Source organism: Phodopus roborovskii, unplaced genomic scaffold, assembly GCF_943737965.1.
Source record: "Phodopus roborovskii unplaced genomic scaffold, PHOROB, whole genome shotgun sequence".
Taxonomy (NCBI): Eukaryota; Metazoa; Chordata; class Mammalia; order Rodentia; family Cricetidae; genus Phodopus; species Phodopus roborovskii.
Genome location: NW_026126645.1, coordinates 362660 through 430857, shown reverse-complemented (window position 1 = coordinate 430857; position 68198 = coordinate 362660). Strand labels below are relative to the sequence as shown.

Sequence of the window (68198 nt, the reverse complement as noted above, 5' to 3'; positions counted from 1 at the left end):
GTGACCCCTACTTTCTGTTTAAGAGACCCTTGCCTTAGCAGACTTTAATCCCAGCACTCAGAAGCAGAGACTGGTGGATCTCTGTGAGTTCAAGGCCAGCCTGGTCTATAAGTGAGTTCCAGGACATCCAAGGATACACAGTAAAATCCTGTCATGAAAAACCAAAAAGAAAAGAATAAAGAAACCCTTGTCTGGAATGCACAAGACCCTGGGTTTAATTCCCAGCATTGCAGAAACAATAAAACTGCAGATTTACCTAACTTTCTTTTATTTTCAAGACAGAGTTTCTTTCTGTAGTCCTGGAACTCACTCTGTAGACCAGGCTGGCCCTAACTCATAGAGATCCACCTGATTCTGCCTCCCAAGTATTGGCACCACTACCACTCAGCTTGGGTTGGTAAATTTTTTTTCTTTTAATTTTTTTATCTGCGTTGGTGTTTTGCCCACATGTATATCTGTATGAGGAAGTTGGATTCCCGGAACTGGAGTTACAGATGGTTGTGAGCTGCCATGTGGGTGCTGGAAATTGAACCTAGGTCCTCTGGAAGAATAGCCAGTGCTCTTAACCCCTGAGCCATCTCTCCTGTGCTGCCTCTTTTTATAATAGTAATTTTTGGTTTTGCAAGACAGGGTTTCCCTGTATAACACCTGTGGTTGTCCAGGAACTCTCCTGGACCAGGGTGGCCTTGAACCCATGGAGATCCACCTGCCTTTGTCTCCCAAGTGCTGGGATTAAAGGTGTGCACCACTACCACTCAGCTAAAATATATACTTTTTAAGATATACAACTAGGTGTGGTAGCACACATCTTTAGTTCCAACAGTGGGGAGGCAGAGGCAGGCAGATCTCAGAAGTGGAGGTCAGCCTGGTCTACAAAGCAAGTTTCAGGGCAACCAGGGCTACACAGAAAATCCCTCTCTGAAAAAACAACAAAAAAAGACTTACTAATTTTTAAGTATGTTTGTGTGGGGGGGGGGGGATATATGTGTCAGTGTAGGTGCCCTTAGAGTCCAGAAAAATTACTGGATCCCCCTGCCCCCCCCCCCCAGCTATCATTGCAGGCAGTTGTGAACCAATTGGTGCTAATGACCTGAACTCCAGTTCTCTGAGGACAATAAGCTCTTAACTGCTGACCGGTATTTCCAGCCTACTTTAACCTTTCTTTTGTTTGTTTGTTTTTTATTTTTCGAGACAGGGTTTCTCAGTATTGCCTTGGAGCCTGTCCTGGAACTCTCTCTGTAGACCAGGCTGGCCTCGAACTCACAGAGATCTACCTGCCTCTGCCTCCCGAGTGCTAAGATTAAAGGCATGCTATAGTCAAATTTTGTAACAACTTTTCTTCTCCTCTCTCTTCACAGCTTGTAGAGACTTCATTAAAAGGAGAAATTGCCTTTGACCCCAGAAGCGCCTATTATTTGTGGTTTGTGATGGATTTTTGTGACGGAGGAGACATGAACGAGTATCTGTTGTCTAGGAAGCCCAATCGAAAGACTAACACCAGCTTTATGCTACAACTCAGCAGTGCTCTGGCTTTCTTGCACAAAAACCAGATCATCCACCGAGACCTGAAGCCTGATAACATCCTCATTTCTCAAAGCAGGCTGGACACCAGTGACTTGGAACCCACGCTGAAAGTGGCTGATTTTGGTCTAAGTAAAGTTTGTTCAGCCTCTGGGCAGAACCCAGAAGAACCTGTCAGCGTAAACAAGTGTTTCCTTTCTACGGCATGTGGAACGGATTTCTATATGGCTCCTGAAGTATGGGAAGGACACTACACAGCAAAAGCTGACATCTTTGCTCTGGGAATTATCATCTGGGCAATGCTGGAGAGGATCACCTTCATAGACACAGAGACAAAGAAGGAGCTCCTGGGGAGTTATGTAAAGCAGGGGACCGAAATCGTGCCTGTTGGGGAGGCACTTCTGGAAAACCCCAAAATGGAACTTCTCATCCCTGTGAAGAAAAAGTCTATGAATGGACGAATGAAGCAACTGATTAAGGAAATGCTGGCCGCAAACCCTCAGGATCGTCCGGATGCATTTGAACTAGAACTCAGATTAGTCCAAATTGCATTTAAAGACAGCAGCTGGGAAACGTGACCTACTGCTCAAAAACATCTTAGATGATGTGCAGCTTCTGAGTCAACAGTGATTCGACATTATGTGGCCGAAAGGAAGACGCAAGTTAGGCTCCACTTTCTAAGGGTTTAGGTTTTATTGTGGGGTAATTTCTTTTCTCTCATTTCTCTTACTCCATGCAGACCATATTATTGTATGTTTTGAATGTGTATTACCAATGTGGGTGTAAAATTTTTTTTAATGATCATTGGTAAACGTTTGGCAGAAAAAATTCCCTTAAGGGCCAAGCAGAGAATAGAGTCCAATTTTCTGGAAATATGTCTTTAAGTATTTTAGACATTCCTTGTCAGTATTAGACATTTCCATGGAAGAAGAGGTTTGCATGCTGGTAATGCAACCTTTGAGGCTTTGTAAAGGAAACATATATGTATATATTTATGTATATGTAAGTATGTGAATGTGTGCATTTTGTATTCCACATGAAGAAAATGCCACTTCTGCTTAAATTATTTGATAGAAGTTGTGAGATTTGCTGGTGAAATTGGTGATGAAAACTACATAAAACCACCCCTCAGCTTCTACCCTGCTCCTCCCAGTACTGGAAACATGCTAAGGGTATTTGTTTGTTTTTTTGTTTTGGTTTTTGTTTTCCTTAGTATACATCTCTCTTTAAAGGCATCATTTTGGAGGGTCTAAAATGGCTGGTTAAACATAATTGAAGCTAAGCACTTCCAAACTGGTGGAGTACGTCTGAGCTCTCCAGGGCCCTGTAGCGCTTTGAGTTGAATTAGTCATGCAGTCACATGGTAAAAGGTTGGTTGGCAGGGATGCCAATGGCTCAGTCATTACCTTTAGGTAACTGAGCATTTGTTTAATGAAACCACTGCACTGGAATGTGTGTGCACTTGAGCATCTGCCATGTCTCAGCATAAAGTTGAAGGAACCACATGAGCTCACCCTCCAGTTGCTGGCCCTGCTGTGGCTTCCTGTTGAATCACTGGAGTCCCTGTAACTTTGGCATTGATACTGTTTTCTCTTGTCTTCTGTGAGACAGCAATGGGACTGGTAATCACTGTCATAAATATTGGTTGCTTTTTTACAAAGTGAGAGATGATGACAAGTCTGGCAGGTGGATAAAATTCTATGCCATCAACTGCTTTTCGAGTAGAAAAGTTGTTTTCATTTGGTCACTGGCATTGTCTGTCAGAAAGCAAGAGACTCCTAATTCCTCCTGAGTGAAATTCTGACAGTGTGCTGGTCTCCAGATTGTTCATACTAATGCAGGAAACAGAGGAAAGGAGTCTTTCCTAACCAGAAAACCAGTCTCTAGGATGAATTAGATTCTAAAGCTTTATAAAACTCTAAGATTCCACCTCCAGTGCGGGGGTAGAACCCTGGGCCTTGGGCATGCTAGGGAAGCAGTCTGACCCTGCTGGGATCTTTGTCGAGCGAGCACTCAGATGCAAAAATCAAACGCTTACTGCTCTCATTGGCTCCTCAACACTTGAACCTCCACACCTCCACGGGGCTATGTAGCTCAGGGGAAAGCACTTGCCTGGCCTGTGGAAAGCCTGGATTCAGTCCCTAGCCCCTAAATCAGTAAGTCAATAAATAAAATGTGTTCAGAGGGTAATAAGAGATAACATACCAAAAAATGGAACGTGTAAAACTTCCAGATTGATTAACTCTGGAAGCTTAAAATCATGAACTGAAAGACTTTGTTAAAATCTCATGAAACGAAAAAATCACATACACCTCATATCATTTGCAGACTATTTGTTTCTAAAATAGAAGTGTGCTGGACATTCATGGTAATTGACCCTCTGGGTCACCAAGTTGACACAGATCTGAGCAGAGGACTGAGTTCCAGGAAATTAGAAGTCCCATTATAATGTAGGATCAGTGACTTGGTACTCCATTAGATTGATATGTGATTTTTATGCCAACAGTTCATTTGCTCTACAAATACCTGTGCACTTGAGTCCCCGGTGTCCTGAGCACATAGCTTTTGCTCCCGTTTCCTTGAAAATAATGGGTAATTTGGTTTGTCTTTTGGTTGGTCTTGGGATCATACCCAGAGCCTTACATGTGCTACACAAAGGCTTTACCACTGAGCTACATGTCTAGCCCCAGTTATTTCTTTTGAGAGATTTTTACCTGTGAAATACAATTCTTTCCTTCATTAGAGGTAAGGGTGTGGTGTGATCAGGAAATTTCCAGAATGTTCTCAAGTCCTTGTATTCTAAAATAGCTTATGATATCAACAAAAGGATAGTAATTTCTTTGTCTTTCTTTGTTCTTTTTCAGTCAGAGATATTTATTAAGTACCTACTGTGTGCTCAGCACTAAAGTTTAGTTGATAGGACAACAGTTTAAGATTACAGTTGGGCTGGACTGATGACTCAGCAGTTTAGAAGACTTGCTCCTCTTGCACCCATGTTGGGTGGCTCACAGCCACCCAACTCCAGCTCCAGGGGACCCAGTATCCTCTTGCTTCCATGGGCACACACCGTTTGTTAAAAAGTGCATTTAGACATGCGCTTTCTCCGATCACCTGTAAGAAATAAAAGATTAAAAAAATTTTTTTGGATATTTGCTAAAAGAAAAATGCAATCAAGAAATTGTGCACAGTGCCTTGCCCATAATAGGTACTCAATAAACAGTTATTCCTCATAGTCTGTTGCCATGGTTTCTAGTGTTTTATGAAATTTGTCTTAATTGAAAAAGACCAAATATTTCAAATAAGGCTGATAGGCAGCTGTGTCCAGTCACTGTAGGGTTGTACAGTTAGTTCCTAGGATGTTATTTTGCACTAGTCGTCACTTAGAAACATGGGATTCTGTAGATTCTTGGTGCTAAGGGATACTTTGTCATTTTGATGAAGTAAGTGTTAAGTGTCAGATAAATAGCACAGAATAGTTCTTTCTGCAGGTCTGGGTTTTTGTTTTGTTTTTCTTTGTTGTTTTTAATTGTAAAATGTTACCAATCAAACTATTGTAGCAGCTACAAAATAATTCACCAGCATGACAAAATAGTCAAAAAAAAAAAAAGATGTCATAGGCACATCAGAAATGAAAGCAACTTTAAAATTTTTTCTTTTAAAATTGTCAAATATATTTTATGAAGAATTTATAAAGGGGGAAAGTATTGTAATTTATTGTTCATGAGGTTTTTGTTTTTTTGTTTTTTTTAATAAAGTGAATTTCAACAAGATACCTTGGAAGTTCTCCTTGCTACTTTGGTGACTCGCGTGTGGTGTGATAATTCACGAGTGTGAAGTGATGTACACCGTGGGAAAGTGTTCAAAACTGTGTATGGAGTAAATGGTTCTCTCATGGAAGCTGTTGCTGGGGAAGGTGAAACCATGGCTATTTTTGCTTTCTATAAGAGAGAAATATATATTGTTTAAGATTCTTTTTTGAGATTGGTATTATCTAGGTATGAATGTTTTACCAGTTCATGCAGTGCCAAAGGAGGCCAGCTAGGGTGTTGGATCCCTGGAACTGGAGTTACAAGCCATTGTGAACCTCCACATAGGTGCTAGAAATTGAACCCAAGAGCCTCTGTGAGAGCATCAGGGGATTTTAACCACTGAACATCTCTTTAGCCCCAGGATTTTTTTTTTTTTTTCCATTTATCTTAATAGGTTGAGTATTCAATCAGATGTGATGGTTTCTCTTAAATGTACTAAGTGGATGTGATTTCAATTGTTAGCATGAGCTGGTGGCACCTTTAATCCCAGCACTTGGGAGGCAGAGCAGACAGTTGTCTGAGAGTTTGAAGCAAAGCCAAATACTGAATTCTAGGCCAGGACTACATAGTAAAACCTACTCAGGGGAAAAAAAAAAAAAAAAAGTCATTTTCAGCCTATTTATTTTATTTCTGAGACAGGATTTCTGTGTGTAACAGCCGGAGCTGTCCTGGAACTTGCTCTGTAGACCTGGCTCGCCTAGAATTCACAGAGATGCCTCTGCCTCCAAATGCTGGAATTAAAGGTGTGTGCCAACCACCGCCCAGCCTCAGCCTTTATTTTTTCTTTGCCTTTGTAAAATGTACTGTTGCCTGAGCATAAGGTCTTCCTGCTGGCAAGTGGGATTGCTTTGGGACTACTGCAGCTGGAGCCTCCACAAATGGACTTTGCTTCTGCTTGGAGATCGCCTTTTTAAAATTCAAACTATAAATTGTAGCTATCAGCACTTCCGTAACCCTGTGCAGGTTACAGAGCACCGTCACATGACCTTCAGACGGGGAGTAGGAAGGAGCCGACTTCCCAGTGAAGAACTGCAGGGAGAAACAGCAGCAGATGATGGTGTCACCAGAACAGTCTGCCACCTAATCTCTGCCTCCAGAAAAGCTTTATCTCTCTGACGGAAGGAACCCAACATTACTCTGGCCTTCCTTCAAATTCAAATGTTGCTGCCTCGATCAGCCAATCATAGACGCCCTCTAAAGTGCCCTGCAGTGTCGGTTTGTGGGTAGATAGTAACTCCAAAAAACCCTCAGAGGCCACACCTCTAGGAAGCAAAGCGCGTCTTTTAAAAGGTGGTACTTTCACCCAGGCAAAAAGTTTCCATTGGTTAGAAGTGAATTGTTTGGGGGGGGGGGGGAACCCAGAGCTTCGGACTTCACTCTTTTCCAGTTCAGCCTGGTATTTCAAGCTTAACCTGTTTTGATCTGAAGTTAAGCAATTGGTATTACAGAAGCTGAAAGATCCGGTATGGAAGACTAGCTTTTGCAAATGGCCACATAAGTAATGCGTGCCATTGGGTAAGTAGCTTCATTTTGAGCCTCAGTTCCCATAGCTGCAGAGTGAAATGATATTTACATTTCATTGTTTTTGAGTAAATATAGTGCCTGGCACAGCACCTGCATGCTGAGTTCTTCAATGGTCGTGTATTCTAAATTTAAATGAGAACAGAGTTCCAGTCAGTCAGGGTTGTATAGTGTGACCCTTGTCTCAAACAACAACCAAAAAACCCACCACAATAAAGTTTGGAGAGGACGAAGGAATCATGACAGACTTCAGATGGAGCTTTGATTGCCCCCATTTTGTGAAAACCTAGTGAAGGCACTGCCCCCTTTCCTCGGGAAATGTTTACTTTAATTCCAAGGGGATACAGATGTCAGGAGTCCACCTGGACCCTGGGCTTTGGGTGCTGGTTCTCCTAACTAGAATCCATGCACCTACAGGTTCTAGTAAACCCTGCATGACTTTGTTTCTTTTTTTAAAGTTGATTTAAATGTCTTTTATGTGCATTGGTGTGAAGGTGTCAGGTCTGTTACAGACAGTTGTGAGCTGCCAACAGTTTCTGTTCCTATCATAAAACAGCATGACCAAAAGCAACTTAAGGAGGAAAGTGTTTGTTCCAGCTTGCACTTACAGGTTCATAGTAAGGGAGTCAAGGCAGGAAGTGAAGTATATAACCCATGGAAGAAAGTGGCTTGCTCAACCTTTCTTATCTATTTATTTTTTATTTACCTTTAATTTTATTTTTTTGAGACAGTATCTTTCAATATAGTGTTAGCTGGCTGCCTGGCTACCTAAAATTCCCTGTGTAGAGCAGGCTGGCCTCAAACTCACAAAGACCCACTTGCCTCTCTGCTTCTGCATCTTGAATGCTAGGATTAAAGGTGTGTGCCACCTTTTGTGACTCAGCCTATTTTCTTATTCAATCCAGGAACCCTAGATGAGAGGTGACATCACATACAGTGAGACCTCCTCCCCATTCAATCGTTAATCAAGAAAAGAGTCCACAAATTTGCCTACAGGCCAATATTATGGAAGCATTAAGATCCCCTCTTCCCAAGCCAGGTGCTGGTGGTGCACACCTTTAATCCCAGCACTTGAGAGGCAGAGGCAGGCAGATCTCTGAGTTGGAGGCTTGTAGATGGAAGTTTCTGTCCCGCCCAGTCCCTCAGACATTTAGTACCAAATAAATACACAGAGGCTTATGTTAATTATAAACTGCTTGGCTGATGGCTCAGGCTTCTTATTGGCTAGCTCTCTCTTAATTACTAACACATTTCTATTACTTGTGTATCTCTACATGGTCTTGGTTTACCGATGATGCCCAGGTCTCTTGTTTCCTCCACAGCTACATGGTGTCTCCCTGACTGCCTACTACTTTTTTCTGTCCCTATTTGGATTTCCCACCTGGCTAAATCCTGCCTGTCTATTGGCCAAAACAGCTTTATTCATGAACCAATAAGAGAAACATATATATATATATTTACAGCATATCGAAGGACATTCCCCCATCAGAGGCCAGTCTGGTCTACAAGAGTGAGTTCCAGGACAGCCAGGTGTTACGAACAGTTTTCTTGCCAGCCTGGTCCCAGAACCGAGTCAGCCCCAAATAACACACTGTTATATAAAGAGGCGCTGTATTAGATACAAAGCTCCCATCAGCCAGGGCTACAAAAAAGCAAAAAGGAAAGAAGAAAGGTTCCCTCTTCCCAGATATGTCAGGGTTTATGTCAAGTTGACAAAAAACAACCAGTACAATATTATAAAATAAACTATGATCTTCTGATGGGAGATGTCATTCCGTAAATATGTTTCTCATACTGGCTAATGAATAAAGCACTGTTGGCCATTAGGAAAGGAAGATAGGAGGGACTAGGAGACAAGGAGGAAAGAGGAAGTAGTAAGGAGGAGTCAGCATGGAGAGACCGGGGAGACCAGATGCCTGCCCCACTCCCCGGTAAGGTGAAACCACGTGGAAATACATAGATTAACATAAGTGGGTTAATACTTAAGACAGAGCTAGCCGATAAGAAACTAGTACCTGGCCAACAGCATTATATCAAATACAGAGTCTCGGTGTGTTAATTGGGGCTGGCACGGCAGTGGGACAAGACCAGCAGCAGGAGGAAAACCCTACTCCTTACAATTTTCAGCCCCAAAAGTATACATTATATGCTTAGATTCATAGAACATTCCAAAACTAATGTGACAGAAAATGTGTCAGTGGCTGCTAGGGCATGCAGTGGCAATGCATGGATTCCAACCTACATAAAGAACCTTTTGGGGGGCTATAGGTGTATGAAGTGGTTTTTACCTTTTTTGTGTTCATTATAGTCCAATAAAGTTATTTGAAATAAAATCAAAATAAAAGAACCCTGATGGCCAAGGTCCAGCCATCAGAATTTCATTATGTGGAGCCCTTACGCTAATATTCCATTCTAAAGTATTCTAATGTGAAAAGTGGGTAAATGTTGCTCCTGACACCACATTCGGCAGCACATGCTCCTACACATCTGCATTCTTTCCACTCCACGCAGGAAAGACATGATGAGTTCAAGGACCAACTTGAGCTCCACAGCCCCAGAAACAAACAAGACAGCAACTGGGAGACATGGCTCCAGATGAGCTGGAGAGACAGCTCAGAAATTGTTCCCAGCACCCACATGGCAGCTTGAAATTGTAACTCCAGTTCCGGGGACCCAATGCTCTGCAGGCACCAGGACTCAATGCACAGAGGTACAAACAGGCAAAACACCCATATACATAAATGAATCTGTTTATAAGATGCAGAAGAGGCTGAGTTAATTAGACAGAGGGACAGGTAGAAAAGGTCAACGACAGTGTCTTGGGCTGGGCAATGAAAAAATCCCAGCAATCAGGAGGCAGAGAGGCAGGTGGATCTCTGTGTGTTCGAGACCAGCCTAGTCTATAGAGCAAGTTTCAGGACAGCCAGGGCTACACAGACAAACCTTGTTGGGGAAAAAAAAAAAAAAAAAGATAGCATCTTGGGAATTCACTTACCTCCATCAAGCAGCTGAAAAGACCCCACTGCAGTGCCCCACCTGGGAACCCATCTCCACTTTGGACTCTTTTTATGGCATGGTACATGTGGGGCAATAAGAGATGTTGGCACTTACCCCACTGGGGCATTTGACTCTAGGGCAGGACTTTCAAGCATTAAGAAAAGATTTTTTAAAAATGTATTTTGTGCAAATATGTGTGGATGTGGGCGTGACAGGACAGACATGTGGAAGTCCGAAGCCAGCTTGCAGGAGTGGGCTCTTTTCTTCCAGGGGCTGAAACACAGGTTCTCAGGCTTGGTGAGCTATCTAGTCTGCTCAGCAATTTTTGTTCTTCATCATAACATATTCTTTTTATACGTGTACATAATGTACATCAACTATATTTGCCTCCCGTTTTACCCACCACCCCCTCACTGCTCTCTACTTTAGGACGTCTCAAGCTGGCTTCCAAGGAGAGGCTCTAGCTCCATCAGCAGATCCCTACAATTACAAACAAAACCTTAGGAGGAGTGTATATGTAGATCAGGCTGGCCTGGAACTCATGATCCTCTTGAATGCTGGGAATATAGGTGTGTACCATCACACTCAGCCAATAGTTCCAAAGACTCACAACCTATCCTTGAAAGAGAGCTCCAATCTGTCACAGGTGCTCTGGGGGCCTGACACAGGAGGCTTGAGAGGAAGAGCTTCTGGAGGAATCATAAGGCTCAGATGGGTTAGTTCCCCTCATCAAGGTCTCCTGGAAGGTGGTCCTTCCCCTCAGGGTCCACCTATCAAAATACAATTACTAAAGTTTGCCAAGGTGCTAGGCCTTCTTCTGCTGGCTCAGAGGAATTAACGGTTCTTTTCCCAGTGCAGAGGATGAGTTTCCTGAAGCTGAGACTTGTGGGGTCTCTGCTCTGAGGCTCTAATCTCATCAACCATGTTGATGGGGTCCACACTTGAGTAGTCACAAGTACAGTGATGGTGTGAGCTGGGGAAGAATGCAGTCTGTGGTGCTAAATCAGATGTTTATCTCGGCCTACATCTCAGCCTGGCCCAGGCCTTAGAGGAGAAACTTCCTGGCCTCAGGATTTCCTTTTACGCTCTGGGATCCAAAGAGTTCAAAGGGTCTTTATAACAATTAATCATTGTCAGTGAACTGGGTGTAACTCAGAGGTTCTGCCCATTTGTGGAAAATTACTACTGATAGTTACAAAGGATGGCCAAGGCTGAGGAAGACACAGAAGTCATAGCTGGGCAGTGTAGCACAAGTCCCAGCATTTGAGAGGCAGAACAAGGTGGATCTCTGTGAGTTCAAGATCAGCCTGGTCTACAAGAGCTAGTTCCAGGCAGGCTCCAAAGCTACATAGAGAAACCCTGTCTTGAACCCCTCCCGCACACACACACACAAAAGAAACATAATTGGAAAAGAAAAAAACTGTCTGGGGCTGTGGCTCAGTTAGTAGAATGCTTGCTAGCATGCGTCAAACCTTGAGTTTGATCCCCAGCACTGAACAAAACCAGGTGCAATGGCAAATGCCCATGGGGATCTCTCTCTCTTTTTTTTTTTTTTTTTTTTTTTTTTTGACAGCATTTCTTTGTGTAGCCCAAGCTATCTGATGGGGGTTGTCCTTCTGTGTACATGTTTCTCTTATTGGTTGATGACTAAAACACTGTGACCAATAGAGGCAGGGAGATAGGTGGGACTAGGAGAAGAGGAGAATTCTGGGAAAGGTAGTCCAGAAACAGTTGCCATGTAACCACCAGGATAGGATGCACCAGGCATTCTCCAGTAAGATAAGACCACGTGGAAATACTTAGATGAATAGAAATGGGTTAATAATCAAGACAGAGCTAGCCAGAGCTAGCTAGCCAATAAGAAGCCCTAGCCACCGGCCAACAGTTTCATACTTAATATATGTCTCTGTATATTTATTTGGGGCAAGGCAGCAGTGGAACTAGGTGGGAAATCCCTCAACAGCTGTCCTGGAAATCGCTCTGTAGACCATGCTGGCCTCAAACTCAGAGATCTGCCTGCCTCTGCCTCAGGAGTACTGGCATTAAAGCAAGAGCCACCATTCCCCAACTCATTGCAACTCTTATAAATGTAAACATTTAATTGGGGCTGGCTTACAGTTCAGAGATTTAGTCCATTATTGTCATGGCAGGAAGCATGGTGGCGTGCAGGCAGATACAGTACAGGAGAAGTAGCTGAGACTTTTCCATCCAGATCGGAAGGCAAGAGGAAAAGAGTGGCCTGGTTTGAGATTCTGAAAACCCAAAGCCCGCCCCTAGAGACACACTCCCTCCAAGGCCACACCTCCTAACAGTGCCACTCCCTATGGCCCTATTGAGGCCAATTAGTGGGAAACTGACAATCAGCTGTAGCAAGACATTTTAACATCCCTGTGGACAGACTTTTCTTTGGGCCTACAGTTCACAAATAATGACACGGAGACTTATTAATTATAAAAGCTCAGCCTCAGGTTAGGCTTGCTCCTAACTAGTTTTTATGCATTAAACCAACCCATTTCTATTAATCCATGTTTTGTCACCCACCCTGAAGTTTCTCTCTTGAGTGCCTAGATTCCTCCTCCTACTTCCTCTCTGTGCATGGAAGCTGCCTATACCTCCTGCCTAGCTATTGGCCGTTTAGTTTTTTATTATGCCACTCACAGCAATACACCTTCACATAATGTACAAATATCCCACAACACATCCTTCTTATTGATAAAATAAATAAAATTAAAAATATTAGAATATAGAAGCTTTAGCTGGGCAATTTTGGCATATGCCTTTAATCCCAGTACTCAGGAGGCAGAAGTAAGTGGGTATCTATGAGTTCCAGGCCAGCCTGGTCTACAGATCTAGTTCCAGGACTGCCAAGACTACACAGAGAAACCCTGTCTAAAACAAACAAACAAACAGAAAAGAATATAGAAGACTTGAACTGAGTGATTAATAACTCCTATCATATTTCAGCATTCTGTTTATCCCAAGTCAATCCAGTAATTCACTGTCCCAATTACTGTAGAATGAAAGAAGTCTCCTCACCACTCCAGTGTCTTGCTATAGAATCCAGGCTGACCTCAAACTCATGATCCTTCTGCCTCAGAGTCTCAAGTGCTGGAATTAATTATATGTGTGTGCCACCGTGCCTGATGATGGCCCCTTCAGTATTAACCTTGGCACATGCTCTGTAGTAGTTTTCTCAGAGACTGAAACATTCCATCTTATCTGGAAGATCCTTAAACAACTCAAAAGAGCTTCAGGAAGTCCCTGAAACTGACCAGATTCACTAGGCCTGTTACTCCCAGACCAATTAACCTGCAAAGAAGATTCTGAGACTCGACCAGCTACCTAGAAGAAGCAGAAACCAGTGTAGAAAAGTGTTAGACCAACTGAGACCCCTGGAGAGTACACACTCCAGCCTGTTGAGCTGCTTGAAGGCCTTGCAGTGTGTTCCAGATCCCTAGCTTTTATGAGCTGCCACCCATGCTGGGGTCAGCTTTGGTGACAGCTCTCTTTGTGCTGGACTCCAGCTCTCTTGCTGGCGTGACTCGGACAGGAGAGGATCGGGTTGAATTTCCTGGTGTTCATCTGTCTAGGTTGTAAGTTATTTCTCCCTGAATAAACATCTATTCGGCCTATTTGTTTATCCTGACCCTTATTTACCGCAATACACGGGGGTTCTTGTGCCACAGGAAGGATGTGTGACGTCGTCGTCGTAAATGAGGAGTCTAACCACTGTAGTTTGTCTTTCAAACTGATGGCCCCGACTAGCTCAGGCCGTCTTTATTTATACAAATTCTAATGGATTCAAGCATGAGCAGTTCCAAGTCATTTCTCTTTAATCATTTTCCAAGAATCACTAACATTTTAGTTTCTCTTCTTCTGTCCTACTCCCTTGATGTCATTGACCTTTACCCCATATCATATAGCAAGCCACCTGTTTATACCTAGCTAGGTTTATCTTATTCATAGAGTCCCAGTAGCAAATATGTGGTTACAAAGTAAGAGACTTGAGCCCTGTGATTAATTCTTGACAATATGAGATCAGCTGAATATATTGTGATGCCTAGAGTATCTGTTTCTGAGTCATCTGTATGTCACTTTTATCATCACCTTTATTATATGGATTACAGTTATAATCTTATTCTTTATAAGTTCCCCAAATAATGATTAACACCTAACTCTTTAACTATTAGGATTAAGTTTTTTTTTATTCTTCCTGACAATTTCTGCATGTGCTTTTCTTTTAAGGGAACTGGGAGTTTTAGATTACTTTATTGATACTTTGATTTTGGAAAAGCATCTGAGTGTTCATATCCTGGTGCCTGGGAAATGCCTGACTTTTCATGTCCTGTATCTTTTTCCTTCTCTGTTTCTACAGGTTGTTAATGTCATCTTTTAAGAAGCCATTTTCTTGATTCTTAAGTTCTTTGAAGTATATCTCTTTTTGGTATTGAGTAAGCAATAATCATTAACCTTAGTGAGTTCCTCCTGCTTATTCAGGATGACTGCAAAGGCAGCCAGGGACAACTGGAGAAACTGGGTTTTGTAAAAGATCAGAGAAATTTAACTTTTCTGTAGAGGCTTTTGTTCCCAGTAAACTTAGGCATTAACTAACAAGGCAAAACTAAGAGTTACCATGGCAAAAGTGAGAGAAGCCTGAAGCCCATGAGCCACCTACGATCAGTGCAGGAGTTTGCAGTATTGTTTCCGTAGGTCCTTGCCAAATGGATGGGATTCTCCAAAAGGTCTTGCCGTCTAAGTTCCATTTGCAACATGCCTATGCACTGTTCCCAAGGGTGACTGCGTGGCTTCTTCCATCTTTGAGTCATCTCTGCTCCTGTAAGTAACCCCTCACCCATATTCATGTAAGTGACCCCAATAAAGCTCACTGGTTTACCAAGTTGGACTTTGGTGGTATCTGTACTTTGCTCTGTCCTGGGCTCCCTGCCTGGTGTGTTGTGGCTCCCTGGGAAAAGTCTTTTCACACAATAGCACGGGAGCTTAATAAATTAACTAACCAATGACAGCAGCAACAGTGGCTTTACCTTGTGACTTTGATCCAGCCACTTAATCCTCTGAGAAGTGACTGTAAAGGTAATTTATTTTTCCAAATTGTTTTGCTACCCAAATGAAGAAAGACATTTCCTGAACGCAGCGCCTTAGACTGCTCGGCCATCCTGACAATTGCAAGGAGGAAAGACATTTCCTAATCTCCTGAAAGGGACGGTAATGCAGGGTGGCTGCTGTTGCTGGTTAGCTACCATTACAGAGCACCCAGTGTCATCGTAATGAGTCATCTAAGCCTTTCCAGGTGGCATAGAAGGCCAGGCAGCCATGTGGACAGGCCCTGTAAGTACAGGAAAGCAACAGGGACAGGGACATCGAAGAGGGGTCAGGAAAGCTTCCTGCTAGGTGCAGCCTGCTCCCTGGTGGACAACTCTATGCTTTGGAGATTATCGAGGCATAAACCACTCTCCAAAGAGTTTCTGTACTGCTCCAGATCCAAAAGCTTGCTTGTGGATTGTGTAAGATATGGTGGGATGACTTTGGAAGCAATATTATTATTGTGGCAATTTATCCTGTGTGGTTAATTAGAGTTTGGGGTGTTGCTATCTCCTCATGGTCAATAGTGATGGCAGGGTCCACCTCTCTGGCTCTTTTAAACCTCCTGGTGGTGGTGGCACACATCTTTAATCCCAGCAAAAGCAGGTGGATCTCAGGGAGTTCGAGGCCAGCCTGGTCTACAGAGTGAGTTCCAGGACAGTCTCCAAAGCCACACAGAGAAACCCTGTCTCAAAAGACAAAAACAAAGACACAAAATGAAACAAAACCAAAGAGGGAAAACAAAACAAACAAACAAACAACTAAAAAAGCCTCCAAAGGGAGCAGCAAACATGATTTGCACCTGGCTTGTTAATGAGTCATCTCCAGCTCTTTTCTGTTTGTCTTTGGGGCAAGTCCTTTACCAATGAGCCATAAGCCAGTCTGTTTGTGGGCAAGACAGGGTATGGAGTGGCTTGACCTTTGTAATTCCCTTTCTTCAGTCATCAAACTCGGGCTGTTCTGGGAAGTGAGTGACCAGACTTAAAGAAGGTGACACCGCTAAGAACACTGACCATGTGTGGACAGCAAGTCCTACCCTCCACACTGGTGCTGACCACACACCACCATCTGCAAAGGAGAGAGAAGCTCCCTTAGGTCCCGATGGCTCCTCCTGGGGGACAAAAGGAGGACTGGACAACCCACTACAGCCCAAATTCCCCTGCTCCCTCTTCTGCTTAGTGTGTCAATCCCTCTCCTCTCTCCTCTCACAACTTCTTCACCAAAGCTCTCAGGGTAGCACAGGCAGAGCTTCATGCTCTCAGAGAGCCTGAGCCCCTGGTTCCCATTCCCCTTGGGTGCTGGAGTTGCATGACCTGTCTGTTTACAATCCCCAATTTTCAACAGACAGGCTCCAAGAACACCCAGGACCCACACACATTTCCCCCCACCCCCACTGTGAACCATAGGCCTTATCCTTACTTACCACCAGAGTCAAAGAATCCTCTGTCTAGTTGGACAGTGGTGGCCCACACCTTTAATCCCTGCACTCTCAAAACAGAGGCAGAGGATCTCTGAGTTTAAGGCCAGTCTGGTCTACAAAGGGAGTTCCAGGACAGCCAGAGCTGTTACACAGAGAAACTCTGTCTTGGACACATGGGGGTCGGGGTGCCGAGCCTCTCCTCTACATCAGCCATAGCTTGTAGTTCAGTGCAACTTATCTGGGCAAGTGTGAGGTGCTGGGCTGAAGACAGCTGTTAAGAGCTCATACTGTTCTTGCAGAGGACTAAAGTTCAGTTCCCAGCACTCTCATCAGGGGGCTAACAACTGTCTGTAATTCCAGCTCCTGGGAACCCAATGCCAGCTTCTGACCTCTGAGGTTACCTGTACTGGAGTGCACATGGCACACACTGACAGGAATGTATACAAGTAATTAAAAAAGTGTGAAGACTCTTAGAGGACCAGGAGTTTCAATGCTACAAAACCCAAAGATGATTGATTCCCCAGGTCCTTGGAGTCCTGGCGAGTGAACTGGTCTTTCCCTTCACCCTTGCTTCCCGAGTCCCTATAGTCTTTAAAAAAATAGAGCTGGTCGTGGCAGCTTTGATGGATCTCTGAATTGAGGCCAGCCTGGTCTATAAAGAGAGTTTCAGGACAGCTGGCACGACAAAGACCCTGTCTCAAAAAACCAATATGCATCTCAGAGAAAGTATATATGTGTATGTTATATATATAGTTTTATCTTAGTGTAAGTACTCACACTTGCATGTATGCATGTACTCCCCTTGTATGTCTAGTGCCCTTGGAGGTCTGAAGAGGGCTTTAGATCCCCTAGAACAAGAGTTACATGAAGTTGGGAGCTACAACGTGGTGCTGGGATCCAAATAGTCAGTTGGCTAACCACCCTACAGTGCTGGGGATGGAACCCAGCCTCTCATGCATGCCAAGTGAACTGTTCTACTACTGAGCTAGATGATCTGCCCTTAAGGAGAGACCTGAACAGCATGAAGGAAGCTGGAGGAGGAAAATCATTCCAGTGCAATGGGGGATGTTTGGGATGTTCAAAGAGCAGGTCCAAACCAGGTGCGGTGGTACATACCTATAATCACAACACTTGCAAAGTGAAGGCAGAGGATCAGAGAGAAAGTTCTCATCTACACAGCAACTCAGACGCCATTCCACACTATGTGAGACCCTATTGCAAAGCAGAAAATCCCAAAGCAAAGGGCAGGTCAAGAGACCAAACATATCTGAAACATGCAAGAGGAAGGAGGCAGGTGATAAAAATCACAGAGCTAACAGGTCACAGAAAAGCTACATGCCACTAAGGATGTTTGCTTTTTTTGTGCTGTAGAATGAACCTCCTAGGACCCTACACCTGTCAGCCAATGTCCTACCACTAAACAGCAGCAGAGACCCTACGACATTGGCTGTTATTGGAGTAACATATAAGGCCTTTCTTGGGGGTTTTGAACAGAAAAGTCATAGGGTTTATGTATACTTTTTAACTTATATATATATACATATATGTTGTGTGTATGTATGTAGGCACATGTGTGTGTATGTATGCTTGTGCACATGCCACTGGTGTGTATTTTTGAAGGATAGATGTATTGTTATATTGAGAACAGACTCCAAGGAATAAGGTTAGCAGAAGGGAAACTCAGCAGAGACTGTCTCAGCAACTTAGGCCAGAGATGTTGATGACTTGACCTGAGGCAGTAGGAATGGAGCAGGATAAGAAGTCATAGAGATCCAGATGTTTTCTGAAGATAAACAGCGGGCCTTGGTGCTGAATTGCATGGCAATGTGAAAGAAGGATTTTCTCAAAGGGTCTGGAGTTGTTACTTAGTAGAGTGCTTGCCTAGTGTGCAGGAAACCCTTGTTTTGATCTCCAGCATTCCATAAAACTGGGGTTGGAAGCTCTCTTTCTGCCATTCATCTGAGGAGGCATCCTTCTCTGTCTCTCCCTCTTTCCTTCCCTTCCCTCCAATAAAGCTTTCCAAGTAATAATAATAATAATAACAACAACAACAACAACTGGGAATGGTAGCACACATCTGTAATCCCAACCCTCAGGAGGTAGAAACAGGAGAATCAGAAGTTCAAAGTCATCCTTTGCTATGTTGAGAGTGCTACTTCAGATCCTATCTCCAAATAAGTCAGATGCCTCCTTGGATGGCAGAAGCAGGAAGATCTTTGTGAGTTTGAGGTCAGCCTAGTCTACATAGCAAGTTCCAGGCCAGCCAGATTACATAGTGAGATCCTGTCTCAAAACTACCATCAAGGTTAGGACCTGAACACCTGAACAGCTCCAGAAAAAGAACAAAAAACCAAAAAAAAAAAAAAAAAACCCCAAAAAACAAAAAACCACAGCTGCATATTCTCTTGTCACTCAGGGTCCTTTAAAAACATGGCTGCATCTAAATACCACTCAGGAGAGAGGAGGCATCTGGCTGACAAAGTGGTAAAGGCACTGGAGTAAGAGAAAAGGCTGGTTCTGAACTCCTTCCCCTCCCCGTGAGTCCTAGGCAGTACCACACATACTGTGTGCATATATAAACAACAAGCTCTTGTTAGTACTGTCAACTTGACAGGATCCAGAGTCACCTGGGAGAGCAGCCTCTGGGCACCTCAGTGAGGGATTATCTCTAGTAAGTTAAGGGAGGCAGGAAGACTCACCTTAACTATGGGCAGCATCATTCATAGGTGGGGGTCCTGGACTGAATAAACAGGAGATAGCGGCCCTGAGCAGCAGCAGCCATCTCTCTGCTTCCTGCTACAGCTGCAACGTGATCAGCTGCTTCCTGCTCCTGGTACCATGCCTTTCCTGCCTTGATGGCAAAACAAACCCTTACCCCCCCCCCCTTAAGTTGATTTTGTAAGACATTTTGTTGCAGCGATAAGTATTGCAGCAGGGTGATGGTGGCACATGCCTTTAATCCCAGTACTTGGGACCAGCCTGGTCTACAAGAGCTAGTTCCAGGACAGGCTCCAAAGCCACAGAGAAACCCTGTCTCGGAAAACCAAAATAAATAAATAAATAAATAAATAAAGATAAGTATTGCAACTAATATACTGTGGGGCGGGAACAAAACAGAAGAAGGAGAAGAAGTTAGAGTGATAATAATAGTTCCTACTTTACATGGGAGTTTGTAAGTAAGGGAGGTACTGAGTATGAAGCACTTTGCTTGGTACCAGGCACCGGAAGCACTCATGGGTTGTAACTGGTTTTGCTATTCTAATTAGGTGACCGGCGCTAAGGCAGCAAATGTCTTCTTATCTGTCTTACACACATTGCTCACTAGCTGTGTAGGTTCTCACAAATGTTCAGTGGCGTCTCCCTCAATACTACCCCTGCTGTGGGTCATGTCCCGAGGTGCTGGGGACCAGGCTCTGCTTGGAGCCACACCCCTCTGAGGAGCAGGCGCCAGGGTCAGGCTATTGTTGTGGCTGAGATCTTTCCCCAAATGGAAAGCCACAATTAGAGAGATGCTTTGGCTCTGCTCTCAGGAACTGAGGAAGGCTACCAGCCCTTGGAGGGGCCTCCTTCCAGGTCAGAGTCCCTGCCTCGGTGCAAACCTGGTTCTCAACAGTGCATTCTCTGTACCCCGCATTCTCCCTAAGCCTCTTGCCCTCCCCGAGACCCCAGCTCCTGCTGTCCTCTGACCCAAGGCTCTTAGGGCTCTTTTACCCCCTGGCCAAACAACAATCCCTTCCAGGCCCTGCTCAAATCTCCTCTTTGAAGCTCCCCACCCCATCCAGGCAGAACAAATCGCCCCCGCCCCACCCCCTGTCATCTGCTTTATTCATTTCTCTTGCGACAGAGCTGGTCAGTCTTTCTCTGTGGTCCCCTGCTCCCCCTCTGCTGCCACCCTCCTGATGAGTCCCTTAAGAGTGTGTGACCTCCCCTCTGCTGACCCCACAGCACAGGGAAAGTGTCCCCAAAGATCAGTTGCCAGCAGCTGAGAGCGAGGCTGGGGTTGGGAAGGGGGTTTGGGGAGGGGGGAGCCGTGCAGGAAGACCTCAGGTCCAGGTCTGAGGGCGACTGGTGGAGAGTCCACATTTGACACGAAGGGCGGCCCATGCAGGTTATGTTTCTGTTGGAAGCCAAGTAGAGAAAGCGGAGAGCCAGAACTCACACCAAGGCAGGGCTAAAGTGTGGTGGAGTGGCCTGGGGGCTGTGGCTGGCTGGGGAGAAGAGTCTCCAGTGTCCCTGCAGGGAGGAGGTCTGAAGCCAGACTCAAAGGCTTCTCAGGCCCTATTCCCGGCACGGATCAGAACTATTCCCACTCCACACTCTGTCAACCCTCTCCAGAGAGGAGCCACTCTGACTCAGGCCCATTCCCAGCACAGGTGTTGCGGGAATGAGGCCTGAGGTCGGATATCGGAAGGAAACAGCCCTTAGCCTTGGCCTCCCCCTCCTCCGGGTCCTGGCTAGTGGGCCGGAAGGAGCCATTTTAAAGATCTCCCTGGGGACCCATGACCAGAAAGAGAGGCTCTGGTCCTTGCTGAGAATTGAAGGCAGCTGGACAGAGGGATGTGGGCCCCATCCTCTTAGGACAGACAGATATATGACCTCTCATCCTTCCGCTCTTTGTCCCCTTTGCCCTCCCCCTCTAGCTCTTTCAGGGTCTCTCACCTAGTGTCCGCCCTGTATGTCCGCTCCTCTGTGCTCCTGCTCAGGCTGTGGGCTCCCGCGACTGTGTCTGTCGCTGGACACTTGGTCCACTGGCACCCTGGGCATGGGGCACTGACACTTCAGGCTAGGAACCCACGAGAGCAAAGCTCTCAGACCCTCACCTCCCCCAAGAGCACAGCGGAGCACCACCCCCTGACTAGGCTCCCTAAGTCTCTGCTCTCTGCCTGGGTACTGAGGGGGTGTCCAGGCTCACTTCAGAAGTATGGAAAACAAGACATCCAATCAGGGTGACTTCCGTGTCACCCCCTGGGTTCCTCTTCCAGTAGTCTAGCGTCTATCCTTGATCCCCCAGAACACAGCTGTGAAGGGGCCCCCTGCCAGGCCCTCCACCCAACCCGGATGCTCCTTTAAGAGCAAAGGGATAGGGGTGGCCTCAGTGAGACACTAGGCCCCATCCTCCCCCAGGCAGGCCAGGTTTCCTGCCATTGACTGCAGCCCAGCTGCCCCCCCTCACCGTCTCCCCTCCCCGCTTAACCCCTTCATGCCTATGCCGCTGGGCTATTGGCCTATATTCCACCTGCATCTATAATACTAGAAGGGACCATTGATTTCACTGAATTAAAGATATAATCATTGTTTGAGTTAACAAGGATGGCCCTTAGCATGTACATCTTTCTCAATGAAAGTCAGCTGTTGGGGTAAAAATGCAGTTCAGTTGGTGAAGAGCTTGCTTAGCATACCCAAGGGCCTTAGCATATCCACACCCAGCATCGAACTGCACAAAATAGGGGTGGGGGCTCATGCCTGTGATCCCGGCATTCTAGAGGTGGGGGTAGGAGGATCAGAAGTTAGCCCATCTCAAAACAAAACAAAAAGTTACCGAGTATTGCTCATCGTGTGCACTTGGATGAGTCAATCCACTACTGTGAGTCTCGGGCTTTTCAGCGCTAAGTGGGAAAAATGATAAAACCTAACCCCAAAGATGGTCCTTAGATGAACTGTGACAATGCACTTGAAAGCATCTTGTCAAATGCTGTAAGAACACAATTTTGTTGTTACGGATACAAATAAATACCTCTTCTCCTTTATAACAAAGGAACAGGGACCCAGGGGCTCAGGAGGTCAGGGGGACCAGGGGTAGGGGGACTAGGTCCAAGCACTGACCTTTGAACTCTGGGTGATGGAAGGTAACACTCCAGTGATAAGGGCTTCTCCTTTATATAAACCAAGTCAGAAAAATCTGGCAGCTCCCCAGGTAGGAAGCCAGAGGAACCTCTTCTAGCCCTCTCTTCCTAGCTAGCTCCATTTACCACTAAGGCATGTCGTGTGTCCCAGAGTCTTCCCATCCCATCTGGGCCTAGGTATGGTAACAGAATTTTCTTGACAGACAGTGGGGGCAGAGGAGGGAAGATTTGGGGGGTCTGCCCATGCCTCCTACTTTACTCATTTCCTTCCCCATGAAGTGGGAGTACTATTCCTGCTGAGCCCCATCTAGGTTCCATAGGAGGGGTCTCAAGGGAGATCAAGAGTGTAGATGGAATGTCTGCCTTGCAGACATTAAAAGTGCTAGAAGGGAAGGAGGAATTTTATGCTAAGTGGCTGGGCTGGCAGGGGGTGGGCACCACTGGGAGATTAGCAAAGACAGAGGTAAGCCCTGGCCTTTGAGCTCTAGTGCTAAGGACTTTGCCTACTGAGGGTGTGGGGCTCCTTTACGGCTAGGGTTTCCCCTTGAGATAAATGGTGTCAGAGAAAAGTCTGCTACACCACTAGGGATCCCCAAGTAGGGGGCCAAAGGATGGAGACTTCGCCTTGGAAGACCTCTTCCATCGCACCCTTCCCAGTTAGTTCCCTTTGCCATCATCCTTAGGGCTGGACCACTGAGTTCTTGCTCAGTCCTCATGCTAAGTCTTGCTGGGACAGGCTCCCCACACACTTGCAACACTACTGCACTCACCCTGAGGAGACAGGGCTCACCTCTAGGAAGAGCAGGCTTGCCACACTCCGATACCAGGATTAAAACAGGCCTATACCTGCCAGAGGGGGAAAAGCAAATGGCATAGCACCCTATTCTGCCCTCCGTTTTCCATCAAAGCATCAAGACTTCAGAGGGAGGCTGGGGAGTAAAAGGTCTTGTTTGGGGTCATGGTACTTCTGCCCAAGTTTAGGGTGTCTCTGCGACAACCATTGAACCTGAGGAGTTTATCTAACCATCTATCTATAAAGTTGCTGGACACGCAGGGCTCACAGGTCCTGTCAGCACCAAGACTTGTCAGGAAGGAGTTAATTGAGTCTGAGCTCTGGGTCAGGAAGGGTTAATCTAGGGGGTGGAGGCTCTTCGCTTTTCCTGTGGAGAGCCAGGCTTGGCTGCTGCCAAAGGTACACCCCAGTCTCCGGCTGCTGTCCCTCAGCCTTTGATCTGGCCCCCCCCCACCGAGGGACCCAGGACCTCCACACAGGGGTGAGTGCATCTGAAGCCCAACGGGGGTGGAGGGGCATGAGGACAGGAGGGTACTTTTGGGCAAGGAGGCTAGTGCCAAGCTACTGAATCTAGAGTCACCAATGTTGAGAGCAGAAGCCTCTGCGTGGACAGAGTTGGAATTTCTAACTCAGGGGCTGGGAGAGGGCAGGCAAAGAGACAGAGGGGACCAGACTGGCTAGCGTGGGCTGTCTGTGGTCAAACATCAAAGCCAGCCTAGAAAACAGGGATGAGGCAGGGGACAGGAGGCTATTTTGGTTCTGTGTTTAGGGACTTTTTATAGCCTCCTTGCTCAAGGCTAAAGAGAGAAGGAGGGGACAGAGGCCATCTGTGAGGTCAGACAAGCTCAGTGCCCTCCTGGGACCTTGGCATCTGAACCAGTTATAGTCCTTGAGTGACTAGAGCTGGGTGGGCACTGGCAGGCTGTCATTGCTGCCTAGGCTTCAGTCACTCACACTGGGCAGATTTACCACATACCAGGTGGCAGTGTGGAGTAATGGTGTGGAAAGTGGAACAGGTTGGGCTGGGGCTGGAGTGACCAGGGCCTCAGCTGTTAAGGTTAAGGTCTCTGTGAAGGGTGGAGGACACAGCCTTCTTCACACATCCTTGCCTAGCTGTTCCTTCTTGCCCCCTTCAGTCCCCAGAACTAATAAGTCTCTTTCAGCTAGCTGTATGGGATCGGGAAATCGGGTAACCACTGAGGAATGGCCTATTGCTCTTCCTTCTTTTCTGGTGACATAGATAATCACTTTCCTCCTGATCCTCTGATTCACTTTGCTACTCTTCACCTCTTTGTTTTTTCAATGGTCACTTCCCCCTTGCCCCTTAGGAAGCACTTCTTATATCCACTAATGGCTCTGCCAATGGTAATGCTGCCTATGTGGTCAATGATGTTGCCCCGTCCTTTTATATGCTCTATACCTCCGCTCAGTTGGTTGAATTACATGCCATTATCAAGGTTTTTGTGGATTTTCCCCTCAAGACCATTCAATTTATTTACAGATAGTGCTTATGTTGCTCGCTCTCTTCCTGTTAGGTCCCTTTTATTAAACCCTCCTCCAAGGCTTCCATTTGGTTTTGTAAATTATGCTTGCTCGCTTGTAGCCACCCCTTCTACATAGGGCATTTACGCACCCACATTGCCCTTCCAGGGCCCCTCTCTAAAGGTAATGAATTAGCTGATACTGCCACTCGTTGTGAGGTTTATTCTTTGTTGCTTGATCCACTTTCCCGGGCACAGCAGACCCATTCCTTCCATCATCTTAATGCACAAACCTTACCCCTAGCCTATAAGATTACTCAGACCAAGTTAGAGAAATAGTCAAATCCTGCCCCTCCTGTGTGACTGCTCTTCCTGCACCACACTTGGGTGTTAATCCTCATGGCCTTGTCCCTAATGAGATCTGGCAGATGGATGGCACTCATTTCAGTGAATTTGGAAAGCTTAAATTCATTCATGTTTCCGTTGATACCTATAGCGGGCTTATATCTTTGCATCCTTCCACACTGGAGAGGCTTCCAAAAATGTTATTGCCCATGTGCTTCAATGCCTATCCAATATAGGTCAACCTAAAGTAATAAACACAGACAATGGCCGGGGTTACACTGGAAAAAAAAACTTCAGTCCTTCTGCCAGGCCCTGGGTATCAAACACATCACAAACATTCCTTACCCTCAGGGCCAAGGGATTGTTGAACGCACCCATCAAACCTTAAAGTCCCTGCTTCAAAAACTTAAGAAGGGATCCTTCTATGATTCCCGGGGCACCCCTCGAAATGTTTTACATCATGCCCTTTTTGTGCTTAATTTTCTTTCCCTTGATGCTAATGGCAAATCAGCCTCAGATGGCCTCTGGCATCCTGAGACCCAGAATCAACATGCCCTCGCCATTGGCGGGATCCACTCACAGGACACTGGAAAGGACCTGACCCAGTCTTAATCTGGGGGAAGAGGTTCTGCCTGTGTTTATGACCAAGGAAAGGGAGCTCCTCATTGGCTCCCAGAAAGGTGGCTTGGACAGGTTAATGTAACAAATTCGTCCAGCGAAGGCCTTACGTCCCCTGAGACTGTTCCTCCTTCCTCATCCACAGATGTCCATCTGGAACCTCCTACTCATCACCCTTTGGATGTCTCTTCCCTCCAAGAGCAACTCCCATCAGCTATTTAATTATACCTGGAAGGTTGAAAATGCGAATGGCCACTTTGTTTATAGCACCTCCTCCACCCTGCATGGCAACTCTCACCCTGGTGGCCCTCCCTATACCCTGACCTTTGTAAACCAGCTGGGATATCCCAACCTGGACAAACTTCCATTCTGCCCCTGAATTCTCTTCCTCTCATACTTCCCCTGGAGTCACTGACCCCTGGACACGGGGAGGATGCCATCACCCTGGCTTCCGTCAGTGGTTTAAAAGGCTCATCTTTTTATGTTTGCCCTGGGTCTCATAATACTAACAAAGGAGGATGCAGAGACCTGGAGCTGTGAAACCACTGGTAATGGGTATTGGAAACCCTTCTCCTCCTGGGATTTTATTATTGTCACAGTCAATTATACTATTCCCAGTGACTCAGAGCGTAATGATGCTTCTTGATGCATGGAATTGTGCTTGCCCTTAAAAATTTCTTTTACTGAACCTGGAAAACAGACCCTTAATTGGGACACGGGGTTCACCTGGGGACTCCGTCTCTATAAGGATAAATAGGGCCAAGGGGTCCTTCTTAAGATCCGGCGGATCAAACCCCCCCCATCACCCCTAGTCTGTTGGACCCAACTCCCTATTGGTCTCTGATTCCGCCTCCTTCCATTTAGATTCTAGTTCTTTCATTGCTAGGATTGTTAATCAAACATTTTTAGCCTTAAATGCCTCCACTCCCGAAAAAACACAAGCCTGCTGGCTCTGCTCTCATAATTCCCTTCCTTTTATGAAGGAGTGGCCACTAATGATTCCGTTTTTATGCTCCAATACCTCTTCTCAGTGCCGGCAACAATCTTCTGCCGCTAAGTTAACGCTTTCACAGGTGGTGGGACAGGGCTTGTGTGTTGGCATAAATGCCAGTAGACTCCTATGTGTGGAGATAGTCTGTCCCTCTCCCCAGTTTCTTTACCTAATTCCAAGCAATAATACATGGTGGGCATGCAATGATGGGCTTACCCCCTGCACACACACCCCTCATCCACAAAACAATCATTCCCTGTTTTGTGTTCTTGTGCAGCTTATTCCGTGCTTAACCTACTATGCTGCTGATGATTTTGCTCTTCAATGGGAAAATTTTCTTTACCCTTATCCACCCTTCCCCTCCCGAGTTAAAAGAGAGGCCCTAACTACCATAACGGCTGATTTCCTGCTTGGTTAGGTGCAGCGGGCACAGGGACAGGAATCTCTTCATTGGTAACTGGAAACCAACTGTATCGAGAGTTGCGGGCTACAATAAGGATATTTAAGAACCAGAAAAAGGCATAACTAGCTTAGAAAAATCCATTGTTTCCCTTTCTGAAGCAGTGCTTCAAAATACGTGAGGGTTAGAACTTCTCTTTCTCCAGCAGGGAGGACTCTGTGCTGCCTTAAAAGAACAGTGCTGTTTTTACACTGATCATACTGGCATTGCCAGAGATAGCATGGCCAAGGTCAGAGAAAGACAGAGAGAACAAGAGGATGGATAGTTTAAAAACTGGTTCTCCACCTCACCTTGGATAACCACGTTACTTCCCTCTCTAGCTGGCCCCCTGCTTGGCCTCCTCATATTGTAGGGCTTGGACCATGGGCTTTTAATTGACTCATTGACTTTGTCCGTCAGCAGATCGACTCCCTGACCTCCAAACTCATACAGGTCCACTATCATTGAATGGACCTAGCTGATAGAGGGCTAGAAGAGCCCCATGATGACAAGCCCAAATGGGAACAGCGACCATCCCAGAAGTCGCATGCCCACCACAGGGGCATAGGTATCAATGAGGGTGCTCGGCAAAGACACTGCAGAGAGAATTCACAAGTCTGGGTCTCTTGTGGGGCATACTCAATTGCCTAGAGGTTAATGTCAAAAAAATGCCTCTCCTCGACAAAAGACATCAGGCGGTCAGAGGCCCCACCTCCGAGCCTAGCCTGAGCAGAAGAGGGGCCCCTGAAAAATGCCTAACTGCCAGGTCCTACAAGGCATTACAGGGATTGAGCCTCTACCCTCCCCCTTGATTAATGCCTACACTTATTAAAGCATCTCCAGGTGACCTAAGACAGGACACACATGATGGAATGTGTACTTCCCATGATGGGTAAATCTGAAAAGGTGACCATATAAGACAAAAAGGGAGGAGATGCTGGGAGCCAAGTCCTGTATTGACAATCGTTCAGCCATCACCACGGCCCAAAAGGTCCCAGAGAGTCAGAAAGCCAGTACGTTTCCATTAAGAGTCAGTATGATGGAAGATGTCATTCTGTAAATATGTTTCTCTTATTGGTTAATGAATAAAGCCCTTTTGGCCAATAGGAAAGCAAGATAGGCAGGACTAGGAGACAAGGAAGATTCTGGGAGAGGTAGAAGAAAAGAGGAGAGTCAAGATGTAGGGACTTGAGGAGAAGGTCTGGACCCCTTCTCCTTACCATGTGGAAACACTCAGATTCATAGAAATGGGTTAATATTTAAGACAGAGCTAGCCAATAAGAAATGCTAGTAACAGGCCAACAGCTTTATATCTAATACAGCATCTCTGTGTGTTATTTGGGGCTGACATTGCAGTGGGACCAGGTTGGTGGGAAAACTGATCGTAACATCAGTAAGTTTCCATTCCCCCCCACCCAAAGACCAGTTACCAGAAATCAGGATACACAGGCTTCCAAAGATAGCTATCGAAACTGCTGGCTGCTGAGCACAGGCCATCTAGTGGTTAGATTACTTAGCAACCGTTATCCTGACCCCCTCCCTTCCTAACAGATTTCCCTTGTGTAAAAATAAAAATTTGTAGCTTGATCAGAAAGCCTGTCTTGCTGTCAGTGTCTTGTGTCTCTTGTCTCCTCATTCTGGGACTCTGGAATTTCAGCCCCCATTACTGCCCTGCTGGCTGGGGCACACACTAGGCAGATTTATCACATACCAGGTGGCAGTGTGGAGTAATGGTGTGGAAAGTGGAACAGGTTGGGCTGGGGCTGGAGTGACCAGGGCCTCAGCTGTTAAGGTTAAGGTCTCTGTGAAGGGTGGAGGACACAGCCTTCTTCACACATCCTTGCCTAGCTGTTCCTTCTTGCCCCTTCAGTCCCCAGAACTAATAAGTCTCTTTCAGCTGTATGGGAACTGGGAAATCGGAGGACAGGGGTGGGTGTGTTGAGCCATGTGGGTGGCCCATTCTGTTAGCTGACAAGGAAACTGTCAGCTCTTGATTTACTGTCCTCTTGCCCTTTTCCTCCAGCACAAGGGAGATGAGGAAGGGTCAGCGGTGTCTGGATGGGATGGGGGCAGGGACCCGGAGGGCAGGTTTCTGGGTATGCAAGTTATTAGGCAGAATCAGTGGAGGGGACCGCTTAGTGAGACTAGTGGGTTCCTGTTGGGATTTACAGCAGCGGAAGCCGAGACCAAACAACCAAAGGGAAGTTCTGACAGGCAAGCAGGGCGTCCAAGACTATCTAGATCTGCACAATAAGGCATGAAATCTGGGTCCCAGGTGACACCCTACTCTCAAAAGGACCCATACCTGCCCCTTCCTCTCCTGACATTGTCCTTGCTTCTGAAATGGAAGTGCAGGGTTGGACGAGGTGCCGTTAACCATTTGGTTTTCCTGGACTCCTTTTAGTATGGGGCACACAGTGGCTGGCAGTAGCGGACTGATTTAGCCTGAGGACCACCTCCCTCTCCTTCCTGAATAGCCCTGCTGGGCCTGGGCGAGGAAGCTGGCAGCAATTCCTAGAAGCTCCTACCCTATGGTTATGTCCCTGACCTCGGTGCTTGAGGGCGGGAAGGGTGGGTCGGCTGTAGCCAGCCTGTGGCTGTGGAACCTCCTAGTCTTGGGCTTGAAGTTGCTCTGTTGGGAAGAGGTATTTTTTCCGGTTAAAGCCGATTTCGGGAATTGAGCTAGGACCCGCCTGATTTTCCTTTCCAAGTGTCCTGCTTGCTTGTTCGTGTACATGGCTCAGTGGCCAGATCGGAGCACTCTCAAAGGGGCATCTCCCCCTGCATCCCCCCCCCCCCCGCCCAAAGAATCATCCAATGCCTCTTAAGGATTGGAGAGGGGTGGGTCTAGCTTCTGCTCCCTGGGAATGGTGGGGGAGGGGAGTTGGTGGGGGAGGGGTGTTTGGCTGATCCTCTACCCAGGAGAGGGGCAGGGACAGCCTACCCTCTTTCAGACAGTTACTCTCTCCCTGCAGGCCCCTGGAACTCCGGAGAATTGTTCGCTGTCCATCCTTAACTGTATGGAGCACTGACCTGCCCAGCTCCGCTAAGATGCTCCTGTCCTCTCCCTCCACGCCATCGAGGGGACGAACCCCCAGCGCCGTAGAGAGGCTGGAGGCCGACAAAGCCAAGTACGTCAAGACGCAGCAGGTGATAGTACGTCGTCAGGAGCCAGCCCTGAGAGGGGGACCAGGACCGCTGACGCCACACCCTTGCAATGAGCTGGGGACCTCTGCATCACCTAGGACGCCTGGACCTGCCCGCCGGGGTAGTGGCAGGCGACAACCAAGGCCTGACTCTCTCATCTTCTACCGCCAGAAGCGGGACTGCAAGGCTTCAGTGAATAAAGAGAACGCCAAGGGCCAGGGGCTAGTACGACGCCTTTTCCTGGGCGCCCCCCGGGATGCTGCCCCGAGCAGCCCGGGACCGACAGAGAGACCTGCGGCTCCCGCAGGCTGGGCTGGGTCCCCGGATGCTCCGGAGGCGTCAGGGAAGAGAGCGCTGTGTCCCACGTGCTCGCTGCCACTGTCGGAGAAGGAGCGCTTCTTCAACTACTGTGGCCTGGAGCGCGCGCTGGTGGAGGTGCTGGGCGCCGAGCGCTTCTCCCCACAGAGCTGGGGCGCCGAGCATAGCCCGCAGGTCGCAACGTCGCTGCTGCCCGGCTCCGGAGACACTAGCGACTGGACATCCAGCGACGGGGATGCTGGCAACCCGGACTGTGCGGGAGGCTGCGGCGGCGGCTCGGAGGCGGCGGGGTCCACGCGGGACGGACGCCCCCCGGTGTCAGTGGTGGAACGCAACGCGCGCGTCATCCAGTGGTTATATGGCTGCCAGCGCGCGCGCGCTCCGCCACGCGAGTCCGAGGTGTGAGCATCACAGCACCGGAGACGGCTCCCGGAGAGCTCGCCTCATCCGTGAATAAACCCTTTCCCCCTAGATCTCAGTTTCCCGGTCTGCACCCTGAGCAGGCAGGACCACAAGGGCCAGACGCAGACAGCGGAAAGGGGTTGGGGGGCCACATAACATCTCTGGAGACTGAATGTGAAAAGTGATGGACTGGGGTAAGAGATGAGCGAACTACTGAATAAAGCTAAAATATTATTTAACAATAGGATCATGAGTTTGACTTAGCGGTCGAGGTTGGGGAAAGGGAGAACTGGTTTGTGTGGCTGAGTTTGTGGGTTTTGAGTGTGGGTTCCAGGTTGAGTGTAACATTGGACAAACACTCCGCCTTTCTCCGTTATTGAAGGAAGTAGATGGTAGCATTCTGGAGTAGTTGTAATGCTCCTGGCAAATGTACCTGGAATATAGAAAGTGCTCAATAAACTGTAGCTTGCTTAAGAAATCCAAGATTCCTGGAGCTTTTCGCTCCCTCCCGCTTCCCCATGGTCCCGAGGTAAGGAAGGCTGAGATTTGGAGGGTCTGAAATGGAAATCATTAAAACTGGGTCACCTTTCGGTAAAGATTTTGCCATCTGTAACTTCCTGGTGTGTGTGTGTGTTTCTGTCTGTCTGTGTGTCTGTCTGTTTGACTGACTGTCTCAGGTCAGCTTCACCCTGTTAGCAACCAGTGTGGTTTATGTAACAACTGGGTATCGATCCCAGGGGCTTCACGCAGTTAGGCAAGCCCTCCACTGAACTATATCCCCAGCAGAGTCCCCTTTTTCCCCTCCAGGACACACAAAGTCGCAGGTTTTCTTCCCAGGCTCCGGTCGAAGCCTTTGTCCCTCCTCTACCTTAGGTTTCCTTCCCTTACGCTCAGTCTCCTCCAGGAAACTTTCCCAAAATTCCTGGTCTGCCTCGTCTCCCACGGGCAGCCAATTTTGTTCCTCAACAAACCTGTCTGGGACCGGGCAGTGCTGCCTCGTTACCCCGATATTTTCAAGCATTTTTAGTCAGCGTATGCCACTGGACCACCAGCAGGGTTTGCTGAATTTTTAAAAAAGAAGCTGGGCAGGGCAGTGGCGCATGCTCTCTGGGGCATTCTGGAGAGTTGTACCTTAAATCTAAGGCCATTCATACTGACTCCTGGCGTGTCTTGGCACTTCTTTCGGGAAAGAAGGCGAGGAACCCTTTAGCTAGAGATCGCCTACCTAAGAGTAGCTTTTCCTGTTGTTGGGAGAAAAAAAATTACACAGCCACACTGGGTGTTGATCCAGGAGATTTTATGGGAGGTTAGGAAGGGCAGGCGCCGGCTAGTCTCCCTTGGGCGCGGCCTTCACCCTCATCTCTGCCAGTTTGTGGGTGAGGAAACCCCACTTGAAGCCTGCCGCGGGGTCCACCTCCGGTGTCTCGGGGCACTCCGTGTCCTCCTCGGCAGGCTTGTCCCGGCGATCTGGGTCCGGTTCAGCCGTGCTGTCCACGCCGCGCAGCATGGACGCCGCCGCCTGCTGCTGCTGCTGCCATCTGCTGGCGAACACGTCCCAGAATCCTGGTCCGCGCGGCTCTGTCTCGGCTGCGGCCGCCTGCGATGAGGGGGGCGCCGCCAGCGGGCTACAGGAGAGGCGGGGGTCAGCGGGCTGGCCCGAGGTTCCAGAAGGGGACAGTGTGCAGAAGAGACAAGAAGTGTAGTCAAGGGAGTTGGGGCAAGGTCAGGGTTCAGAGGCTCCGGGGCTCAGTGGAACAGGGTCAGAAGAGGAGCTGAGAGGGCTGGGCAGAGGGGAACAGGATTCCCCTTCCTCCGTTGGAGACAACGGAGACAAGCAGGGTCCGGAAAGCCAGGGAAGATCTCTTAAGAGGGGAAGAGCACGACAGAGAGTTGGGGTGGGCTTGTTTAGGCCCATAAGAACACCCCCCCAAGGGGGGCGGGAGGAGCGGACAGGAGACTGCTGGGCGAGCCAAGTGGTTAGGGAAAGAGGAATTAGGCACGCGGGAGAAAGTGGAGGGAATCCTAGCACAGATGCCTCAGGAAGAAGAGGCAGAAGCTGAAGGGCTATCAAGGACGGATGGCAATGCCCAAAGGAGTCTCGTCTCTGGAAAAGTCCTGGGATAGGAAGGCAATGGAGGTTAGGGGGTGGGGAGCAAAGGAGCCCCTGGGGCCAGAGTAAAGGGTGGGGGAGGGGTAGAGCAGAAGGCAATATGATGGGCAGGTGTTCAGTTCTGAAGGAAAAGGCAGAGGGAGATGAGGCCCTAGGTCTGTTCTCAATATCCAAGACCGTATAAATCAGTGCTTTCCAAACTGGTGTGCCTTGGGGTCCTCTGGGGTCCTCAGGCCTCCAGGTACACCACGAGAATCAGTGGAAGGGAACCTATGTTGGTGACAGTTGCTGTGGAGGGTGAGGCTTTACCACTCTGTTGCAAGTGCCTAAAAAGGCCTTCTCTGTTCTCCTGGGTTCTAGGGAGTTGGCAGTCCTGAGGAAGAGGGAGGAGCCACCCATAAGGACTTCCCTCAGTTCCAGGAGATCTAACCCTGCTATATCCTGCCTGATAAGAAGACAGAGCCTGCGGGTGTGTGTGTGTGTGTGTGTGTGTGTGTGTGTGTGTGTGTGTGTGTGTGTGTGAAGAACAGAGCAGAGGGAGCCAGAAAAAGAGATCTTAGGACCCTTCCAGCCCCACCTACTAAGGCCACACACATACTGGTCAGCATAGGGCTCTGGTGACAGCAGTTTGTCCTCGTCTTCTTTGTTAAACAGAGATGACATTGTCAGCCAGCCTTTCACCCCAACCCCCTGAACCTGGGAGGAAGGAAAGAGCTGAATGTCAGGAATGAAGGCCACCAAACCTCCTGGGGCTTTAACACAGCCTCTGCCAGGCTTCCCAGGGTTGGGTGAAAGCCCGGGAACTCACCCTTCGAGCCAGCTGTGACATGGGGTTGAAGGCCTCCTCCGAGGGTTCTGCCATCTCAGACTCCACTAATGCTGGGTTCTCCCTCTAGGACACAAGACCCCCCAGCATGAGAGAAGGCCCGTTACTAGCCAGCCGGTGCACACACGTTAAAGGGTCTACATACCACAGAAGCACAACCCTCCTATACACCCACTTTGCATCTCCACTAGGGCACAGGGAAATGCTCACAGGTATACTACATAATGCCCCTGGTCACATACACAGGGCTGCACAGTAAATTTCTGCAGACACCCTTGAGCATATACACATGCCCACTCCCACACATACCCAAACACACTCAAAAACTCGGACAAGGGCACACGATGCATAGGACTTCAGACGCACACCTGTACGTGAGCATGCCTCTTTGTGGCTACACCTTTCCTTCTGTGTACAGATGTATGTGCTGTCTGGCACTCACACAAGGACACTCGTGGGGTTAAACAATCCACTCCTGTAGCTTATCCTCCTGCAGGCAGATAGCTAAACAGAGGCCTTGGCAGAGCATTCAAATTTTCCCTACCAACTAGATGCATCACCTGCAAATGCCTAGATGAAAGCATACAGGTACAGAATCCTGCTCAAAATGCATGTCCATGACAAATCACAAAAGCCAGTTCACTGCACTGGTGTTTCCACAGAGACAACAGTTGTAGCATTTTCCCTATGGAGGCACCCATAGAAATCCAGCCCTGGATGCCAACCTGTCTAGGCATATGCTCATCCACCCTCTCACTAGTTCCCGCCCCTGCCACATGTTTGTGTGACTGCCATTTATCACAACTTCTAGACACAGACTCCCAGTTTCCAAGTCCTCTTTGCCCTCTCTGCCAGAACTAAGTACAATCTAAGTACGGCTTTGATGGAATGTTGCTTCTGTGGACCACAGAGTATAAAAACTACTTTCTTCCTGCCTCTGCAAGCAAGAGCTCATTACCTCTCTAGACAAACCATCTCTGCTTAGTCTGCTTAGCTTTGTCCACTAGAAAGCTGTGGCAAGCTTCATGTACTTTTGTGGCTACTGCCAAGTGGCATTAGAACAATCTTTATCTTACAGCGGTTCATGAGCTCCTTGGAAGTCCATGACTGCTTCTCTGGCCACCCTAGCTCTTCCTTTCCTTGTGTTTTTGAACTTCTCCATCATTGCACCATGCTGTTTGTAATCCCTGATTGTGCCTACAATCTTTGCATAAATGAATTTGTCTCCCTCCCAAGCTTATTTAATGATCTTTATACCCCCCCACACACACACACACTGTCTCTCTGTTCTAGAAAACATGGCCAGTACCCACCTCCTCTGCCAGGTCCTCTTCAGATTCTCCACCTAGAGTCTGCAGCACTTTGGACTTGTAAGCTTTCCAGAAAGCTTGGTTCATGGCTGCAGGGGAAAGGAGCCTGGCACCAGGCACAGAAGGTGGTAGCTCAATGGGCACCAGTGGGTCTGGTTCCAGAAACTTGGAGGAACCAAGAGCCTGTCCCAGGGATCCGGTGACTTCATGAAAGATGTACCATTCTCCCTGGCTGGCACGGTGCCGAGCAGGTAAACCCGATCCCAATGGGTCCCAATGATTCTGGGGTTGGGGCAGGCTTATTCCACCTCCGCCCCTTGTCTTGACCCATATTGGCTAAGGTTAATGAAGAGAGCACTTTGGAGAGTCCGTTTTCCTGCATTTAGGAATGTAAATGGCTGTTCATCTCTTAGAATAGCTGCACGAAAGTTTTCCACTCAATTTTTTTAGTTCAGGACCCACACCTGTAAATCCTATGATTGTAATCATATTAGCGGTCTTCCTCGGGGTCCCACCCTGTGTCTCTCCTCAGCCTTTGTGAGCTGGAGTGGGGAGTATGGAGGTCCCCAGGCCTCCAGTCAGCACTCTGGGCTCCCATTTCACTGCTTTGTCTGGCCTAGAAACCTGTTCTCCCCAGGGATGCACATGCCATCTCCCTGTTTCCTGGCAACTGCAGGAACCCTGAATTATTGCTGAGATCCTCTGCCCCCATACCATGGAGTTGGCTCTGGCCAGCCTGAGTGGCACCAGGCCAAAATGAGAGAGGAGAGGCTCTCTGGCCCTCTCCCTACTCTGAGAACACATTTCTTGGTTATTACCCCTTTTCCTGACAGCCCTCTCTTGGGAGCCTGGGCCCCAAGAAAGAAAGCAGAGATGTGGGTTCTTCTAGGGATTTTCCTCTTGGGCTGGGGAGGTGGCCTGCCTGTTAGACTGTCTGCCTGGCATCTATGAGGCTCTGGATTCCATAACCAGTACTGAAAAACCAAACAATCAATCACCCAACCAAACCAGAAGAGCTGACCACTCTTCAAGTTTGGAATCCCTAGGTACTAGGTTCTTTGGGAAACAGTACTCCATTCTTTGCCCCATGGATTTGCCTGGGAGTAGAGGGAAGACAGAAGAGACATAGGCCCAAGAAAATAACGGTGGAAAGACAAGGAGAGGCCCTTTGTTAGAGCCTAGGGGTACCTCTGAGTACCTCCAACCATGATTCCAAACTTATTCTCATTTATGAAATTATTTATTCATGGCACGGTGCTTTCCAGAGACGTTGGAAGTATCCTCTACAACTGAAATCCGAGGTGTGGAAAACGGGAAGTGATGATGTGGCTGACAGAGTTGCAGGATCTGCCTCCCCTCCCCTCTGGCCCGCCCCTACCCCTCAACGGACAAGTCACTATCATCCACGACCACCTGGGGGCGCTCAAGCCACTAGCCCGTCCGTGACGTCATCAGAGGCTGTCCGGGCTATCCTGCTCCGCCTCCGGGCGGACCTCTCGTGACGTCATTGAGCGGCCCGGAAGCGCCAACACGTGTGGGTCCTTCTCTACTCCTTTGATCTTGTCACTGATCATGGGTCGCTCCCGCAGGACCGGCGCGCACCGAGCACATTCCTTAGCCCGCCAGATGAAGGCCAAGAAGCGGCGGCCAGACCTGGATGAGATTCACCGCGAGCTGCGGCCACAGGGGTTCCCGCGGCCCAAGCCGGAGCTGGACGCCGAGCCCGACCCGGACCTGCCAGGGGGCGGCCAGCATCGCTGTTTAGCCTGCGCGTGAGTCCAGCCTGGGGTGGAGCAGGGTCTGAGATACTAGCCCATAGTGGTGAGATCCTGGCGGCGAGCTGCGCGGGGTCACCTGCCTTGGGACCTGTGGGTCAGCTCGCCTCCCATCTCTTCGCGCTCGGAATCTGATGTTCGGGAACGAGTTAGGGCCAGGGAGGTAGGCATACCTGCAAGGCCTCGCCTCTTTACTCTTCCCCTCACCCTACATCCCTGCAGGAGGTACTTCATTGATTCCGCCAACCTGAAGACCCACTTCCGATCCAAAGACCATAAAAAGAGGTATGAAGGGGTCAGGAGAGGGTTGGTGGATGGGTGCCATGCAGGTAGGTGTTGCACCTGATCAGCTCCAAACTCCTATTCTTCCTCCCAGGCTGAAGCAGCTGAGCATCGAACCCTACAGTCAGGAAGAAGCTGAAAGGGCAGCGGGCATGGGCTCGTATGTACCCCCCCAGCGCCTGGGTGTACCGACAGAAGTGTCCACTGAGATCCCTGAGATGGACACATCCACCTGAGCTACCTGAGGATGCAGGGCAGAGAAACTGCCCATGGACAGTGGTTCAGTGGCTAGGCTGAATGTGTACTTTGGGTTTTGGGGAGATGATCTCCCTGGGTGTTCTGCCCAAAATAAAGGACCTGTACAAGAGGGCATACCTCGTATTCTAACTTCCCTTCCAGTCCTGTAAGGATCTCTGAGCCAAGATGTTTATTCCCTACTAGGTCCAGCTTTGGAACCCGTCCCCCCCCCCCCCCCCACACACACACCTTCTTCTGGGACGGAGTCTAGGTACAGTGTAAAATTGGGGAGTAGAATCAGGTTTAGTCTGTTTCTGGCGATAGTAGAGACTGATCTCCATAGGGGAAAAATGTGCATTTCTGAAATTGCAGCCCCCTGCCTTGAGTCACCTACCTCCAAGCCTGGGTGAGAGGCTACCTGCCTCATCACGGGGCCTGTGATGGTTGCCGCTGCTTCACCATCTTCCAAACGGCATAACAGGAACCACCTAAGCCAAGGACAGCCAGCAGTGTAGCCACAATGCCCACCAGCGGACTCCGGGGCTCTGCCTTTAGCTCCCCAGCTACCTGCATCTGGAAGAATACACATGAAGGGTCAACTGGAAATTCTAGGTAGGAAGAGGAAAAGATGGTGCTGCTGGGTGGAGACAATATGGATGCCATTTCTGCCCCAGGGAGATTCCACCACAGTCCCTCTCGCCTCAGTGCCCATCTGGGTCCTGGCTAGTCAGGCGGCAGGAAACGTGACAGTCTGGCCATTGGGGGTATCAGCCCCACCATGAGAGGGGGAGGAAGAAGATGATGGTGTAGAAAGCCAGTATTTAGATGATGTACTTACCTGTAGCACCCGGAAGTAGCCAGGGGTCAAGCGTCGAAATCTCATAATGGGGGTGGCTGGTCTCCTGTCAGCCTGTGGAGTCGAGCAGAAATGAAGACTAGATGTTGCCTGGGGTACCAAGAGATGGAGGCCAGGGCATAGGAGTCCCTGACCTGTTTAGCCTGGGCACTATGTGCACAGAGGATGCTCACAGCTGCTGGCTCGCCCAAGTCTGCCAGGGGGCAGGGCAGCTGGATCTTTAAATCTGGTCCCTTCCCCCCTGCCTTGCCAGCCTTAGGAGCAGCTGTCAGGAGAGATCAGCATCAGGCCTGAGAAGCAGCTCCTCCCCCACTCACCAGAGAGACCAGGCCAGGCATGTAGGCAAAGCCTCGGCTGGCAGTGCCCACGAGTTCAGGCATCAAACAGGTACTGGGCAAGCTTCCTCAGCCCTGGTCTGGACTGCACTGCTACGGTGGATAAGTTGATGTTACCAGTCAGCATTCAGCAAAAGAGACTATGTGACTTGTCAGCCACTTTTCCATTTGGGTTCCCTCCAAGTAGTTTCCACAAGAACTTCTCTTGTGTGGCTTTAAAAAAGAATTGCTTAAAAGAGAGAGAATTGCTTATGCAGGTATAATTGTTCATAATGTATTGTTACTTTTTTTTTTTTTTTTTTTTTCCTGAGACAGGGTTTCTCTGTGGCTTTGGAGGCTCTCCTGGAACTGTTCTTGTAGGTCACAGTGGCCTTGAACTCACAGAGATCCTCCTGCCTCTGTCTCCCAAATGCTGGGATTAAAGATGTGTGACACCACCGCCAGGCTTGTTATTTATTTATTTATTTTTTTATTACATCTGTTTTCGTGTTTGTAAACACCAGTGTGACAGTGTGACAGGTCAGAGGACAGCAAGTGAGTCCAGGGTGTCCAGTTCAGCTCAAAAGGCTTGGTAGCAAGAGCCTTTTTGACAACCTTTATATTAAAAGATTAATTAAAAAGTTAGTCTCTGTGTCATTGTTCCAAGCAATTTCTGGGTATTTTGTAATTTCAGTCTTTTTATTTTCTTGAGACAGGATCTCTACATAACCCTGGCCATCCTGAAATTAGGTAGACCAGGTGAGCCTTGAACTCACAGAGATCCACATGGCTCTGCCTCACAAGTGCTGGGATTAAAGGCATAAGCCATCACACCTGGCTTTTTGTTCTCTATGAAAATGACAAAAAGAAAGATTTTCAGAATATTGTGCAGAATCTCTGTATAGAGGATGAGAGGACCGGAGGGTGTGTACCACAGTGACTAAGCGTCTTTAATCCCAGCGTTTGGAAGGCAGAGGCAGGCAGTCTGGTCTACAGAGCTAATTGCAGGACAGCCAGGGCTGTTACACTGTAAAAACTGTCTGGAAAAACCAAAAAATAAAGAAGTTTTATTGGAAGTGCCTAAATGGGTCTCTCTACATAGTTCCTGGCTGTCCTGAAACTCAAAATGTAGAACAGGCTGGCCTGGAACTCATTGAGTCTGCCTACCTTTGCCTTACCAAGTGCTGGGATTAAAACTATAATCCTAAAAATTGTTCTGTGCTTTTTAAAAAAAGGTTTTTGGGTGCTGGGGTGTTTGCCTGTATATATGTGTATGTATCGTGTGCATGCAACTCCTGAGGAGGCCAGAAGAGGGCACCATATCCCCTGGAACTGGAATTAACATGGTTTTTGAGTCAAATGTAGGTTCTAGGAATTGAACTGGGGTTCACTGCAAGAGCAGCCAGCTCTTAACTGCCCAGTCATCTCTCCAGTCTCAGTTGTGCTATTCTTTAAGAGCATTGTTCTAGCTGGCTCTGTGATGCAAATCGTGGTTCCTTTTGGGGGGGGGGGGGAGCGATGGCAGGAGAATCACCTGAATCCATGATTTGGAGAGCAGGCTGAGCAACACAGGAAGAATAAAAAGCACCTCAAAAATTTTAGCATGAAGCTGAGCAGTGGTGGCACACACCTTTAACCCCAGCACTTGGGAGGCAGAGGCAGGTGGATCTCTAACTTTGAGGCCAGCTTGGTCTACAGAGTGAGTTCCAGGACAGGCTCCAAAGCTACACAGAGAAACCCTGTCTTGGGAGGAGGGGGGATTGTAGAAAGAATAATAAGTGCATTCAGAAGGCAGCTAATGTGCCTGCCAATGTCTCTCCAGGGGAATGGTTGGTATGTTTCCTCTTCATTTGTAAGCAATAAAGGCTGTTTGTGCCCTAAAATAATAACTGAATTAATGAAAAGTTTTACTTTGGGATAGGGCCTCTAATTCTCAATAGACTGTCAGAGTGCAAAAGGAGGCAGAGTCCCATGCTGAAGATTATTTGCTTAGTTTTAGTTTCTGCTGTTTTCATTTTTGTGTTTTTGAAAGGGGCTCACGCTGTAGCCCAGGTCCTCCTTGAACTTTGAGCCATTCACACTGCCTCAGCTTCCAGAGTCCCAAGATTACAAGCAAGAATTACCACAACCCTGTTGTAAACATTTAAAGCCATTTGCTCGGATACTCACAGATGTCCCATGAATCAAGGACAGTTATGCTCTAGAAATGAGCACCAGGTCAGTTGTCTGTGCAACAACTCCGGATGGCAATAACAAGAGATACCACGGGGACCCTGGGGTGGAAGGGCTAGTCATTAGTCATGCACTGTTCTGCGCCAATTACAGACCAGGTTCACTTGTTTGGGTGCTGATAAGTCAAACTCGCAGGCTAACATAAGGGGCCAGTTTTTTGTTTAGTTGTTTTAAAACAAAGCATCCCTACACAGCCCTGGCTAACCTGGAACTCAGCTGTGTAGATCTGGCTAACGTTAAACTCACAGGGATCCTCCTGGTGAGGACAGTTTTGGACTGAATCTCATGCCATTTCCGGACCGTCCGAGTCACACCCCCGTGGCGTCAGCCCTGGGACTAGCTGCCAAAGTCCTAGGATGCTAAAGGGGCAGGGCACGCGGAAGACAGACCGTGGGCCAATGGCAATCGCTGTCCCTCACCTGGGTGGCCACGTGGGCCCAGGTATGCGGCGGCCCCGCCCTGGCCCAGCCCGGCGGGCTCCGGGCTGGATCTGGGAGCGGAAATTACTGCAGGGGCTGGACACCGCGGGCGGAGCTCAGCATGGAGCCGGTGGAGGCCTGGACCCCCGCGAAGGTGGCAGCTTGGCTGAGAGGTTGGTGACCCCGGGGCAGAAGTGGATTTGAAGGGAATGGTGTGGTATCCCTTAGGCAGAAAGTAGGGAGGGAAAAAGGAGAAAGAACCTGCCGCCGAGTCTATTAGTCAACAGGTATTTATAGAGCTTCTGCTGTCTGCCATGTATAAGACAGTGTACCAGGTCCCCTGAATAGGCACCGTGTTGACGGAGATAGGCCAGGAGACACGAGAAGGGGTCTTTCCATATATTTGTGTGTTCAAGCGCCTTCCAGGGTGGCGACAGGCAGGTACAGCACTAAGCTAAACAGGGTGCCCTGGTGGCCCACGCCCCCTTTATTTCCGTCATCTTCCCTGTGCCCCAGGGCCCTGTGAGCTGTTTGTTAAGCCCATTTTTCGAAAGTACAAGCATGCACACAGTCAGGAAGTGATTTGTTCAGTCTTGGAACAGGGCTGGCCCTGGTGTCCTTTCCCCTCTCCTCAGCCTGAGGTTGACAGCCATTCTGAAGGGGGTGACACAGTTCCATGCTGGGGTTTCCATCAGAGCAAACACCACTCCCCAGGCGACCCAGAGACAAACACAGGCAGACTCAGAGAAATGGGGGCCTTTGTGGCTACAGCAGGGGGTGGAGAGACCAGTTATTGCTCTGACAGCGGAGGCCTTTTCAGTGTGAGCAGCCCAGTAGAACTGCAGTCACACTCCCAGACTGGGGCCCAGGCCAGCACTGACACCCACCAGGTTTGTGACCACAGATCTTAGTTTCTCTATTCATGAACGAGGCAGAATGAGGCCATGGTGGTATGACTGGCATGTGTAGCTCCATGTTGGTGTCTTCTGGAAGGGAGTTAGTCAGCCTGACACATTCAATGTGGGAAGGAAGTTGTCCAAATAACCCTGGCTTGTTGAGCTCCCAGTTAGGACTCTTAATGCTGCAGGAGGAATGAGGAACACCTAATGACTACACACATTCCCCAGTGACTGTCTGGCCTGGTGGGGTGGGAGGCTTTCTTCCAAAGCATGAGCAAGCCGCTACCTCTCCCTCCGTTGGCTTTCCCTGTTGTGTGTCAGGGATGATGTATAGTCCCCACCTTCTAGAAATGTGGAGATCAAATGTGCCAATATGGGTAAAGTTTGTTTCATTTGTTTGTTTTTGAGACAGGGTTTGTTTGTCTGTGTAGCTCTGGCTGTCCTGGATCTCACTCTGTAGACCACGCTGGCCTCAAACTTAGGGATCTCCCTGCCTGTGCATTTCAAGTACTGGGATTAAAGACTTAGGCTACCACACTTAAAGCATTGCCTCACACAAAGTACTGTCACAGTAGACAGCCCGGCAAAAATGTGATGGCTGTTACTTCCTGGCTATGGACCAAGTGTTTGGCATACATCAATGATCAAAAACACCTGGCTAGAAGGCAGGTGCTTTCGTTGTTCCCGATTTACTTATTTTTAAATGTTTATTTGCTTTATGTGTATGAATGTTTCGCCTGCATGTAAGTATGTACACCTTAAGTGTGCTTGTCAAAGTCATGAGCTACCATGTGGGTGCTAGGAACTGAACCAAGGTCCTCTGTGTTTTTGTGTTTTGTTTTTTTGAGACAGGGTTTCTCTGGAACAGCCTTGGCTGTCCTTGAACCAGATCTTTCAACCAGGCTGGCCTTGAACTCACAGAGATCCTCCTGCCTCTGCCTCCTGTGAGTGCTGGGACTAAAGGTGTGTGCCACCACTACCTCACCCCCTCTCTCCTGTTTTATAAGGGAAGAAATTTAAGCACAGAACTAGTAGATATTTTAAGTGTTAGGTCCTGCTCAGGTCTCCCTGACTCCCAGTGGTTGGGATATGGGTCCTAGGAAAACAAGCTTAGGCCCTCTGCAAGAGCAGTACGAGCTGTTCTTAACCACTGAAGCATCTCACTAGCCTCCTTTGTTTTGTTTTTTGGTAACTGGATTGCAAGGTATTCGAGCATGAATTTGGTAGATGGCAATATCAGTCGGCTGGACACACTTGCTAGAGTCATTGCTGCATATGGTTCTCAACTCAGTAACATCAGCTGTGAGATGGGCAGAAGCCAGCCCGGGTCTCAGGGTTATCATTAGGGACAGGTGGGAGGAGAAGGGCTCTGATGTCATGAAGACTCAGAAAGGTAATGACACCTCTTTACCCACACTGACCCCTTGCTCCAGGCCTTGATGATGCTCTGCAGGACTACCCCTTTGAAGACTGGGAGCTGCCTGGAAAGTACCTGCTGCAGCTCTGTCCCCAAAGCCTCAAGGCTCTGACTGTGTGGCCTTTGGGCCACCAGGAGCTCATTCTAGATGGGGTGCAACAGCTCCAGGCCCTGGTAAGGACTGGCCACACGGCCATAGCATCTGCCACACTGGTTGCAGCATCTATCAGTTTAGGGGTTTGCCTATGTGGGCTGGCTGTTGAGGGGGCAGTAATATGCCCATTTTTGATGCAGGGCTCCAAGCTACAGACAGAAAACCTGCAGAGCCTAGCTCAGGAACTGCTGGAAAGGACCCAGGCCTTCCAGAGCTTGGTCCGTGGCCGTCTGGGAGACTGTGCTGAGACCCCTGCTGATGTCCTTGCTGCTGCTGTCAAGCTGGTGCGGGAGGCACATGCTCTCCTCTCCTGGCTCAACAGGTACTAGGGAAGGAGTAACTAGTGACTCTTTTCATCCTCCAGGGCCTGGGAGAGAATAACAGTCCTTGACTCTTGATCAGATATGTCAGAGCAAATCAAAGGGTCTGTCTGTGCAGGGACTCTGGGCCACCTTGCTCCCCACCCCACCCTTGAGCTTGCCATCTCAATGGTTTTATCAACAGTTGAGTTTATGTTTGCTTGTTTGACATGGGGGGGGCGCAAAGGAGTGTATTCGAAGGTCAGTGCATCCCTTGTAAGAATCACCTTCCAGCATGTGCATCCTCATTATTGAACTCAGCCACTCAGACCTCCAGCTGTGGAGGCAAGCACCTTTACCACTGATGGACAATCTCCCTGGTCCCTCAACAGCTATTGGATGAGAGCTTCCCCCTCACTGCCACTTGTCTGTCCTATGTGTCCTGCCTCAAATGTCACCTCCTCAGGGACGCCTTGCCTGTGTGTCACACTTACAGCTCATCTGTAATACTCGGAACAGTTGAAGTTAAATCATTAGTAATATAACTGTCTGCTTAATGGCTATCTATCTCCCTGGTGCCTATAACAGGGCCTGGCACATGCAGGACAAGAAAGTCCTGTGCTGAGCCGAACCACCAAGGTAGGGGCTGTCTCCAGTTCTCAGGTGAGGCATTACATCCAACAGTGTCTTAATTGTTTTTCCTGCCAGGTACCTCTTCTCCCACTTAAATGACTTCTCTGCCTGCCAAGAGATTGGCGTGTTGTGCGGGGAGCTGGGCCAGGTCTTGCAGGAGGTAGGAGGACAAGGGCCAGGTCATCCCAGGCCCCAGAGCTTTTTATAACCCGTGAATCAGACGAAGATTGGGTGTGAGAGCTGGGGGGGGGGGGAGAGCAAGAATAGGACAAGCCCTGCCTCTCTCTGGGTATGGGGTAACAGGCAATGGGGTGGGTCCTAGGATGCCCCTGGCAGAAGCTCAGGTGACATTTGGCAAGGGTGGTGGGAGAGGACATGTGTAGCAATTGCTGAGTCAGGTATCATGTCAGAGGAATGAAACCTTGGCGTTGAAACACTGAGACCTTGTAGTTCTGGCAAGGAGACCAGTGTAGAGAAAGCAAGTAAGGAAAATCAAAGGCCCTTCTCACCCCCACCCCGTGTCTGAAGGAGAAAGCGGCCCCCAGCTTTTTCTAAAGGTGGGCTTCTATGTTCTCTGCTTTCAGGACTGCCCAGAGGCTGAGAAGGAAAGCAACACCCTGAGGATTGTGAGTCTTGGGGCTGGGTGGGGAGGCCCAGGGCATGGACAAGGAAGGACTCAGCCAACCTGCCTCCTCCCCTAGTGCAGCCACGTGGCCGGGATCTGTCACAACATCCTGAGCTGCAGCCCAGAGGAGCTGCTGCAGCAGAGGGCTGTGCTGGAGCAGGTGCAGCTGGACGACCCTTCAGTGAGTGTGGACCTCTCTCACCTCCTCCCGCAGACCCCGACAGCCTTGGCTGGCCCTGACATATGGTCCAGGAGCCCAGAATCTTGTATTCCGAAGTCTGTTGTGTACAGATATTTATTGGAGACCCAGAGTAGCTACCTGTAGTCTCACCATTGCTGGGCACCTTTACCAAGCCAGAAGGGGCTATTTAGTGTGGCCCAGGTGACATTTCTGCTCTGACAGGGTTCTGTGGCATCTTAATAGAGAGGGAGAGAACACTTAACACTTTAAAGTTGACCGTTAAGAAAACCAGAGTTGGTCTCCCTGCTCCCCAACCCCATGTCATCCCCTGTTCTCCCTTCAGGAAGTTCTGAGACTCTGTTACTTCAGAAATCAGCGACACAGCTTCCCTGTGGCCTTATGGGTGGCAGCGAGTGTGTGTGTGTGTGTGTGTGTGTGTGTGTGTGTGTGTGTGTGTGTGTATGTACATGTCAGCAACAAGCCCAAAGTTACACATCTAGGAAAATGCTATCTTGAAGCTCTTTCCTGTTCTGCCTACTTGGAGTCCTGGTGCCCAGTGTGAGGTTTTGCCCACTGGCTCTGCTCAACCCCGTTTTACTTGACTTTCTTTTGTCTCTACAGAATCTAGAAATCCATACCACCAACAACTGCCTGCACTTTGTGTCCCGGGTAGGTATCTAGGTAAAAGCCCCACCACTCCCCACTCCCACCATCCCTGTCTCCCCTAAAGGCCTTCTCACCTGCCAGCCATTCCAGTTCCAGGCCCCGGGAAAACCTCATTCTCTGGGCCCCATTCCTCACACTAGGCTCCCCCCGGCTCTCAGATCCTGCCAGGAGATGAGATTGTCCAGATCAATGAGCAGGTGGTGGTGAGTAAGGGAGAGGAGCAAGGGGGAGGTGAGGGGTGCTAAGGAGGCTTGGGGGATTGTGAGAATCACCCGAGGCTTTGTCCCTTGTGAAGACCAGAGCTGTGGGAGCTGCCTTGCCTGACATGAGCCAAAACAGGAGGATCTCAGGGTGACTGCTGATGGGTGGGATCTCACTTGGGTGCTAGCCTGTCTTCCACAGAGCTCAGTTAAAGGGGCTCTGGAGTCTCCCTGAAGGGAAGAGTTGCTGGGAAGTTTATGAACCTCCGGCTGGAGCTGGGTGTTGGTGGCTCACACCCAGCACTGGGGAGGCAGAGGCAGGTGAATCTCTGTGAGTTCAAGGTCAGTCTGGTCTACAGAGTGAGTTCCAGGAAAGGCTCCAAAGCAACACAGAGAAACCCTGTCTCAACCCCCCACCAAAAAAATAAATAAGTAAAATAACCTCCCACTCACTCAATATCCCTGTCCCTCAGGTGGGCTGGCCGCACAAGAACGTGGTGAGGGAGCTTCTGAGAGAGCCAGCAAGGACCAGCCTAGTGCTGAAGAAGATTCCGGTGCCCGAGAGCCCTTCACAGGTACCTGCCCCCACCCCTCCACACCTGCTTCCATACTCCTGTGGTCAGCTCTGTGACTGTTTCTGGTTGTTTCCCAGATGCCCCTGGACTCCCCTCACCTGCTAAGTCAATCACCGCCTCTGACCCCACTGTCTCCCAGGTAACGAGCTCTGTCTACTGGGTGTGTCCTTTTGTTGTTTTGGTTTTTGAGACAGGGTTTCTCATATAACAGTTCTGTTCTGAAGCTCACTTTGTAGACCAGGCTGGCCTGAGACTCACAGAGATCCACCTGCCTCTGCTTCCGAGTGCTGGGATTAAAGGAGTGTGCCACCACGTCCAGCTTCTGGGCATGTCTTGAACTGGGGACTACAGGGCTCATCTCATGTCCCCTTATTCCCCATAGGGTTCCAGCCGAAGGTCTCTTTGCCTTCAACTTGCCTGCAGGTGGAAGTCCTGAACCCAACCCTGCCGGGACAGGTAGTTTCACAGCCCCAGCAGGTGTCACATGCTCTGGACAAGGCATCTGAGTGCCTGACCAGCTCTCCATGCTGACATTCCTACCTGAAGGCCTAGGTCTAAGCTCATGGATTCCCTTCTCTCCTCCCTGTCTGACAGACTCTGCCTCCCTTGATGCTAAGCCCCTGACCACTGCCCCTGCAGCCCCAGGCACACTTCCAGAAAAAACAGCAGAGCCTCCAGAGACTTCAGGACACCCTGACAAGGTAAACTCAAGGTCTCAGCAAGGAGGGGCATGGGCTCTGGGTCTAGAACTTTCTTTAAGCTCTTCATGGTCTTTTCAGAGTCCCGTCCTTGATCAGAAGAAATCAAAAGGTATGAGTACCCCTGTCTGGGTGGGGTCTTAGAAATCTTTCCAGGGCTAGGCAGGACCCCTCAAGTGCACACATGCTTCCTTTACCACAGCCTTTCTGGAACCACAGACCCTTGCTTCTTGCCTAGGCCTCTTGCTAGCTCCGAGACTGTGAGAATGTACCCTCTGATCTTCAGTTTCATCTCATATGATGTGTGTTTTGTGTGTGTGTGTGTGTGAGAGAGAGACAGAGAGACAGAGAGGGAGGGAGAGAGAGAAAGAGGAAGAGAGACCCAGAATTGTGTGTTCTACTACTAAGCTATATTTGCAGCTTCTCTAAAGTCAGAGTCACTGTACCTGAGGACATTTGTGACTGTGAACCCAGAGTATGAGTTTGAACAGTTCTACTGGGATCCCCATGACAGCAGGTAGACTTAGGGAGGGGTACTTGCGGGCACCATATCAATATGCTCTGCTGTGTTGGGGCAGGTGTGGCCACAAGGTTGAGCCGCAGGCGGGTGTCCTGCCGGGAGCTGGGCCTCCCAGACTGTGATGGATGGCTTCTACTACGCAAGGTACCCAGTGGCTTTATGGGCCCACGCTGGCGCCGCTGCTGGTTTGTGCTCAAGGGACACACCCTGTACTGGTACCACCAACCCCAGGTGAGACCCCATGCATACTTGCATAGGTGACATGTAACTTAAGGCCACCATTCTTATCTCTGTTTTACACAGGGGAGCCCCATAATTCCCATTTGTAAAGCGGGGGTGGCTCTTGGTAGATAAATCAGCTCATAGTGTGTAAAAGAAGGTTGTAGGGGCCAGGAAGGCTGGTTGAGCAGTTAAATACTGGCTGCTCTTGCAGAAGACTGGCATTTAGTTCCCAGCACTCACACGGTAGCTCACAACTGTCTGTAACTCCAGCTCTAGGGGATCTGATGCCCTCTTCTGACCTTGGTGGACACCAGGCACACACATGTGGCACATAGACATGCATCAGTCTGGGCCACTTAGCAAGTTTCAGGCTAACCCAAGCAGCAGAGTGAGACTCATGTCTCAGAAAAAAAAGGCCAGTACGTAAAGGTGCATGTCGCCAAGTCTGATGATTTGAGTGTAATACCCACATGGCCTGGCAAGTTGTCCTCTGATCTCCATGTGTCTTGTGGCATGTGTGGGCAGGCATGCACGTGCGTGTGCACACACACCACACACACACACACACACACACACACACACACTGAGCATATAAATACAAAACACTTTTTAAGTGTAGGGAAAATCAATTTTACCCTCCCTATCCCTCCTCTCCTCTGCTATTCTATCTATCCTGGTGATGGGCCATTCAATCTCATATTCTCTCAGTAGACATTCAGGTGCCTACTGCACCCAGCTCTGAGCTAGAGCCCTGGGGACACAGGGAAGATATGGATAGTCCCTGCCCCTCTTGTAACTTAGAGACCCATGGGGAAAAGGGCTGTATACATCTTAAGACAATGGGTCATGTGCTAGGATGAAGGGAATCCCAGGCAATGTGTGGGAGCCCAGCAGAGGTGTCTGATTTAGTTCAAGAAGTCTAGAAGCTTCTTGGGAAAACCATGTTTGGATGTTTGTCAGGTGAAAGGGAAAAGGAAAGCCAAGAAGGGAAAAGGCTTGGGACACAAAGCGCTCCTGGGAGAGGGCCTGTCTGAGCAGGCTCCTCCCCTTTGGCTGTTTTTCTGGGCACCTTTGCTCTCCTTTCCCTGCTCAGAGGTGCCCTTTGGCCACACCTCCCGCCCTGAGCTCCAGAAACCCAGACAGGGAGCTGGCTGAGTCTGAGGACTTGGCTCCCCTGCTGACCCTTGTGCTGTGATTCCCCCAGGATGAAAAGGCTGAGGGACTTATCAACCTCTCCAACTACAGTCTGGAGAGTGGACATGACCAGAAGAAAAAATAGTTAAGTCTTGGAATGGGATGGAAGGGGGAGAAAAGGGAGAGGAAGGGAGGAGGGGTGGGGTGAAGGTGAGGTGAGGCGGGTGGCGGGATTCCTGATCTAGCCTCTCCCTGGGTTCTGGATGGGCATGCCCAGAGGACGCTGTGACTGTTTTCTGCTCTCTGGCAGTGTGTTCCAGCTGACCCATGACGTGTACAAGCCCTTCATCTTTGCTGCTGAGACCCTGTCTGATCTGAGCATGTGAGTGCCACTCCTACTTTCCGGCTCCCATGTAGTCCCCAGCCTCCATGTGCTTGAGAGCTGGGCTCAGGGGACTCAAACCCCAGCCCTGGGGAAGCCTCGGTTTCATTATCTGCAGAATGGGCAAAGGAGAGTTCCTACCTCAGTTGCTCTCTGAGGGTCACATCTGTGGATCTGGGACATGGCGGCTCACCCCTCTAAATCCAGCACTTAGGAAGCTAAGGCAGGAAGATTGCAAGGATGAGACCATTGAGAGTTTCAGGCCAACCACGGCAATATAGTACGACACAGTCTCAAGAAAACAGGAAGGAGAGCAGAGGATATAGCTCAGTGTGGAGCACTTCCTTACACTCAGGCTCCAGGACCATAGAAAAAAGTGTAAGGAAAAAAAAAAAAAAAAAAAAAAAAAAAAAGATGATGTAGGTAGAGGGTGGAAAGCCAGGATATAAGTGGGCTGTAGTGAACGGAAGCCTCACGACCCACATGCTCCTCTACAGGTGGGTGCGTCAACTCATTACCTGCATTTCCAAGTACCAGACTCCAGGCCGGGCCCCCTCTGCCAGAGAGGAAGGTGAGTGTATCAGAGAATGGAAGAAGGTGTCCAGCCATCACTGAGTTCCTGCCTTTCCCAGGCTGGGTGCTGGAACTCAAATCCCCTGGCCCACTTCCTGGCCTAGCCAAAGCCACTCTGTGGTTCTCCAACTCCCCACTTTAGATTGCTACAGTGAGACAGAAGCGGAAGACCCTGACGATGAGGCTGGCTCTCGCTCAGCTTCAGTGAGTAGTCACTTCAGGTTAGGAGGTAGGGGCTGGATTGCTGGAAGTGGGGGGCTGCAGATAAGCCTCTCTCCTTCTGCCTTAACACAGCCTGGCCCAGCTCCAACTTGGAGTGACACATCACCCGTGGCTTCACCCTTGCAGAGTCCAAGGACGTCTTTTGGCTCTTCAGCAGGTGCTACCCGGGGAGTAGGGACTGGGCTGCAGAGATGACCTGATTATGTTCACTGTTCTCATCCCGCATTCTACTCCCACAGACAGCAGTGACAGGGTCCTGGAAGGAATGGTACAGGGGCTGAGGCAGGGGGGCGTGTCCCTCCTGGGGCAGCCACAGCCCCTGACCCATGAGCAGTGGCGGAGCTCTTTCATGCGTCGCAACCGTGACCCTCATCTCAATGAGCGAGTGCATCGTGTGCGGGCACTACAGAGCACACTCAAGGTGAGCTGGGAGCTGGGGCATGGGAGGGATGAGGCTCTGGGAGCACTGGGCATGGGAGGGATGAGGCTCTGGGAGCACTGGGCATGGGAGGGATGAGGCTCTGGGAGCACTGGGCATGGGAGGGATGAGGCTCTGGGAGCACTGGGCATGGGAGGGATGAGGCTCTGGGCTTCAGGCCCTGGTGTTCGGCCCCCAGCTCTACTGTGAGCTTCAGACTGTAACAGACTGAAGACTCTAAGCCCTGGCTTTCCAATTCTAAGGTCCAGTTCTGGGCTCCATATTCCATTGGAGACTCAACTGTGTCCTAAGCGAAGTTCTAGAAGGTTCTGTGTGCAGACACCAGATACCAGACTCTTGGACCAGGGTGTCCTGGTGATGGGAACAGGACTTTAAGAGTTAGTTCTGGCTTCCGTCCCTCCTTGGGTGACCATATAGCAGTGTCCCTACTCTCGCCTCAGGCAAAGCTGCAGGAACTGCAGGCCCTGGAGGAAGTGCTGGGTGACCCTGAGCTCACTGGAGCGAAGTTCCGCCGGTGGAAGGAACAGAACCAAGAGCTGTACTCCGAGGGCCTGAACACCTGGGGAGGGACACGGGCCCAGAACAGCTTCCCAGCCCCAACCTCTGACCTGCCCTCTGGCCCTGAGGAGCCCTCCCAGCTTTTTCCACTGAGCCCAGAGAACAGGCTCCATCCTCCTGACCTCTGACCTTGGCTAGGGCCTGGCTCCTGACCTCTGACCCTGAGGACTACTTCATCCCCAGCCTCTGATGTGTCTAAGACAGCATGCCCAAGGGTTCTGTGTGAGGCTGGAAGAAGTCCATGTCCTTGGCTAACCCCCAAACTGATCCCCCATCCTGGGCGTCCACAGTTTCTGCTTGTGTCCACTGGAGTGGAGGGAAAGCGATCCTCCTCTGTGATGTAGAAATAAATCCCCTAACCTATTCTCAGATCTGGGACATACCTGCCTCCCTGGGTCCTTCAAAACAGTTTCCCAGACCAGGTCTGGGTATTTATTTTACATGAGAGATGCTTCTCTATCAAATAAAGTTGATTTCTCCAAAATCAACCCAAGTGTCTTTGCTTTAGAACTGAGAATCTGCACACCACCTCCACCACCACCACACAGGGTGAAGAGCTGTCAGGCTAGAGTGAACACTTTCTGTCACAGGGTGGGTGACAAGTACCCTGTGTAGCTCATTACCCTGAGGTATATACTCAGGACTCCTGTGGTCTCGCATCCTTTTGCCAGTCTCTCCTTAGTCCTGGGAGGTCAGACCTGCTCCCCTATCCTATAGCCCCAGAGAAGGACACTCACTCAGTAAATGAGAAAATTTACCTTCCTAGAAGGGATGGGTGGGCAGCTGTGGGATGGTAGCTGAAGGCAAGGGGCCCTGGGCATCTTCCCCTTCACCCAGTCTCACCTGTAGTACCTGGGTCCAGAAAGAGGACCTGGATGGCGGGGGAGTCCAGACCTAATGCTGGTGGCTGAATACCTGGTTCCTTCGTGAGGTATCTAGTGGGAGGAGCTTCTTCTTTTTTTTTTTTTTAAATCAAGTTGGAATGTCTTGGTGGAATGCAGAAGGCTTTGGCTAACAGTCGCCTCTGTGATCTCACCACAAGGGGGGACAAAGACTGGCTGCAGCAAAGCTTCTTTGAAAGAGAAGGGGACAGAGCCAAGATGTCTGAAAACCAAAACTGGGGGCAGCAGCGGCCAGAAACCGGCACTGCCCAACAGTCAAACATGAAGGTAGGGAGCCCCTGCCTGGCGCTGCCACCAAGCTGGCATCCTGGGTTGGGCAGGGGCAGTACCATATTGAAGGCCTGCTCCTATCCGCTGTAGAGAAACACCTATGAAGTCATGGGCCACGAGGAGCAAGTGCTCATCAACCGCAGGGACATTACAGATAAGAAGGTAAGGAAAGGAAGAAGATGGAGACAGGCATGGTGCAGACCCAGGTGACCGCCTTCCTGTAGTTCCCTTCTGCAGCCCCCTGCCTGAGGACATTCTCCAGGAGCTAGTGTCCATGGAAGTGAAGTGACCCCTCACAGGAACACCTATATTGTGGTAGCCACTCACCAGCCGATACCCCAAGGCCCCAAAGACCCCCAGTGGTCACCTCTTTCCATGACCATTTGTTGCGACTTCTTTACTGAAATCAACATTCCATGAACACAGGCAACAACATCACCCTCCAGGGAAGACCCCGGGGTATACTCCCATCCTCAGGGATTAGGGAGCAAATAGTTCAGGTAGAGGCTGCCTGTGGTGACACCTGCCTGAAGGAAGGTCTCCATCCGCTCCCAGGATGCTTGGGACATGCAGGAGTTCATCACCACCATGTACATCAAGCAGTTGCTTCGACATCCGGCCTTCCAGCTGCTGTTGGCCTTGCTGCTGGTGACCAACTCCATTACCATTGCTATTCGGACCAACTCTTTCCTCGGTCAGGTGGGATGTTGCTGGCCTGATCCCTACCCCCACTGGCTCTGACCTGGTTTGAGGTGCTTCCTTCTCAGGCCCTTGGCTCCTTGTCTGTGTATGATGGTCGGATTGGATGTTCTTCAAAAGTCTGGTCACCAAATGGGCCTGGAATAGCAAATCTTTAATCCCAATGCTAGGGAGGCAGAAGCAGCCAGATCTCTGTGAGTTAGAGGCCAGCCTGGTCTATGTAGCAGGTTCCAGGCTAAGCAGACTGCATAGTGGGATTATGTTCAATTAAGTAAATACATAAGAAGTCTGTCTCTGTGACCTTCATGGGATCTATAAGTCAAGAATGACTTCTTGGGATAGAGAGATGGCTCTGGCTAAGAGCACTTGGAGCTGCTCCAAAGGACCCGAGCTTGGTGACTGAGTATGGATCTCCAGAACCTGAATAAGAGCTAGATAGCATGGTTTGGTATAGGTCTATGATCCTAGCCCTCCTATGTAGACATGAGAAGTAGGGACAGCAGAATTCCACTCCACCCCCAAAGTTCTCAGGCCATTTAGCCTGGAGCCCTCACCATGATGGCAAACAATAAGAGGGACCCTGCCTCAAGGCAGATGGAGGAAAATCACCACCACCCAGCTAGACCAATACTCTTTCTTCCTTCCTTCCTTCCTTCCTTCCTTCCTTCCTAACATACTAATCCCAGTTCCCCTTCTTCCCCTCTTCCTGCTTCCTCCCACCCTCCCCTCATCTCACCACCCCCCATCTGCTCCTCAAAGAGAGTAAGGCCTCCCATGAGGAGTCAACGAATTCTGTCCATCACCACATTGAGGCAGGACCAGCCCCTCCCCACACCCCCAACCTAGGCTGAGCAAGGTATCTCTCCATAGGAAATGGGAGTGAAAAGTCCAGTTCATTCCTTAGTGATAGCTCCTGGTCCCATTGCCAGTGGCCCCACACATTGCCCAGGCTTCCCACCATCATGGGCATTCAGGGGGCCTAATTCAGTCCTATGCAGGTTCCCCAGTTGTCAGTCTGGAGTCAGGAGCTCCCACTAGTTTGAGTCAGCTGTTTCTGTGGGTTTTCCCATCATGGTCTTGACCCCTTTGCTCATATTATCATTCCTCCTCCTCTTTGACTAGACTCTGGGAGTTGTGTCCAGTGGGTAGCTGTTAATCTCTGCATCTGCTTCAGTCAGTTACTGGATGAAGGTTTCAGGAAATCATGTCTATTTCCCCTTTCTATAGACCAATACTCTTTTTTATTTATTTATTTATTTATTTATTTATTTATTAATTAATTAATTTTTGAGACAGGGTTTCTCTGCAACTTTGGAGGTTGTCCTGGGACTTGCTCTGTAGACCAGGATGACCTCAAACTCACAGATATCTGCCTGCCTCTGCCTCCTGAGTGCCGGGATTAAAGGTGTGCACCACCACTGACTAGACCAATACTCTTAAGGTTGTTCTCTGATCTCCGTAAACACACTAAGGCATAAATTCTTGTACAAACACACACACACCATACATACTCACAGAGATTTTTAAAAAGGGAGAAAAGAACAGAACATTAGAACTTGCTGAGGTGGCTTACACAGTGCTCCTAGCAATAAGGGAAGTGCCTTGAGTTTAAGACAAACTTAGGTTACATAGTACATTTGAAGCCAGAGTAGGCTTTATGATACCTGTGTAAGAAAGAAAGGAAGAGAGGGAGAGGAGGAGACGGGGGGGGGGGGAGGGAGAAGGGGAGGCGAAAAAAGAAACAGTGAGAGAATTCTTTCTGTGTGTCCAACTAGAGAGCCCAGGCTTGCCTCAGACCTGCCATGTAGCCCAGGCTGCTCTCAAACTCATGGCAGTCCTGCCTTCATCTTGCAAGAGCTGAGATTACTGACGCCCCACATGTGATAGATTTCTCGTTTTGTTTTAGATTTTATTTGTTTGTTTGTTTAGTTATTTTGAAATAGGCTCTCAGTATAAGGCCCAGCCTGGTCTCAAACTTTATGACCCTCCTGCCTCAAGTATGTGACTGCTGGAATTACAGGTATATGCCACCATGCCTGATGAAGTTTAATTTGCTTTTTCATTTATTTGTTTGTTTTTTAGACGGGGCTTCATATAGCCCCAAATGCCATCCAACTCAGTATACATATAGCTGAGCACAAATTTGAGAGCCTGCAGCTTCCTCCTAAGACTTAAGACTTAAGTGCTTGGAATCCAGGTGTGAGTTATTATAGCTAGCAGTTTTATTTCTTATGAGGTGTGTGTGTGTGTGTGTGTATGCTGTTTAAATGCAGTATGTCCAGGCATGAGATGATGGATGAGTTCAGAAAGGCAGTCAGTGGCCAGATCACATATTGGAAAGGCAGGAAAGGATTTAAACAGCACTGTAGTGAAATGACTATATGCATTTTAGAAAACACATTTTAGAGATGGCTCAGTGGTTAAGAGCACTTGCTGCTCTTGCAGAAGATAGGGATTTGGTTTCCAGAACTACATTTGGCAGCTTACAGTTGCCTGTAACACAAGTCCCAGAGATCTGACATCCTCTCTTGGCCTCCAAAGGCATCTATAGCATCTAAATGTGGTACTGTGCATACAAACTAGCATGCACACATACATATTTTTAAAAGAAAAGAATCTTTTAAAAAATGTTCATTGGTGTTTTGCCTGCATTTGTGTCTGTGTGAGGGTGTCAGATCCTCTGGGACTGGAGTTACAGACAGTTGTGAGCTGCCATGTGGTTGATGGTAATTGAACTCAGGTCCTCTGGGGAAAGCAGCCAGTGCTCTTAACTGCAGAGCCATCTCTGCAGCCCCAAGACTTTTTTTTAATAAAAGGCACAGGGCTCCCAGTGTGAGCCATGCAATGAAGACGGCCAAGAATGACAGAAGATGGACCAACACTGGGTCAAAGATTCCCAGGTAAAAGATACTGTGATCTCTCCCAGGACAATGGAACTGGGTGAGAGGAGCCACTGAGTCCCATCCACGGGTTCCTTTACTTCCTCCCCATGGTACTTGGATTGAGCTCAGGGCCTTGCCCATGCTAGGCTAGCATTATACCACTGGCCTATGTCCCCAGCCCCATGGGCTTTTCTGATGATTTACATTGCAGTTAATATTTAGTGAGCCTTTACTATGTGCCAACCATGTTATGCATGTAGACAAAGAGACTGCAGGAAGTTGAGTTTGTGACATGAGCAACACTGTGGTACGGGCTGGTAATGTGTGTTTGGACGTGGGGACATAGGAGGAAAAGCTTTAGAGAAGAATGCAGGGGTCAGAACAAGACGTATGAAGTGCTATCGAGTGTCCATATGGGGACAGCCAAGGGAGTTGATAAACCTAAAAGACTGCAGGCACCAGCCAGGCAGTGGTGGCGCATGCCTTTAATCTTAGAACTCAGGAAGCAGAGGCAGGTGGATCTTTGTGAGTCTGAGGCCAGCCTGGTCTACAGAGCGAGTTATAGGACATCCAGGGCTACACAGAGAAACCCTGTCTTGAAAACATAACAAACGGAAGACTGCTGGTACACAGGGCGGGAGATGGACACTTCATAGCTGCCAGTGTCTAGGGTTTAAGGCTGAGTGGAGATGGCATACAGAGTGAAGGCAGGAGAGGCCCAGACAAGTTCCCAATAGAGGGTGGGACTGGAGGAGGAGGTGGAAAGGGGACTGAGAGGCCATGATCCACAGCAAATAGGGCTCAGGAGAGGACAGAGAGGCAAAGGGCTGGGCATGGAGAGAAGTGGGCCTGACAAAGACTAGATGTTCCTCAGAGTTAGTGCCCTGGCCTCCCCAGAGCCAGGTGGATGGAGGCAGCAACTCACCTTTGTAGCTTGCACAGCGAGGACAGCGGAGGTCCATGCACAAGCCATTGTTGGGTAATGCATGCAAGTGCCCAGCATTCTCATAGTGAAATATAGTTGGGGAGACAAAAAGAGAGAAGAGAGGGAGGTGGAGGGAACAGAGGGAGCAGCATTACAGTCTTTCTCTTTCATTGTGTGTATGTGTGTATGTGTGTGCATGTGTGTATGTGTGTGTATGCGTGTATGTGTGTATGTGTATGCATGTGTATGTGTATATGTGTGTGCACATGTATGCATGTGTGTGTATGTGTGTGCATGTGTGTATGTGTGTGCATGTGTGTATGTGTGTGCATGTGTGTATGTGTGTGTGTATGTATGTGTATGCTTGTGTATGTGTATATGTGTGTGCGCACATGTATGCATGTGTGTATATGTGTGTTTGTATGTGTGTATGTGTGTATGTGTGTGCACACATGTGTGTATATGTGTGTTTGTATGTGTATGCATGTGTGTGTATGTGTATTCGGGTGTGTATACGTGTGTGTATGTGTATGTATGTGTATGTATGCATGTGTATGGGTGTGTATGCATGTGTATATATGCATGTGTGTGTGTGTGTGTGTCTGTGTATACATGTGGAGGTCGGAGGACAACTTGCACAAGTCAGCTCTCTCCTTCCATTGTGGGATTCAACTAAAGTTGTCAAGTTTGATGGCAAGTACCTCTACCCACTGAGCCATCTTGCCAATACCCGAGGACCATTGTGTGAAGGGTTAAAAACAGCTCTCATTATGGGTCTCAGCCCAAACTGCTGGATCTGGGGCTGAGAATGTAGTTAGTTCAGTTGGTAAATCAGAAATTCAAGGTCATCCTTGGCTACATAGTTTGAGGGCAGCCTGGGCTACATGAGATCATTTCAAAACATATAGTAGAACAGGAAAAATAAAACAAAGCCTGAAACCCTAGTGTGGAGTTTGTGACTATGAAGACCAGACCCAAGAAGCCTTCAGGTGGGTCAGTAGTGAGTGTGGATAGCAGGAGGCTGGGGTGAAGGCCGGGTGCACCTGGGTCCCCAATTCCCCATCTGTGAGATGTGACAGAAAAGGAAAGTACATTTCAAAACAGTGTTGACAGTCTCATGACAGTGCATGAACAGACTTAGCACTGCCTGGCATATGTGCAGAGAGTGTGCGCTAAGGAAGAAAGTGTCCTGTAAAGAAACGTAGAGAGATGCTAAGGGGTAAGAGTAGATGGGGTACCCCCCACATCCTCTCCAGCCCTCCAAACCCTCTCTCCAGCCCCCCACCCTCTCTCCAGCCCCCACCCTCTCTCCAGCCCCCCACCCTCTCTCCAGCCCCCCACCCTCTCTCCAGCCCCCCACAATCCTCTCCAGCCCCCCACCCTCTCTCCAGCCCCTCCCTCTGCAGCCCCCCCTCTCCAGCCCCCACCCTCTCTCCAGCCCCCCACCCTCTCTCCAGCCCCCCACCCTCTCTCCAGCCCCCCACAATCCTCTCCAGCCCCCCACCCTCTCTCCAGCCCCCCACCCTCTCTCCAGCCCCCCTACACAACCCTCTCTCCAGCCCCTCCCTCTGCAGCCCCCCCTCTCCAGCCCCCCCACCCTCTCTACAGCCCCCCACAATCCTCTCCAGCCCCTCACCCTCTCTACAGCCCCCCACACCCTCTCTACAGCCCCCCACACCCTCTCTACAGCCCCCCTACACAACCCTCTCTCCAGCCCCCCACAATCCTCTCCAGCCCCCCACCCTCTCTCCAGCCCCCCACAATCCTCTCCAGCCCCTCACCCTCTCTACAGCCCCCCCACCCTCTCTACAGCCCCCCTACACAACCCTCTCTCCAGCCCCTCCCTCTGCAGCCCCCCCCTCTCCAGCCCCCCCACCCTCTCTCCAGCCTAGCACAGATCCTGCTCACTGAAGCCTCTGCTCCTCTTTTTCTGTCTCCCACGTAGAAACACTATGAGTTGTTCTCCATCATAGATGACATTGTGCTGACCATCCTTATCTGTGAGGTTCTCCTCGGCTGGCTCAATGGCTTCTGGGTTTTTTGGAAGGTAAGGTCTTGAGAATTCCTGTCATTACCCTCACTTTATCCCTCCTTGGTGTTTGAAGTCTTTGTCCTGCAAAACAGTTTGTACGGAGTGTAGCAGTGCAAGGGAGTGGGGAGGATTTCAGAGACGGCTGTGACTGGGCCGAATGTCAGTTGTTCAGAAAGAGACCCCTCCATGTGTTTGAACCCCTGCTCTTGCCTCCCTAGAGCCTCTCTACTCAGGCAAACCCTGGTTTCTGTATCTCAGAAATGGAATCAAGGACTTGAGAGTATCTATCTTAATTTACTGATTCTAGATCAGGACTCCATAAACTTTTTCTGTAATGCAGTAATTTGTTTTGTTTTGTTTGAGACAGGGTTTCCCTGTATAGTCCTGGCTGTCTTGGAACTCTCTCTATAGATCAGGCTGACCTTGAACTCATAGAGGTCCGCCTGCCTCTGCCTTCCGAGTGCTGGGATTAAAGGCATCACCACCACCGCCCGGCTCGGTGATTTGTATTTTAAGTTTCATAGGCTCTAGCCCCTGTTGTAACAACTCACTTCTGTCAGGAAGCCCAAAGCCTAGCCAGAGCACGGATAGATGGGAGTGGCTGCATCCAGCATAGCTTTCCCCCAGGTGTGTTGATGAGCTGTGTGTGTTTGTTTGTTTGTTTTAGGGTCTTGCTATGCTGCCCAGGCTGACCCCAAACTCCTGAGCTCTAGCTATCCTCTTACCTCAGCCTCCCAGTGATTGGCTCTAGTCCAATAAGACTCCACTTGCACCAAGCACTGTGATCCACACTTATAATCCCAGTAGTCTGGAGGCTGAAGTAGAAGGGTCAGGGTTTCAAGGCCTACCTGGGCTAGGTAGTGGGACACCGTACCAGAAAACAAACAACCCACTTCACATTTCATGTGTGGACACTGCAATTTGAGTTTTGTGTAATTTTCACACGTGTTGACTTCTTGGGATGTCTTCTCTTCAGGAAGTCTCTCCCAGGGTAGGCTTTTGCTGCTCTCGAGCTCCTTCCCAAGTTCTAGAAACTCCTGTGATAGAGTTAGTGTTTTCTATCCAACCCCCTCAAAAAGAGTCTGTGAGCTCAGCATGGCAAAATTTTGTATCCTCAGAAAATGGGTCAAGATATGGCACACAGCAGGAGCTTAATACTTAGTAGATATGTAGACTGGCCGGCCCGGTTGGGCTTTTTGTTTTGATTCCTAGTGCTGAGAACTGAACCAAGGGTCTCACCCTCACCAGGTACCTCAGTCACTGTCCTAATGCCCTGAGGAGACACCATGACCAAGGCTTAGTGTATAAAGAAAGCATTTACTGGGGGTTGCTTACAGTTTCAGAAGGTTAGTTCACAGTCGTTACAGAAGGAATCATGGAGTCAGGCCAGCAGGCGTGGTGCTGGAGCAGTAGCTGAGAGCTTTACATCCTGATCCACAGGCGGCAGAGAGAGAGAGAGAGACTGGTGACACTCCTTCTCCAATAAGGTCACATCTAATCCAAGAAGACCACACCTCCTAGTTCTTCCCAACCGTTTCACTCTCTGGTGACTAAGCAAATATATTAGCCTATGAGGGCCATTCTCATTTAGACCACCACACGTGGCTTACTTATTCATCTACTGTTACTCCCTGACCCTCTCTTTACTTTGAGACAAAGCCCCACTAAGTTTCCTAGGATGGCCCTGAGCTGTACTGTAGCCAGGGAAGCCTTGAACTTGTGACACCCTGAGTGGCTGGAATTACAGGAATTAATTCCACGGAGAGGCAAACTTACATCTCCCTGTGTGTGTGGTGTGTGGCACAGACTCTAAGCGGTGAGCAACGCTTGAGTTTATTGGATCATCTCTCAGATTCAAGAGCATCTGTCATTCAAATATAGTGTTCTTTTTGAGCATTTACTTCAGTCACTCACACATTGATCAAAACTCTATAGAAAGCCCTGCAGAGTCTCGATCTGAGCCTACCCCTCAGCCTCTTGCCTTCACTCACCTCTTAGGTAATCTTCTTATAGCCCATTTATCCTCCCAGCTGTTGTTTTATAATCCCAGGTGCACAGGCGTGTATTTTTAGCGCTCCCTTTTCTACAGCAGCCTACCATAAACAGTGCTTTGCATTTAGTTGGTACTTATGGGATCCTGGTAATCTTTCTGTATTAGTACATGATGAATATACAATAGCTTATTGTATCAGTCTCTCATTGCTGGGCACATTAGTTTTCAACTTCTTTTGCATTTATATATTTATTGTTTAATTTTTGAGACAGGGTAACACTATGTAACTCTAGCTGGCCTGGAACTCCCTCTGTAGACCATGCTAGCCTTGAACTCATGGAAATCTAATTGCCTTTGCCTCCAGAGTGCCGAGATTGAAGACATGTACCACCAGGCCTACCTACTTTAATTTTTATTAATTATAGTGTATGTCACACTTCACACTAAGGCAGGAGCATCCAGGAGTTTTCAAGTCACCTAATTATACATATCAAGTTATTGGCTAAGGGGCTAGCCTTGTAAAGGTTTTGGCCACTGAGAATGGTTGTTTTCATAGGTATAGGACTGTGATTGTGTGTGTTTGTGGCATGTCAGGGTGACAGCCAGGGGACAGAGGCTGGCTAGCTTTGTTCTTAGAACAACACTGAGTCTCCCAGTGTGGTAGGGCAGACAAGATGCTCCCATGGGCTTGACAGACACTTTTGGGCTGCTCCCCATTCAGGATGGCTGGAATATCCTTAACTTCTTAATTGTCATTATCTTGTTCATGGGGTTCTTCATAAAACAACTTGCTATTCCTGCTGTCACCTACCCCCTCAGGTGAGTTGAGAGCTCTGAAGGTAAGAGGGGTGTTTGGACCCCAGCAGTGAGAAGGGATGTTGTTGCCATCTGGGGCTCAGCTCTGCCTCTTTGGGAAGTCAGTGGGAGGGAGGCAACAAGGAGGAAGGGGCCTGGGAAGGGTCAAGGGGCGCCCCTGAGAGGCTCTACCACAGGGCACTTCGGCTGGTACATGTGTGCATGGCAGTGGAACCCCTAGCCAAGATCATCAGGGTCATCCTGCAGTCAGTGCCGGACCTGGCTAACGTCGTGGCCCTCATCCTCTTCTTCATGCTGGTCAGTACCCCCCCCCCCCAGCCTGTCTGCTTCCCTGAATAGGACCTGTAGGGTAGTGGGTGGGGATGGATGCCCAGAGAAGCAAGATGCTTGGGTCTCAATCCTTGTGGGTCCCTGGAAGCATTTATTTGCATTAATTAGCATGTCTTGTCAAGTTCCAAGGCCACTGGGTGAGGTTAGGTGGGTTTGGTCTCTTTGACAGGTGTTCTCTGTGTTTGGGGTCACACTCTTTGGTGCATTCGTGCCCAAGCATTTCCAAAACATGGGGGTCGCCCTGTATACCCTCTTCATCTGCATCACCCAGGATGGATGGCTGGACATCTATAGCGACTTCCAGTGAGTACAGGTGGGGCTCTTGGGCTTCACCCCCTTCTGGCTAGGGCAGGGTTGGAGTTGCAGCAGATGAGGGAAACTATGAGAGGGGGCTCCTGGGACTTGGATGAAACTGGCTTCACAGGAAGTAAATACCCAAGGAAGTCATGGGGCAGGATCTTCGGCTTTGTGGTACTTGAACCTTGTTGTCATAGAAGCTTACACATTCACAGGGCCGCCCAACCCTCCCTGCTCATGGAGACATGCTGCATAGCTATGTGGCTCAACCTTGGGCCAGGGGGCAGGAAGGTGCTTGTACCTGAGGTTACTAGGCAGCCTCCAGCTTGCACGAGAGCACAACAGACCACCTAGAGTCCTGGGAAGTTTGGGGTTCCACCCACTCATTCTCAGACCTGCTCCCCAAGGTCATTTTTGTGTTCTATTCTTTGTTTCTTGTCTGTCAAGTTCAAGTCCAATTTCATTCCATCCCACTCCCCTTTGTGAAGTAGAAATCAAGTAGGCAAAGGGGTTCTTTAGTCACAGATGGTAGAAATCTCAGCATTCAAGAAGCAGAGGCAGGAGAATTAGGAGTTCAAGTTAATCATAGCCAACCTAGGCTGTAATAAGACCTTGTTCCAGGGCTGGAGAGATGGCTCAGTGGTTAAAAGCACTGGCTGCTTTTCTATAGGTCCTGAGTTCAATTCCCAGCACCCACATGGTGGCTCACAACCATCTATAATAAGATCTGGCTCCCTCTGGCCTGCAGGCATACATGCACTGCATACAAAATAAATAAATAAATATTTCAAAGAAGAAAAGGGCAGGGTGGGGGTGGGGAGTAGGAAGAAAGCCACCTGGGGATGGAACTTAGTTGGTAGTTTGTCTAGCCTAGGTTCAATCCCCAAAACCACAGAAACCAAGATTGGGGGCATTCAACTATACCGCACAGTTTGAGGCCAGCCTGGGCTAACTTGAGAATCAGTCTAATCCCCCCCCAAAAAACAACAAAAGCTGGCATAGTGGCACAAGCCTTTAATCCCAGCACGTAGAAGGCAGAAGCAGATGGTTGTCTATATGTATTCAGCCAGCCTGGTCAATATGGCCAATTTCAAACCAGAGTTACACAGTAAGGCTTGCCCTCAAAAAAACAAAACCCCAAAATATCACCAAACCAAAAACAACACAAAAGGTGGGGCATTAGAGCCCAGAGCAGGGTTACTTGGTGGCACACACCTTCAATCCCAGCACTGGGGAGAAAGAGGCAGTGGCTCTCTGAGTTCGAGACCAGCCTGGTCTATGTAAACTGTATAGTGAAGCTGTACTAGGCTTTTGAGCACTTTCCCCTGCACTGGCCCTGTGACATTCAACAAACTGTTCCATCGTTGGCCTCAAACTTGAAGTGATCTCCCTGCCTTAGTCTCCTCAGTGCTGAGATTATCGATGTGGGCCACCAAGACCAGTTTATGTATTCATTTACTCATGTATTGTGAAGTTCTGGGCCTTAGCATGCTAAGCAGGCCTTCTACTACTGAGCTATAGCTCCAACATCTAGCTTTTAAAAATTGGAGGGGTTTGATTTGTCTGTTTTATTTTCCTTTTTAAGTGGAGTCTAGTATAGCCCAGGATAGCCTGGGACTCCTCCTACTCCTCCCCCTTCCCAAATGCTGAGATGGTAGTCATGCACCACGGCTCCCATGCATACCATGCTGGGGCTTCCTGCATGCCAGGCAAACACTCTACCAATTAGAATTGTAGAGGTTTTATTTATTTATTTTTTTATTTTATTGACAGGAATTCAGGCTACCTCTACTTCCCGAGTGCTGGGATTCTGATCTTCAGTTTACTAATTCATAGTTAGACTATAGTGCAATGTTTGTGCTGGGATTCTGATCTTCAGTTTACTAATTCATAGTTAGACTATAGTGCAATGTTGCCTACCTTATAGAGGGCCATAGGAATCCGTCTAGAAATCTATAAAGTTCTTCTAGAATGCAGTTCAGCACAGAGTGCTTCTATTTATCATATGTGTAAGTGTGTAGCTTGCACTTGATAGTGTGACATACAAATCCCCTTGTAGACTGCTTTGAGAGTTGGCCTCGCTGTCTTGTTGCACAGCAAGTCTCAGTAAAGAGCTGCTTCTGCAACCAGCAGGAGTGGGAAATATAATTCCCTTGTTTTAAAGATGAGGAAACTGAGGCTTAAAGGGCCAGGGAAATGATGGAGCTCCTGACTGCCGTCCCCAGGATGGAGGATAGAGAGATTGCCATGGAAGTTGGAGGCGCCATCTACTTTGCCATCTTCATCACCATCGGTGCTTTCATCGGTCTCAACTTGTTTGTCGTTGTCGTGACCACAAATCTGGAACAAATGATGAAGATAGGAGAGCAGGGTCAACATCGACAGATAACTTTTAGTGAGGTGCATGGGATGGGTGAGGACAGGTGGGAGGAGAGTGTGTACATGGTGTGTGTGTGTGTGTGTGTGTGTGTGTGTGTGTGTGTGTGTGTGTGTGTGTATACAAGTGCATGGAGAAAGCCAAATCCAAAACCTGGAGGCAAGACCTCCACATATGTAATGTCCACTCGGTGACTGAGGCACCTGGGGGCTGGGTGTGGCTTCCTAGATGTGCCATGATAATTCAAAGCTGAGCAATGGGGTGGCATCAGGGCATTTGCCCAACTGTGTTCTGAAGTTCTTCCCTATGATGGGGATGATAACAGTAGTTGCTTGTCCAGACCTTCATGAGAATCATATAGGATCTGATGAGTGCTTGTAAGTAAGATCTGAATAAATGAACTGGAGAGCTGGCTCATTGGTTAAGAGCACTGACTGCTCTTGCAGAGGACCTGGGTTCAGGTCCCAGCATCCACATGACCACTCAACAATTGTTTGTAACTCTCATCCCAGGGAATCCACAGCCACCTTCTGATCTCCACAGGCATTGCATGTATATGGTGTCCTTATATACATGCAGGCAAAATATTTACACACATGAAAATAAATGTTGGCTGGGTGTGGTGGTACACGCCTTTAATCCCTGTAGAGACAGGTGGATCTCTTAGAGGTCAGCTTGGTCTTCAGAGTGAGTTCAAGCCAGGGGACAGAGAAACCCTGTCTTGAAAAGCAAAATAAAACAGACAAAGAAAATAAAGGAAGGACTTAATAAATGCTATCTATTCAGTATTTACTTGGTAAAACTTATAAAAGGTGGGGAGGGAAGTGAAATACTTTGGAAAAGTCAGAAGGCCAGACCATCATCACTTCAGAGTGGGTGGGGTTTTAATGGTTTCCTGGGGTGACAATTTCCAAAGAGATTCAAGAGGGGCTTGAAACTGGGTTATCACAGCCAGGTAGGGAGGTTAAGATTGACTGCAGCTATGGTAGGGTGTTTGCCTAGCTGGCTGGAGGTCCTCGGTTCCATCCCTAGCATGCACAGATAAAATAACAAAATAAAATAAAATACACTGTTATAATAAGGTTAAAAGTCCTAAGAGACTCATCTTCCCTGAAGTCATAGGACACTGAGCTGTCTATCCTTCTCCATCCACTGTCCCCAGATAGGCACAGATGAAGATGACTTTGTTGATGACCTGCCCCTGGTGCATTGTACAGAAGCCCGAAAGGAGATATCTGGTCACCCTCAGGAGCCTCTGGTTGGGGGTCCCCTGTGCAACCTCACAGAAAAGACTTGCGACAATTTCTGCCTGGTGCTTGAGGCAATACAGGAGAACCTGATGGAGTACAAAGAGATCCGAGAGGAGCTCAACACGTAGGGGAGGGTGCTGGGGAGGCAGAGCTGGGCCTGGCCTCAAGCCCATTGTCTAAGTAACTTGCCCAGAGTTCAAGCTTCCCAGTTGGGAGTGCTGTGCTGACCTTTGGCTGTGCCTTTCTCCCAGGAGGGCCCTGCATGATCTGGGTCTCCCTTAGGGATGCTTCTGAAGCAGTTAAGGAGGGAGGAGGGGGGAAGGAGGAGGATGCACACTGGGGAAGAGATAGAAGGGCCGAGCTGAGGAACACAATGTCTCCTTTACCCCAGGATCCTGGAGGAGGTGCGCTCCATCCGTTACAACCAGGAGCAAGAAAAGGAACTGATGCATAGGCACACCTCCAAAAGCCTGTCCTCCCAGAGTGATTCCTCCTTAGACATGCGTGAGGTGGCTACCCAGCAAGACTTGATCTCTGCACTGGTCAGCAGGGAAAAGGTGCACATTTCCCTTCCTTACCTAATCAACACCCCCCCACCGCCACCCCTGTACACACACACACACACACACACACACACACACACACACACACCAATACCCACAACAGGCACCACAGCCAAGATTTCCTTCCTCTTCCTGTGGACCCTCCAAAATCCCCACTCATCTCAGCTGGCACCAACCATTTTGGTCAAGTCTTATCATTTCCTTCTCAGAGAGGCCCTGCCTCCTCCCATCAGGCTCCACCCTAGGAGCCACTTTTTTTCCTCTAGCACCTATAGACCTATCTTTTCTTAGAGTGGCTCTTGCCAGCTTGGCTGTTCCTTGGAAAAAGGACCCTTGTCAACCCGTCTAGGATATATATATATATATATATATATATATATATATATATATATATTGTGTGTGTGTGTGAGTGTGCACGCACACGAGCGCCAGCCTCTTATCTCATGGGACTGGAGTAGAATGGAATCTTAAGAATGCCTGAACTCCCCAATGCAAAGTGGGTTCTAGGCATGCTAGAGTTACCCAGATGGGGCAGCTGTTGAGGCAGGATGAGGAAAAGGCAGTCTGTCCCGTCAAGGTAAGTAGAATGACAAAAACCCCTCTTGGTTTGCAGGTTCATGATTCTAGCACAAATATGCTTAGCAAACACAAGTTCAGCTTCTAAGAAGGCAGAATGGGAACCAAGGGACCTGCACACACATGGGGCCAGCTGCTACATCATCCTGCATCCCTGATCAGCGGAGCCCATCCCTCTCCCTTACACCTGGGTGGCAGAGGCCATGGGGCTGGGATGGTGGCAGCATTTTCATGGCTTATGCCTGTGAGCCTGAGGTCCAGATGAATCAGGATGAAGGATTCTGGATGAGAATGGAAGCCACACAGCAAGGATGAGCACAGAAAGGGGTAGCCAGGCTTTGGCCTAACAATGAGTATCCCTGACCTATGCTCCAGCTGGAGCTGGGTGGGCCCAAGCTCTGAAAAGAGCCAGGCCAGTAAGGCTGTGTGCACTGAAAATAAAATTCCGTGTTATAATAAATGTGTCTGACTGGTTAGTCTCAACCTGTTTTTTACCCTCGCCTTTGGTCTGCTAGGGAAGATAGATCGTGTTTCCTAAAAGCCTGTTCGCATGGGGCTTAGTAGCTCACATCTTATTCCCATCACTGGGAAAGAAGAGGCAGGAAGATCAAGAATTCAATATCATCCTTAGCTACACTAGTGGAAGGCTGCATGCGACCTTGTCTCAAATAAAACAAAACAAAGCGAGCAAACAAATAAAAAAACTACATACCCGTTTGTGCTGAATGTGGTGGCATAAGCACACAATCCCAGCACCTGAGAGGCTGTGAGACAGGAGGCAGA

At 48.9% G+C, this 68198-nt stretch overlaps 6 protein-coding genes across 9 annotated transcripts in view; 5 read left to right on the top strand and 1 right to left on the bottom strand.

Moving 5' to 3' along the window:
- The window catches only part of Pdik1l (PDLIM1 interacting kinase 1 like), a 13485-nt gene extending 8354 nt beyond the window's left edge, over positions 1 to 5131 (top strand). For all 3 annotated transcript variants that reach the window (XM_051173498.1, XM_051173496.1, XM_051173497.1), the window contains exon 3: positions 1359 to 5131. In XM_051173498.1, the coding sequence (XP_051029455.1) occupies positions 1359 to 2099 (741 nt within the window). In that variant the 3' untranslated portion in view covers positions 2100 to 5131. The remainder of the gene's footprint in view (positions 1 to 1358) is intronic.
- Positions 5132 to 29803: 24672 nt separating this feature from the next.
- Positions 29804 to 30961, top strand: Fam110d (family with sequence similarity 110 member D). Its single transcript, XM_051173486.1, has one exon. It carries the CDS (start codon positions 29930 to 29932, stop codon positions 30746 to 30748), a length of 819 nt encoding a protein of 272 aa, XP_051029443.1. The 5' UTR covers positions 29804 to 29929; the 3' UTR covers positions 30749 to 30961.
- Positions 30962 to 32066: 1105 nt separating this feature from the next.
- Positions 32067 to 35141, bottom strand: CUNH1orf232 (chromosome unknown C1orf232 homolog). Its single transcript, XM_051173707.1, has 4 exons — positions 34995 to 35141; positions 33664 to 33747; positions 33454 to 33551; positions 32067 to 32370 (listed from the first exon to the last, which is right to left on the bottom strand). The coding sequence occupies exons 1-4, from the start codon at positions 35076 to 35078 to the stop codon at positions 32073 to 32075; spliced, it is 564 nt and encodes a 187-aa protein (XP_051029664.1). The 5' UTR covers positions 35079 to 35141; the 3' UTR covers positions 32067 to 32072.
- Positions 35142 to 36540: 1399 nt separating this feature from the next.
- On the top strand, positions 36541 to 37420 carry Znf593 (zinc finger protein 593). Its single transcript, XM_051173475.1, has 3 exons — positions 36541 to 36763; positions 36989 to 37051; positions 37143 to 37420. Exons 1-3 carry the CDS (start codon positions 36564 to 36566, stop codon positions 37282 to 37284), a joined length of 405 nt encoding a protein of 134 aa, XP_051029432.1. The 5' UTR covers positions 36541 to 36563; the 3' UTR covers positions 37285 to 37420.
- A 3643-nt stretch (positions 37421 to 41063) lies between these two features.
- Positions 41064 to 51991, top strand: Cnksr1 (connector enhancer of kinase suppressor of Ras 1). Of its 2 annotated transcripts, none has more exons than XM_051173562.1 (21): positions 41064 to 41279; positions 43439 to 43596; positions 43717 to 43898; positions 44584 to 44668; positions 45093 to 45134; positions 45210 to 45314; positions 45936 to 45983; positions 46139 to 46183; positions 46654 to 46755; positions 46833 to 46894; positions 47138 to 47211; positions 47350 to 47456; positions 47535 to 47565; positions 48032 to 48204; positions 49400 to 49473; positions 49640 to 49711; positions 50209 to 50282; positions 50427 to 50488; positions 50579 to 50663; positions 50746 to 50927; positions 51386 to 51991. In XM_051173562.1, the coding sequence occupies exons 1-21, from the start codon at positions 41228 to 41230 to the stop codon at positions 51629 to 51631; spliced, it is 2061 nt and encodes a 686-aa protein (XP_051029519.1). In that variant the 5' UTR covers positions 41064 to 41227; the 3' UTR covers positions 51632 to 51991. The 2 variants fall into 2 exon arrangements, with proteins under 2 accessions (XP_051029519.1, XP_051029518.1); XM_051173561.1 differs by having other exon boundaries at positions 46121 to 46183.
- Positions 51992 to 52498: 507 nt separating this feature from the next.
- Positions 52499 to 67569, top strand: Catsper4 (cation channel sperm associated 4). Its single transcript, XM_051173529.1, has 11 exons — positions 52499 to 52672; positions 52766 to 52837; positions 53231 to 53374; positions 59127 to 59228; positions 61928 to 62025; positions 62199 to 62319; positions 62522 to 62655; positions 64875 to 65062; positions 66205 to 66400; positions 66668 to 66833; positions 67453 to 67569. The coding sequence occupies exons 1-11, from the start codon at positions 52499 to 52501 to the stop codon at positions 67501 to 67503; spliced, it is 1446 nt and encodes a 481-aa protein (XP_051029486.1). The 3' UTR covers positions 67504 to 67569.
- Positions 67570 to 68198: the final 629 nt, after the last annotated feature.

Bases quoted from the DNA above. Each gene is read 5' to 3' on its own strand.
- Znf593 (XM_051173475.1), top strand. From the start codon at position 36,564: ATGGGTCGCTCCCGCAGGACCGGCGCGCACCGAGCACATTCCTTAGCC. The intron at 36,764-36,988 runs GTGAGTCCAGCC...ACATCCCTGCAG, and splicing joins CATCGCTGTTTAGCCTGCGC to GAGGTACTTCATTGATTCCG. The intron at 37,052-37,142 runs GTATGAAGGGGT...TCTTCCTCCCAG, and splicing joins TCCAAAGACCATAAAAAGAG to GCTGAAGCAGCTGAGCATCG.
- Catsper4 (XM_051173529.1), top strand. From the start codon at position 52,499: ATGCAGAAGGCTTTGGCTAACAGTCGCCTCTGTGATCTCACCACAAGG. The intron at 52,838-53,230 runs GTAAGGAAAGGA...ATCCGCTCCCAG, and splicing joins GGGACATTACAGATAAGAAG to GATGCTTGGGACATGCAGGA. The intron at 62,320-62,521 runs GTCAGTACCCCC...TCTCTTTGACAG, and splicing joins TCATCCTCTTCTTCATGCTG to GTGTTCTCTGTGTTTGGGGT.
- CUNH1orf232 (XM_051173707.1), bottom strand. From the start codon at position 35,078: ATGAACCAAGCTTTCTGGAAAGCTTACAAGTCCAAAGTGCTGCAGACT. The intron at 33,552-33,663 runs GTGAGTTCCCGG...CCTTCCTCCCAG, and splicing joins TGTCACAGCTGGCTCGAAGG to GTTCAGGGGGTTGGGGTGAA. The intron at 32,371-33,453 runs GTATGTGTGTGG...CCTCTCCTGTAG, and splicing joins CCAGAGCCCTATGCTGACCA to CCCGCTGGCGGCGCCCCCCT.
- Fam110d (XM_051173486.1), top strand. From the start codon at position 29,930: ATGCTCCTGTCCTCTCCCTCCACGCCATCGAGGGGACGAACCCCCAGC.
- Cnksr1 (XM_051173561.1), top strand. From the start codon at position 41,228: ATGGAGCCGGTGGAGGCCTGGACCCCCGCGAAGGTGGCAGCTTGGCTG. The intron at 44,669-45,092 runs GTAGGAGGACAA...CTCTGCTTTCAG, and splicing joins TGGGCCAGGTCTTGCAGGAG to GACTGCCCAGAGGCTGAGAA. The intron at 50,283-50,426 runs GTGAGTGTATCA...TCCCCACTTTAG, and splicing joins CCCCTCTGCCAGAGAGGAAG to ATTGCTACAGTGAGACAGAA.